This window comes from Cucumis melo, chromosome 3 (assembly GCF_025177605.1).
Source record: "Cucumis melo cultivar AY chromosome 3, USDA_Cmelo_AY_1.0, whole genome shotgun sequence".
Classification (NCBI taxonomy): domain Eukaryota; kingdom Viridiplantae; phylum Streptophyta; class Magnoliopsida; order Cucurbitales; family Cucurbitaceae; genus Cucumis; species Cucumis melo.
In genome coordinates this window covers 10,862,721-10,934,809 of record NC_066859.1, presented here as the reverse complement: position 1 = coordinate 10,934,809, position 72,089 = coordinate 10,862,721, and the positions used below count along the sequence as shown (strand labels likewise).

General features: G+C 33.4%; 2 protein-coding genes and 1 long non-coding RNA gene across 5 annotated transcripts; 2 read left to right on the top strand and 1 right to left on the bottom strand.

The window, feature by feature from the left end:
- Positions 1 to 33,278: 33,278 nt before the first annotated feature.
- LOC103488716 (ethylene-responsive transcription factor CRF6-like) lies at positions 33,279 to 34,610 on the bottom strand. The gene has a single exon (XM_008447570.3). It carries the CDS (start codon positions 34,222 to 34,224, stop codon positions 33,496 to 33,498), a length of 729 nt encoding a protein of 242 aa, XP_008445792.1. The 5' UTR covers positions 34,225 to 34,610; the 3' UTR covers positions 33,279 to 33,495.
- Positions 34,611 to 37,198: 2,588 nt separating this feature from the next.
- LOC127148664 (uncharacterized) lies at positions 37,199 to 50,518 on the top strand. Its single transcript, XM_051082859.1, has 3 exons — positions 37,199 to 37,243; positions 37,503 to 37,626; positions 50,265 to 50,518. The coding sequence occupies exons 1-3, from the start codon at positions 37,199 to 37,201 to the stop codon at positions 50,516 to 50,518; spliced, it is 423 nt and encodes a 140-aa protein (XP_050938816.1).
- A 10,936-nt stretch (positions 50,519 to 61,454) lies between these two features.
- LOC103488680 (uncharacterized) lies at positions 61,455 to 64,011 on the top strand. 3 transcript variants are annotated; one of them, XR_007819624.1, is made up of 3 exons: positions 61,455 to 63,158; positions 63,319 to 63,719; positions 63,828 to 64,011. It is a non-coding gene; the product is annotated as an uncharacterized LOC103488680 (long non-coding RNA). The 3 variants fall into 3 exon arrangements; XR_007819623.1 differs by having other exon boundaries at positions 61,455 to 63,466; positions 63,682 to 63,719; XR_007819622.1 differs by having other exon boundaries at positions 61,455 to 63,719.
- Positions 64,012 to 72,089: the final 8,078 nt, after the last annotated feature.

The window sequence follows — 72,089 nt, the reverse complement described above, 5'->3', positions numbered from 1 at the left end:
GAAGACATACTCTCCCAAAAGAAAATATTCTAAAAAGTTAAAATTAAACGCAAAGATAATATGAACAATCTCAAGTCTCAACTATGTTATGTGTCATGTCCAATCATTTTACCTTAAACTAAGTCGTTATGAGCTTAAGCTTTTAGCATCAAGTTGCCTACTTGAAGAATGCTATTTCAGCAAATATCACATACAGTAGAGTCCACAATTTTCTTGAATGTCAAACATTGATGAATATATGCTTTTGAATCCAATGAACTTGTTTACATTATTAATCATCCATCATTTCTCAACACAATCTAAATCATTTGAAGAATGCATACACCGATTTTACAAGGAGTGTTGAGAGATGATGTTACTTACTAAGGAGTTTTCAGAATCGTTATAGTTCCATCCATTGATAAAAGTTGCAAAAAAATATGGCATCTTAACAACTTCAATGCACTAATTATTTCAATGGTGAGAGCTAACCTTCCTTATGTTCACGATCATAAATGTTACGTATTTGATGTTGTAAATACCTCTCTCTGACGTAATGCAACTTCCTTCCTACATTATTAATAGCACATACCCATTTTATACAGATCGACAATGATTCTCCTAGAAACACACATCCACCTTGTCAAGTTAAAAGTTAGAAAAATTTACGCCTAAGAGCCATAATGAAAAGGCACCAAATGAAGGGATGATTCACCATTCCACTAACCATGGTTGATAGAGACTTAAATATTGGATTCCTTGATTCGGGGTAAGTTGGAATAGTCTTTCTAGAGACCTCAGCAGTAGCAATGGCATCCTTGGTAGCATTTGTATCAGCTGCAGCAAGGGCTTGACGTTCCTCTTCCTGAACTGTAGCTCAAACCTTATCTAGAAACTTATCATTCTCCTCTGGTAGAAATTGACCTGGAAAAATATATTACCAACTACTACTATCATTAGGATATAACCAGATCCAAGCATCAAAGTTTCTTTACTCAAAAGTACCATTGCATATAAAGATAGCAACATACTACTTTTAATAATACATGCATTTATACATAGAGAGGGCAATTTAATGATAGAGAAGATAATAAGAACTTACAACAGCAATCATATTTTCATTTTAAAAAGTCATTCACATAGTGAAGTCAGAAAAAAAAATAGTTCCAGGGACCAAACTAAACCTCAAAATCTTGACTTACCCAATAATTAAAGAACACAATCCATAAAAATCAGACATATCCTTTTCAACCCCGTAACTTCTGGTTCACAACATTAATTCTATCCTATAGAGAATCTCAATTTTCCCTCAAATTTTTAAGCCTTCAATAACCACCTCAGTAACAGTGAAGAAAAAAAACCACATACTAAATTATGGAATACAGAAAATGAAATTTTAGATCATAGAGACTTAAAATTAAATTCAAACCATTGAGTCAACCTTGAAAATTTAACCAAACTATAAGTACTAAATCAAAACTTTTAATTCTTAAAAAAAATCAAAACTCTTAAAAGTAGATCACGTTGCTACTTTTTTCTAAACTTGAAATTAAACAACAAATATAAATGAAAGATAGGAGATATTTCCAAAACTTGATGTAATTACAATTTCTTACTTTGTCTCTTACAACAAACGTTTTTTAGTGATAAATTCAACATGAACAATACCATATCCTTTAAAAAAACACATATAAAATCATAGGCACATATCTAATTTTAAATCAATAGAATTAATAACTATCATCAATACAAAATTTTCTATGCAAAAGCCAAAACAAAAAATTTATATGGAGATACTACTAGAAGAATGTCCTACAACAACAGTAAAAATCAAGAACATAAATATGATGATCTGTAGAAAACCTAAAAAAACAGTCAAAACTCTCACAACTTTTAATTGCAGAGAAAATTATCTATAAGTCTAGGTATTTAACTCATAAGGAAAATTTTAACACATTCATTAAGTAAAGAAGTAAAACTGCCAATTAAAAAGTATACCTTTGTCAAAGAAAACTCCAGTCCTAGAGCAAAAATAAGAAATACAACACTAAATTGTGCCACTGTCTCAACCTGAGATAAAAACTATGCTTTTAACCATTGATTGAATTTCAAGCATCTATTATTGGATACATTCAAATATACAAAAATGTAATTACATGTTAGAAATGTTTTTGAATAAGATAATCTTTATTTATATTTCAAATAAAACTAAAGAACGTTAAGGAGCAAAAATGAGGAACTTTAAAAATTTTGCAGGAATGAGGATGAGGTGATAGGTGAAGGTAAATTAGGCTAGCAATAAAGAGGAGAATTGAAAGAACATAATGGTTATCTGAAGTACATTTTTCATTGTTGAATTTAAGAATGGGTAAAACTGAAGAGGGTTGAAGAATACCTGTGTAGTATCACGATTCATAGTAAAAGTGGCTTCCTACAAGTTGCCTAAAGGCACCACATATCATAACTAATATACTAAAATTTGGAGAAGACCGTGCATCTGCTATATTATGTTCATAAGCTATTTTCTTCAGTAGAGTTCCAGCAGATATCATCAAAGCATGTCTTGTATTTGCTCATCAAGTATGAATCTTCATTTATATTGTAATAGAAGTCTAACATATGAAGTTTTTACAGATTAATGCATTTTATTCTAACACTTAATTAATAACCATCTTTTTAAAACTACAGAAAATCTGAAATGACAACCCAAGCAAAGAAAACGAATGTCCAATTTCAAATCACTTTGTATATGAGAACAATTATTAGTTATAAATAAACCTTTAGAAATAAGTCTAGATATAACTCATTATTATATTACTTGACTTTCTAGGTACTAGGTAGGACATGATATTATAATTTTTCCATTTTAAAAACGTTACTTCACAACTATGTCACTATATACTACTTCTATCTTCTATCGGTTTACATTGTAAATATCTTTATCTAATACAATTTTAGTATCTTCCCCTTGTAATCAATCTTCTATCAAAATTGGGCATCTTAAATTGAAGTTTGAATTAAATACTTAGCTTCTATTCATTACACCAGTTACGATTTCAAAAAAAGTAAAGATTCTGTTTTTCAAGGAAAGGACTATTTATTTATATTCTTGATAGTTTTTGGTTGCAATAATAAATAGATATATGTGTTATATTGTTCAGTAACGACTAGAGAAGTAATTAAAGGTTAGTGATGAAGAGAAGCAATATTATTGGACCTAGGTCTTCTGTTTTTCTTGTAATTGGCTTTGAAGCAAGCTAGCCTCAGCCTTTTGATTGTGTGGGTGAGGTCCATATTTGGCATTTCCTCCAATAGCCTCTTGTGCTCCTCTAACCCTTTTACCTCATTTGTTAACCCCATTTCCTGCCAGACAAATAACATTCATCAACATTAACACCCAATTTTCAACATTTACATCTACTTTTCTTAAGTATGTATAATAATAGTTCATGGAGAGGAAAGGTTTTATTCGAAAACTATTTTTTATTTTAAAAATTATTAGTAAAGAGTAGATAGTAAGTCAAAAAAGTTGGATTTAGATCAGTGAGTACTTATAGGTTTTCCAAAAACTGAGAACCAAATTTTTATCCAACAACATCCAACGTGGATGGAAACTTATAAATGATACACATACCTTCACATTTTGGATGAGAGAATTCAAGCTCTTATGTTTTCTATGGTGTCATCTCATGATATTAAGTTGTCTACATCTTCTTTTAAGCACTGACAAACCAACATTCATCTCTTTTGCTGCTTCTGATATTGGTATATGAAAGTATTTTCGAATCTCTTCCAATCCCAACACAAAACTACCTTTTCTCCTCTTATTCCTATTGTTATTTCCTTTAGAGAAGAAGTCCTTCAAATTGGGATGTTATTGTGGGATTTGGAAATTAGGGCTAGTGGAGATGAAGGAGGCGGCTGGAGTCGGATTTGGGCGGCGTCAGATGTTGCAGCATGGCTGGAATTAGCATCACGGTAGCAGTAGGAGTCAGATTTGGTTGAGCTTGCGACTGGAGTCACCATTGGAGGCATACGATGAGGCATCGACTGAGGTGCGGCGATGGGGGCAGGAGTGATTAACTTTGGAAGAAATGGAAAAATCGTGGGGAAGGGGAAGAAGGGAAAAATCATGGGTAAGAGGAAAATGAAAGGAAATTTGGGGGGAAACGAGGGAAAAAGAAAAATATAGAGAAAAAGATAAAAAAAAACACAAGTTTAAACTTTTGGGAAAAAAATTAAAAGAGAGAAATAAAATATAGGTCGAAGGGAAATTAAAAATTAAGGGGAAAAATTTTGAATTTGGTTTAGAAAGATAGAAAAATTGTGGGTTTGAGAAAAGAGTAAAGTAAGAGAGAAATCTTCAATTTTTTACGAAATTTTAAAAAAGTAAATAAAAAATAAAATGAGCTTTAATGTCGATTCTCAAAAAGCAGGATATTTAATGTCAGTTTTAAACCGACATTAAACATCCGCCTTTTGAAAACTGACATTAAAGCTCATTTTTCATTTTTTTCACCTGACATTAAAGGCCAGATTTCTTCTAGTGTTATAATGCAACCTGTTTCAAATCATGAGAAGAAAACATTAATCCATGAAGTAGTGTGTATTTCATTTTACCTTTTTTAAACTAGTTATGTTGTTTATAGCTATTGCATATTAAATCATTTTAAATGATGAATATAGATGGAAAAGTTCATTAGTTTGCTTATTAAGAAGATGATTTCTTTTTGGCATGTACTTAATATTTATGCTTGTGCTTATGTAGGTAGTTGGCTAAGGTTCATTTTCTTCAAATTTGCAGGTAGTTGAAGAATCTGTGGACCATGGTATCGATCAAGTTCATTTATGTGTCAGTTTGATTAGATTAGGTCATATATACATGTAATATTACAGTTAATTTATTTTTTGGATTATTGTAAAACCTTTACCGACAATGTAATTTATATTTTTTATTATCAATATAAAAATCGATTGGCCTTACATATGTGGGTAATGTTGGAATTTAGTACTTAATTATTTTTAAAGAAAAAATATATGACAGAAAAATATACGTTGCGAATTGAAAAATAATGACGCCAAACAAGTGTCGACGTATAAGCTTTTGTTTAACAGAAACAGTGTCGTCCATGCACATTTCTTGACAAGAATTATGCATTTAAACATGACAATATATTGGTGGCGAGGTATAGATAATGTGACACATTTAAAGCGTCAATGTAAGGATATTAATGACAATATATTCGTGTCGAGTGATAGATAATAGTGACACATTTAAAGCGTCAATGCAAGGCTATTAATGACAATATATTAGTGTCATGCTATAGGTAACGGTGACACATGTAAAGCATCAATGTGAGGGTATTGATGACAATACATTAGTGTCAAGTTATATATAGATGATGGTGACATACTTATTGCGTCAAGTTATAGGTTCTAATGACACAATTTTGATGTCATCTAAGCATATTTAATGACACAATTTCCAAAGTGTTGTTAAATAGCCTTTCTTGACAATAGCTTCAATATCACGAAAATTGTGTCGTCGAAAATTTTTATGATGGAAATTTTGCGTCACTAAAACCCAAATTTCTACTAGTGAACTCACATCATCTTTGTAACCAAAGATACATCTTTCCCATGATACCACTAGGAATAGATACTTCGGCGTCCTATGATAGGTAACTCTAAGGCTATTACAAAATACGAAGACAAACTTAAAAAAGAAAAAAATAAGGAGAAAAACCCCTCAATAAAGCAGCCCAAAGGACCAAGACCGTGCATACAAAAAGGTACATAGAGGTATAATTGTTTTTTAAGGGATAAGAGCCCTATACAATGGAATAAATTAAAAACCATAACTCAAATTTAATTTCATATTTTAAAAATACCAGTGCATTAGCAAAAGTATACATAAACAAAATTACTATAAGGCTATAAGCATGTCATACAAAAAAACTACCGAGAAGAACAGAAACGTACTTACTCTCGTTAACAAATCTGTATCTGTCAATCAACAATTTTGAGGCACCCACCACTTGGAAACCTCTCTATTTTCTAAGTTGAATTGATTTGTGGGAACCAAAAATTGGAAGGAATTTTTTTTAGAGAGAATTTTTCTTTCAAGAGAACACACATAGACAGAGGCGGGTATCGAGGAAAAAACTTTGAGCATATAGTCGTACGTATTAGCCAAATCTTAAGGATCGTGTATAAAGAATCTTGAAAAAAATCATCTAGATTGGAGTAATCAAATCTAAATGATCGTTTAAAAAATAATTTTTAAAAAATTGTTTAGCCAAATCTAAACAATCATGTACCAAAGAATCTTTAAAAAATAAACGATTGTGTACCAAATTTAAAAAAAGATAATTTAGATTTGCCTACCTAAATCTAAACCATCAAATCTAAACAATCGTGTAACCAAATTAAACGATAGAATTTAAAAAATAAATCGTTTAGATTTGGCTATCCAAATCTAAATAACCAAATCTAAACGAACGTGTACCAAACAATGCCAAATCTAAATGATCGTGTATCAACTATATTATACGTGTTGTTGACGGCATGGTTGACGGGGCATTTGTGGTATTTTCTATTGTGGGCGTATGAGCTTTTTCTGTTTTTAGAATTGTTGTATACAGTGTAAATATTTTACCGCTTTGTTATATTTTTTAAAAGACCCCTTAATTAAATTGATAATTAATTAAAGGGAAATTTTCATAAATATAAAAACTGACAAAATATTTACTGCCTGTGTAAGAAAATGAAAAAGGCCATGAAGGTGGCCATTTTTTTAAAAATATTCGAGGCTCTTCTTTATTTTCATTATCTTTTTCTCTTCCTACTCTGCGAATTTTTTCTTCTTTCCATCATCTTTCTTCTTTCCCTCTTCTTCCTTTTTCTTCCAAACTATTATTTGGTTCAAGATCGTGTATCAAATATAAGATTTATTTTTTTAAAAAAAAAATTGAAACTGTTATTTGGTTGTTCAAGATCATGTACTAAATATAAAAGATCTTTAAAATAACTAAATCTAAATAACCGTGTGCAAAATAGCCAAATCCAAACGATCGTGAAATAAAGAATATTAAAAAATCGTTTAAATTTAGAATTTGGGTAGTCAAATCTAAATGATTGTGTAAAAAAATAATAATAATAATCGTGTAGTCAAATCTAAATAATTGGTTATCAAAGAATCTTGAAAAAAATTGTTTAGATTTGGATACCCAAATCTAAATGATCATGTACAAAATCTAAACAATCGTGTAACTAAATTAAACGATTGTGTACAAAGAATCTTAAAAAAATCGTTTAGATTTGATTATCTCAAATCTTATATTTAATTTAATCCATAATTTGAATCATATTCAAATATAAATTTCTCTCATAACCTATAGTTTTAATATGTATCATATACACATTAAAATTTAACTTATAGTTTTAATATGAATCTTATTCAAATAAAACTAATATTCGAACTTATTCAAATATTTTATTCTCTCGTAATTTAATTTTAAATCATATCCAAAATTAAATTTATATAATAAAGTCTAATAAAAATATAAACTTCATATTATAATGTATGAATATACATTATATTAATTCCCAAAGTAAATTTGAACATTTTAAATTACAACCAATATAAATAAATCTCATTACTATTTATGAGCTAGAAAGGGGACCTAATGAACCTACAGATCAGAAGCTACAACGATATGAGATTAAATTAATTAGCTAAACTCATTAACTACATTAATCAATATTCGTTAACTGCGTGTACACTCCACTAAAGACTCACAGCTGAATTCTTCTCACTGTAGATATATTTCTGTGTCCACGGATATAGATCAATACTAGTAAGTTAGTCCTTCACAAGTGTTCGTAACACCAGTTGGGTCAAATTACAATTTTACCCCTGGGTTACCTCTAGTCCTTAAATACCAGTGCTCCTCTAATGAACAACCTGTTTATGGTCCAAACACTAAACAGAAACCCCTCTCGTGCCATAGAGAGGGTAGGGTCGTTTGTTCAAGTCCCGGAGACACCATTTAACAGAACACTTATCTACTTACCCTAAAGGTGGGAAGGAGTGAATTCCATCTTGTGTGATTATGTTCCCACCTCTCCACTCAGTCTTGTCCCCAAAATGATAAACATATTGAGTCGGCAATTTGACCACTTTCACCCACACAAATCAAAGGACAATCCCTCACAAACAGGAGTTCATAATACACTCAGGATTAAGACTAAGTCACCTAGGTCATTCTAATGAAATAGAAATTCAACTAGTTAACGAAGTTACATCTAGTGATTATTATTTCGTGGTTCAGTCTTATGCAAACTCATTGCATGGGATACCCTCACTCGCATGTCGCATACATGAACGCATTGGATCAATGTGTTTGTATCAAATACAAAGTGAGTCATATCCATAGTGTTAATAGGATAAGGTACCCAACCTTAACCCTATACTATAGACCCTTTAAGCTGATCTTGAACATTGATCCCCGTATGTCTCTACATACTATTCAAGACTCATCAAACAGCTTAGGAAGTTAGTTTATTGGATTATGTTATTAAGACAAAACTAAAAATATAATCAATAACACTTATTGAAATTATAATAATAAAACACTTTATTAATGGCAGTCAATTCATTATATTTACTATCTACGAGTTTTAGGACATAAAACCCAACAAACTCCCACTTGGACTAAAAATTTAGTCCTTATGTGATGTACATAATAAAGTAATCCTCAAACATTGAAAATGGTAAAATGTACAAGTATATTACATAAAACGTATATATACAAATACAATAAACTAGGGCATCATCATACCCATTACACATCTCCCACTTGCCCTAGATTACTTAATGTACATATCTCGTAGACCTAGACTTTCTAGATGACCCTCAAACACTTTAGCCGTGAGAGTCTTCGTAAATGGATCAGCAATGTTGTGCTCCGAAGCGATCTTGGTGACGGTCACATCCCTCGTTGCACAATCTCCCGTATCAGGTGATATTTCCTCTCTATGTGTTTCCATCGTTTATGGCTGTGAGGTTCTTTAGAATTGGCTATTGCCCTACTGTTATCACAATATATAGTGACGGGCAAGTTCATGTTTGGAACAACTTCCAAATCATGTAGGAACTTCCTAAGCCAAACTGCTTCTTTTGCTGCTTCACAAGCAGCGACGTATTCAGCCTCCATTGTAGAGTCTGCAATGCATCCTTGCCTGATGCTACGCCATACTACAACTCCTCCATTTAGGGTGAACACTGATCCTGAGGTGGATTTCTTAGAATCCTTATCGGTTTGGAAATCATAATCAGTGTATCCTGTAAGAATCAAATCCTTAGCTCCATACACAAGCATGTAGTCTCTTGTTCTCCTTAGATACTTGAGAATAATTTTAACCGCTGTCCAATGGTCTAACTCTGGGTTGGACTGATACCTACTGACTATTCCCACTGCATAACATATGTCTGGCCACAGTTGAGGCATAGGGAATACGTCTCATATCCTCAACTTCTTGAGGTGTCTTAAGACACTGTTCCTTAGACAAGTGAACCCCATGCCTGAAAGGTAATAAATCCTTCTTAGAGTTCTGCATCGAATATCGAACCAATATTTTATCGATATAAGTTGCTTGAGACAGTGCTAGTGTTTTGTTCTTATGATCCCTTAATGATTTGGATCCCAAGAACATATTGTGCCTCTCCTAAATCTTTCATTTCGAATTAGGCTGCTAGCCAAGCTTTAACGTCAGTAAGGTATCCCACATCATTTCCAATGAGGAGGATATCGTCCACATAGAGTACTAAGAAAGTTACTTTTCCTTTGTTGATTTTCTTATATACACAAGGTTCATCAACGTTTTGGTCAAAACCGTAGGATTTGATCGCAGTATCAAACCTAATGTTCCAAGATCTAGATGCTTGTTTCAACCCATAAATGGATCGATTCAGCTTGCAAACCTTTTGATGAACAATTGAGAAGGATGAGACTGACCTGATGTGGTGGTTTCATCAACTCTTGACGAACGACCAACTTCATCAACAACCCTTGTTGATCCATCAATAGCTTCATTTAGTACTAATTTGCTTCGTGGTTTATGATCTCTCATGTGGTCTTCTTCCAAGAAAGTAGCATTTGTCGATACAAACACTCTATTTTCTTGTGGATCGAAGAATAGACCACCTCTCGTCTTTTTAGGGTAACCAACAAATTGGCATAACCTTGAACGAGGTTCCAACTTCTTGGGATTTGTCACTAACACGTGTGCTGAACAACCCCAAATTCTGAAGTGACTTAAACTAGGTTTATGTCCTCTCCATAACTCAAAAGGTGTTTCAGAAACACTCTTCGAGGGAACATTGTTCAAGATATAAACTGCAGTCTCTACTACATACCCCCAAAACGAGCTAGGCAATTGAGCGTAACTCATCATTGAACGAACCATGTCTAACAAGGTTCTATTTCTCCTTTTTGATACACCATTTTGTTAAGGTGTACCAGGTGCTTAGAGTTGGGATTGGATTTCATGTTCTATCATATAGTCCTGGAATCTCAAATCCATGTACTCTCCACCTCGATCAGATCGAAGTATTTTAATCTTTTTACTTAATAGATTTTCAACTTCAGCCTTATACTCCTTGAACTTTTCAAGAGCTTCAGACTTATGCTCCATTAAGTATAAATGATCATACCTTGAATAATCATCTATAAAAGAGATGAAGTATTCAAAATCCCCTCTAACTTTTACATTCATCGTATCACAGAGGTCTGAATGTATAAGTTCTAAAGGCTCTTTGGCTTTATAACCTTTTCCAGTAAAAGATCTTTTTGTCATTTTTTCTTCAAGACAAGATTCACATGGAGGTAATGAATCATCTTCTAACTCATTTAGAAGTTCATTCTTTACCAATCTCCCGATCCGATCGAGATTTATGTGACCTAATCTTAAATGCCAAAGATAGGTATTGTTATTTGGAGAAATTCTTTGCCTTTTATTTTGAGTATTAGCAGTTCTAAACATCTCATGATTTAAAACTGTTGTTTCTTCATTAGGACTTAATACATACAAGTTGTTTTCAAGCTTAGCCGAACAAATATGTACACCATTCTTAGAAATGAACGCTTCATTCATAGAAAAATTAATTGAGTACATATGTTCAATAAGACAAGAAACAGAAACTAAGTTCCTTTTTAATTTTAGGAACTATGTACAAGTTTTTCGAAAACATGAATTTATTTCCGAAAAACAACTTAGCATCTCCCACTCCACAAGCTGAAATGACATCTCCCATTCCAACCTTGAGTGTCATCTCACTCTTCTCAAGTTGCTTGAAGAAACTAGTTTCCTATAAAGAAAAACAAACATGGTTTGTGGCCCCTGAATCAAGTATTCAGGCATGTTGGTCATTTTCCACTAAACATGTTTCCAAGACAAGTAAATCATATTTACCTTCCTTTTTTTTCTTCTTAGCAAGGTACTTGGGGCAGTTTCTTTTCCAATGTTCATCCACACTGCAGTGATAACATTTCCCCTTGATGTATCTTAGTCTTCCCTTTGCCCTCAACAGCAATAGTGAACCTTTCCCCTTCCCTCCTTTCCTCTTCTAAATTTTCTAAGATCCAGAAGATGAAGGTGAAAACCTTCTGGAATGGGCAACATTTGCCTCTCCTTCTTTCTCTCCCTTAAGAGACTAAAAAATTTACAACTCTTTTAGGAGGGTAGTCATGTTGTACTCTATATTGTTCATTTCCACATTGCTGCAAAATTGAAGAAAGCTCTTCGAAAGAGATTTCAAGATATAGGACACTTGACTCTTCTCATCAAAGATTGCTCCGTTCATTTGTGCTACGTTGAAGTTGACTATCATGTTGAGAACATGTTCTCTAACAGATTTGCCCTCTACGTGCATTAAAAACTTATTTAATAGCCTCTTGTTTGATCTAAATGGACGGTTGCCCAAATATCTCTCTAAGAGAGTCCATGATCTAACGTATAGTAACCATGATCTCATGTTTCTTGCTCAGTATGTCAGACATACTAGCCAAGATGTAGAGGCAGGCCTTGCCATTGGCCTTTGTCCAGCGGTTATATACATCCTTAACACTTTGGGATGCATTTTGAGAGGGGAAAGGAGGACATTCCTCCATTAAGACGAAGCGTAGATCAGCAATAACTAGAATCATATTCAGTTTCGATTTCCACGTCGCATAATTTTCACCGGTTAATTGATCTTTTTTAAGCAATGTAATAATTGAGGAAGACATGCTGAAATAGAAAAAATTGACCGTATTAGTTATCTTTGTCTTAACCCATTACATAAAACAATCCAATCAATTCAGCAAAAATAAACAATCAAAGAACCCTAATAAAACTAATGATTTAGTTTTTGCAACGATACTTTAGAAGTTTAGAGAAACAGTCACCGAAGGGTAATCAACTACTCCTCTTCTGAATTGAGATAATCTCAGCTAATTACTAATACCAGAATAACTCTTATTTCTATAGTTCTTAGCTATCATTGTTCGGTCAAGGATTCATTAACTAACTTAATTCATCTTGTAAGTGTGACCCTACCATTTTCAGATCCTAGAGGTACGCTTTAACAGGCTACCGTTAAGAAAGACAACTATTGACGATTAACCTAAGAAATCCTATCCATTTCTGGAGTTTGTGATGTTCCGACTTATATGATCAAGTCCTCCGAAGAAATGATCGCTCCAGGACGACATGCAGGCGGATCATAGAAATCTCACGGTGCAACTTAATGGAGGAGACCGTAGGATACGTTGACACGCGTCCTTCTCCCACTTACTATGAACATTTTTCCTATTCACCTTGTTATTGACACATACAAACACTTCTGAAGGGAGGCCGCACCCAGGGCGACACGAAGCCGAGTATGGATCTCACATGTGAACTCTTAGAGACGTGAGAGCTAAAAATTGATATATCATATATACCATTTTTCTCCCACTAAAATGTTCTATTAATTTAGGGTTTAGTTGTACTTAGCTAAATTTCCACTAAATGAATCTAACTAAGTCTGTTCTTATTATAACACTTGTAATAAAACTTTACTCTAAAGTTTCTAGGTGTATTAAACCATTTAATTTTCCTAGCGACATCTTATGCTAATAGAAATAAGGTTAATTCAACACCGGTTCTGGGTCAGTTCCCAGGTAGGAGGTGTTCCATAAACCGTCAACTTAAGTACCTCACACCTTAGACAGAACTTTACCGGTAGAGTTCCCTTATAACCTTAAATCCTATTTGTCCTATTTAGTTTCATTAAACTAAAATAAGACTTAATTTTAATCATATTAGAATTAATGTGATCTTAGGCTTATTTAATTTTAAACAATTTAAAATTAAACCAAATTAATTCTAAGATCCTATGTTTGCAAGCAACTCTTTATTATAGGTTGACGGTTTCTAATTATTAAATTTTATAACTATTATCAAATTATAGTTAATTAGCCCTATAATCATGCATACATTACATTAATATAACAATTATATTAAACTATGGATGTAATATGCACAATGAAAATTAATTTTCATCTTTTATTAATATAACAATTATATTAAAAAAAATATGAAAATCAATCAAGCATACACAAGACATTAATTTAAATATAACAAATTATATTTAACAAAGTAACGTCATGCATCATGCTTATCCAATTTCATATATTTAAAAAATCAACATATTTTAAATTACTCATGAAATTCACAATCATGCATTAAAACCATACTTTATAACATTTATAATATATAAAAATGCATGAACATGCTTAGCCTAAGGTGGGATTTATCTAAATGACATCCATAAAGCATTTAAATAACAATTGAACCTGTAAAATTGGCCCCTACGATAAAATAAAGCAAAAATTACAACAATAAAACCTTAAATTTATCCTAAAAGTGCTTCCAAAGCTCCAAAACTTGCCTCAAAACCTTCAAAAAAACTTCAAATCGGGCCCAAAAACCTTGAACCAGTCAAAAACCGCTTTAGACCGACCTAAACATGCTTGAACCTACCCAAAATATGAAGAACCGACCCAAAACCAACCTAAACCGGCGTCAGATGAAGAACCAGAGTCGAACCAAGCGAACAGGAGCCGACCGCAAGCTAACCGCGCACGCGCCGCGCCGTCCGTATAGATCCAAGCCGAGCCGAGTCGAGCCACGAGCCTTCCGTACAATCCGCATCGAGCCACCACAATCTGCTGCTGACGCAGCGCTGACGTCATCCCTTCTTCAACCTTCAGCCACGGATTTTTTTTTCGCTTTGGTTTCCGTACAGAATCGAAAAAATCCTCGTTCATGGCCTTTCGGTTGTCCGTTTTGGGCAAATTTGGTGTCGAAAAACTCAGAAAAACACCCCAAATCCCAAATTTGGACTTTAAATTACAGAATTACAAATTATAATGCCAAAAAACGCAGGGGCCTTTACATTTTGATCTTATCAAAACAGTAAATCTATGGCCAAAATTACAGAAACATTCAATTGCAAAACCCACATTCATAATGTAGAGATCTCACCTAACTAATGCAAAATTTTTAAAATTCTCAATTAAAATTGAGATGGCTCTGATACCAATTGAATGGATAAAAAGCCCTTTACAGCGGAATAATTACAGAGACTCAATTTTAATTGGAACCTTAAAAAATACCAATACATTAGCAAAATTACAGAAATCATTTATATGGCTAAACATGCTTTGAAAAAAATACAGAGAAAAAGAACTTACTCTTGTTGACGACTCTGAATCTACCAAACACCAATTTGAGCACCACCACTTGGAAACCTTCCTATTCTCAATTAAGATGGTTTTTACGAACCAAAATTGGATTGAGGAAATTTTTGCAGAGAAAAAAAATTTCTAGAGAGAATGCGATGATCAAAACAAAATCACATAACTCCTTTTTTGTTTTGCAAAGAATTCCCTCTTCTTCAGACTGAAGAAGTGAGAAGTTGAGAGAATAAATGGGAACGTGGGAAAACCACCCACGTTCCCTATTAACTTAATAATTATTAAATTAATATATATTTAATTAATTAATTAATTAAATCATATTTAATTAATATTTTCATTTAAATCATATTTCAATGAATCATTCTCATAACATATAGTTTTGATTTAATTAAATTAATTAAATCAAATTTAATTAAATCAAATTAAACTAAACTATTAATTAATTCTCCAATTAATTAATTTCTAAATTAAATATCTTATATTTAATTTAATCCAAAATTTGAATCATATTCAAATATAAATTTCTCTCATAACCTATAGTTTTAATATGTATCATATACAAATTAAATTTTATCCTATAGTTTTAATATGAATCTAATTCACATTAAATCAATATTTGAACTCATTCAAATATTTCATTCTCTCATAATATAATTTTAAATCATATCCAAAATTAAATTTATATAATAAAGTCTAATTAAAATATAAATTTTATATTATAATGTATCAACATACATTATATTAATTCCTGAAGTAAATTTAAACATTTCAAATTACAACCAATATAAATAAATCTCATTACTCTTTATGAGCTAGGAAGGGAACCTAAGACCTACAGATCAGAAGCTACAACGATATGAGAATAATTAGTTAAACTCATTAACCACATTAATCAATATTCGTTAACTGTGTGTACACTCCACTAAAGACTCACAGCTGAACTCTTCTCACTATAGATATATTTCTATGTCCAGGATATAGACCAATACCAGTAAGTTAGTTCTTCACAAGTGTTCGTAACACCAGCTGGGTCAAATTATCGTTTTACCCCTAGGTTACTTCTAGTCTTTTAATACCCGTGCTCCTCTAATGAACAACCTGTTTATGGTCCAAACACTAAACAAAAACCCCTCTCATGCCATAGAGAGGGTAGGACCCTTTGTTCAAGTCCCGGAGACACTATTTAAGGGAACACTTATCTACTTACCCTAAAGGTGGGAATGAGTGAATTCCATCTTGTGTGATTATGTTCCCAGCTCCTCACTCGGTCTTGTCCCAAAAAAATGATAAGCATATTCAGACAACAATCTGGTCACTCTCACCCGTACAAATCAAAGAACAATCCCTCGCAAACAGGAGTTCATAATACACTCAGGATTAAGACTAAGTTACCTAGGTTATCCTAATGAAATAGAAACTCAACTAGTTAACGGAGTTACATCTAGTGATTACTATTTCGTGGTCCGATCTTATGCAAACTCATTGCATAGGATACCCTCACTCTCATGTTACATACATGAACGCATTGGATCAATGTGTTTGTATCAAATACAAAGTGAGTCGTATCCATAGTGTTAACACGATAAGGTACCCAACCTTAACCCTATACTATAGACCCTTTAAGCTGATCTTGAACATTGATCCCCGTATATCTCTATATACTATTCAAGACTCATCAAACAGCTTAGGATGTTAGTTTATTGGATTTAGGTTATTAAGGCAAAACTAATAATATAATCAATAACACTTATTGAAATTATAATAATAAAACACTTTATTAATAACGATCAATAGATTATATTTACTATCTACGAGTTTTAGGACATAAAACCCAATAGTATCTTGAACATTGATTTTTGTATGTCTCTACATACTGTTCAAGTCTCATCAAACAGCTTAGGTTGTTAGTTTATTCGATCTAGGTTATTAAGAAAAAACTAATAATATAATCGATAACACTTATTCAAATTATAATAATAACACTTTATTAATAACGGTCAATGGATTATATTTACTAGATCTATGAGTTTTAGGACATAAAATCCAACAATTCCATCATTACAAACTGAAGGGTTAGCTTCCTAGCTTACTTTCTTTACATAAAAATCACAGTAGTCAATATCATGTAATAAGCATCAGCGACAGAATACCTACAAATAATCATCAATATAATACATTATTCACATATCAAGATTACAAACACAACATTAACAATTTATGAAGAATCACTCACAAAACATTTATTCATAATTCGTATTCAAGCATAGAGAACACTTAACCATAAATAACAACTTAGAAATCACATTAAAATCTTGTTTTGTACGTTACAGAAATACTTAGCCTCTGATAACTTGTAGAAATATAAGTTGTTGTAGCCTCTTTTATAGAATAATACGGCCAAAGTGTAGAAAATATGTATTAAAACGTCAAGATTCTATTGAAAAAGCATAAATATTTAGAAATACACTTTACATAAGTATCCATGTCTGTTTTACTGCTTTTTTTAGTGTCTTAACACAGGAATAGAAACAAAAGAAGAGACTAGTAGATCGCATTGGATCTTGCGTAAGAGCTACGGCAGAAGAGCCTCTCTGGCAAAAATAACTGCTAGGCGAGGATCTACGTTATTACGAAAGGAAGGTTCACTAGGGGACAAGAATGGTAATTGGAGCTGATGTGACTTAACAAAGGTTGCAATCGACTCTGACATGATCAAAAGAATAGAAGTTTCCTGTCGAAAGTTGTCTATATAAAGTCTCCTTCTACACCAAGCAAAGGAGAGCTGGCTGTGTGAAGAGTCATATGATTGTGTACGACCAATGTCTGAATGGGCTAAACCCTAGAGAAGCATGGAAAGGAGTAGTCTTTATGTCATCTGTAAAAGTAATCTTCTTCTTTTTTGGTCAATTTGTAAGTGAGAGCTTAAAGATGAGTAGGGAAATTGTCATTTTCCGTTTCCCCTAACTTGTAATATTTATTTCTACACTTTCCATTTTTGTATTTCTTTCAATGCATTTGTTCATATTGTACAGTGGCCTAAGGCCTACATTCTTTGATATATTACATGTTTATACCTTCCCAAACTATCATTCATCTATCAATGTGTTACCTATAGTTTGGTTTTGGTGATAAGTTATTGATAAGAAGCTTAGTTTATAATTCTTATCGCGTTAGTTGAGTTATAGTCATCAATTTGCCAGTGCTTATCGCCAACTACCCGAGAGGGCAAATAGCAAGGATATGACTAATGTGCGCAACGAGGAGTTTGAAATCAAACTCCACCTTAGCGAGATAACTTCCATCATTTGTGTCACGAAAGGAGAACAAGTATGGGTATTAGGCACCGAGAAGTTGTCATCCTTGAAAAAGAAGTTCTATATAGCTTTATATGTGAAATTTTCTAGACTTATCTCGCTTAACCAAGTTTAGTCATTTGCATCCCGAGAGGCAAGCAAGTGTGACGTTTAAGACACTGAGAGGTGCTTGCCTTAATCATAAGCTGGTTACTTGAGAACATTTAACCATAAATAACAGCTTAGAAATCACATCGAAATCTTATTTTGTCACTCACAGAAATACTTACTCTCCACTCCTTCCTTCTCTGCTTTTGGGTTCTTCTTCTCTCCTAGCGATTCCCTCAACTGGCGGTTCAACATTCAGAACTTCCCTTTGCCATCTTTGTTTGAGAATTCTAACACTTTTGAACTACCTTTTCCTTTGGCCTTTGGTCCTATTTATAGTGACTTTTCACATCCAAGGGTAACTTTCACGCTTTACACATGTCGTCTTCCTAATTTGTCATGCCATGCAACCAATCCATTCTCAACACATTGGCTAACCGTCAGTGACGATTAGACATTTCCTTGAGACTTAGACTTTATCTCTTTGGGAAGCTAAACTCTTTAATCGTCTGACTTTCCCTTACCTTCTCGGCAAACAACAGACATTTACTTTCTCCCTATGAGTTATCAAGCCAGCTTAACAAGACACCTATTTCCACGCTAAACCCCTAGCTCTTGGCATCCAGCACAAGCTTCTTCCTCGTCAATTATTCTTATCACATCCTTACCTTCACGTGATAGAACTTAAACGTAAGCATTCCTCTTTGCGTCATCTTTTCTCTTTTCGTATCCTTTTTTAAGAGATGTCTCATACTTATTCTTATCCGATATAACTTCCTAGCAAAGACCCTCTTCGATAGAACTTCCTTCCTCCAGATCAGAGCCTCACACATAATCCTTTCATGGAACGCGTTTCACTATTAGTTATCTCTTTGTTTCACTATTAGACTTGGGTCTTTATCGGGTTGGTAGTACTCGATAAGAGTCTTACAGTTCAAAACTCATCAAACAACATAGGATTTTAGTTTATTATATTTAGTTTACTGAAACAAAACTAATAATTAATCAATAACGCTTTATTGAATTTATAATAATAACAGTTTATTAATAACAGTCAATAGATTATATTTACTATCTGAGAGTTTAGGACATAAAACTCAACAGTTTTCCCATCTAAAAGAAGGTTATCATTTATTTAAAAGTGTGTTCCCACAACAAAAAGAGGTTAATGTTAAAAGGTAATGACATCCTCAATCTCATCGAAGCTCCTCTCCATATTATTCAACACAGTAGCATTCCTTCTCATCCAAGAAAACAATCTCGTAGAATAACCACAAGAAAGAAAAAATATGAGCCCCTATCTGCAAACTTTGTGATTTTGAAAAAGCTTTTGAAGGGCTTGTTGTAAAACTTCTCAAGTTTCATCCAACATTGCAACTTTGGGGTTGAGAGGTACAGCTTTTAGTTGTAGTCTTGTCATAATTGATGTCACACCCTCTTCAGAATCACGTACTCTAGACCCGAGAGATGGTGTGAAGTCAACCGATATCGTTTTCCTTCTGAACAACACTAGTTGACCCTTAACCACTAACTTTAACTAAAACGCAAGCGAAAGCCAATAACACAACTGACACACAAAATTGCAATGTTACCCATTTTGTGAATCCGACCAAAGTTCCACAATGGTTAGATAAGGGGATGATCTTTGACATATAAGTAAAGACAACTATCTCAATTGGGATGGTACCAAAAGTAAAGCTTTTATAGTGTATACCCAAAGGGGACAATATCATACCATTGTGGAGATATTTGGGGGGTTTGTTGTCCTAACACATAATAAAGAAAACTATGATACAAGTCTACATAAATTTAAAGACTTGTTGTGCATAATTTCAAAACAACATTACATGTCCCCCACCATCCGTGCACAAGTCCTTGCTTGTCATGTGAGACGCAGTGACGCATCCAAATGCCAAAGACACTCAATCTTGAGTTTCTTAAGCTTTACTTAATCATCCCATGACTTTCCTTTGTCTTAACTTATAACTTTATAAGTACTTTTAGGCAATATGAAAATTTATCACAGAAAAGTAAACCAACTAAAACTTTATTATACTTCGTTAAGTGTTTTACAATAACTTTACAATAAAACATAAACACAACTCTTAAAACTTTAAAGGTAAAACACCTTGACAGCCATCTCGCCTAGCAAGCGCTTCAACCTCATCTTACTTGGCCTTAACGCCATATTAGATTCCTAAAAGATGAAATTTAAAAACATAAGTCAACAAACTTAGTGAGGTTTTAAGAAATTCTTTTCGCAAACCTTTGCAAATATCATTTCTTCTTAAAAAACAAGGAAATACATAGATCATATAAACATAACATTTCGTATAAATGCTTCATTTTGCATAAATACACATTATTTACCAAACATTCCACTCTCAAAGGATCCTGAATTATTCTCCACGCCAAGTTTCATTACTCCATGTTTAGACTATTGTAACAATAGCATCCGAGAATATACAAATTCGTCCTTGTTGCTTAGGCCGCTAAGCTTAATACGCTCCTTTCAACGTATAAGCCAGCTTCTTATCGCCACGTAGTCTCTTTCACTCCATGGTTGCCTTAACTCATTATATGCACATAATATTTAGCTCATTTCCAGGAAGTAACTAATGGTTTGAACACCATTTATCAACATGTCATGCTTTCAAATACATAAATCATACTTTGAAACATATAAGGTTTTCATGTAAATCTCTTTTAGAAACGTTTAATTAAAATCATCATTTTAAACCATTAAAGATTTTATAAGAATGCTTAAAATCATTCAAACACTTTAAAGAAAACACTCACACAACACTTGGCCTTAAACCGAAATACTCTTCTTCCTCCTCTTCTCGCAGAGGCACTTTGGCAGCACTTCAACTATTATAATTTCCTCTTGAATTTTGTTGCATAACTGCAACTAATGGTCTAACCATAACCCCTATTTATACTACTTCCCAAACGAGCTTAGTCACCCTTAAGCTCTTGCTCGCTTGCAAGCTTTCACTCTCAGTGATGCACGTGTAAGCTTAAGGTTTAACTTAATCATACTTAGCACAAACTCTATACGTGGCTCATTAAGTACATTTAGGAAATTTCTGAGAAGTTTTCTTATTTCTTCTTGCCTAAACCTTCTTCTCGCAAGACACCTTAATAGCATAGTAGCACTGAATCTTTAAAGTTTTGTCACCTAACCTATCTCGCGAACTATCTTAAACAATATCAATTGCTTTTCACATAAACTTTGCTCCAAAACACCTTCTTTTGCTCAAACCGCCCAATTCAAAACACTTAGCCAAATTTTAACCTCTTAGTTCATAATTTGGGTGTTGGCCTTACATGACACATACGAAAGGAAAGACAAAACACTTCAACCGACAAACAAGGGTGAATCATGTTCCGAGAACATGACCTCTACCTGGAAAGTGGAAAACATTTTTGAAAGTATGAGCTAAACGAGCCTAGTGAGTGATAGACTTTTAAACAAAATTTCATAAACATTTAAGATATAATCATAATGATATCTTAAACACATTAGCTTGAAAAATATTTTAGAAAGTAGTACTAAGGTATTGGTTTTTCCTAGTCTAAAATCCAAGAATCTACTTGTTAGGAGATGGCAGAGCTAATCAATACCAAATCCAAACCTTAGAATTAGGCGTCCCTAACTCTGTTCCTTGGAATTAGGCATTACTAACTCTGTTCCTTAGAGATAAGTGTCCTTACCTTCATAGCGCCCCATGATATACTCCGTTGGGTTATTTTGAGATAACTTAGATTAGAAAAAACATTTATAAATCATAAGTTTTGCAATCAATATCTTAAAACATTAGAATCTTTTTGCAAGCAAACCATAAACCACAATCATGTCTTGTCAAACTCATTTTTCCTTGAAAGCCATAAACATTTTTCAGCAATTATGCTTAATCAATTACTTTTAAGGAAATCACATACCTTGGAAATCATTCATAAACTAGATAATTCAAACATTTAACTCAAATCATAATGTAAATAATAGCTTTGTGAAACATGATTTGAAATCACTTTTTAATTCATTTTTCACTCATAGGTACAAACTAGGTCCTTAGCCTATAAATTTTTTTGATCTCTTCTTTACCTAAAATAATGGTTATTAAGTCTAATCGATTCCTCTTGATCATGAAAATATCAAAACATAACTTAGAATTTCCAAAAATCATCGAAATGGCTCAAACACCCTTTGACATAGACTGACGCACAGACATGGGCGGTAGGGAGGTTGAAAGCCCGCAGGGCTCAACCTAACCTTGTCAAATGCTAACCTCATGCAAAGGCATGTCACATGCCTCACCTTGCCTTGACCCTAGTACTTTACGCGCATCCCTTGCGCATAGGGGTTATCAAGCCCCTTGTTCATTGCCTATCCTTGCGCACAAGTCGTGCCACATACCCCTTAGTCACATGCCCAACAATAGCTCACTAACTTCTTTTTACCCAAGACTTGTGCCTAGCTCGCCTTACCTTGTTTGACACTCAACCAGCCTTCAGCACTACCTAGAACTCATTTTTCATCTAGAAAACTAACCCAACTTTGAAAAATCATAACTAAAACTCCATGCTCTTTAGAGAAAAATTTCTTCTACAAAGTTGCTTAGCATTGTCTTCAATTTTTTACTTCAAATTTTCAACTCAAAAATTTAAGAGATGCATCCTATGATCTTCGAAAAGTGCACACTTCTCAGTTTGCACCAAAAATTATGTTTCTCTCTTTCTTTAGTCCAAACTTAATCTTCCTCACCTCAAATTTGATTGAAAGCCTTAAACTAAAAACTAGATTCAAAATATGAATTTTTTTTAAGTGGTTTGAGGCAAAAAAAAACAAAAGTAAATTGTGAGCAAGGCCCTTCCAAAGTTATTTATAGTGAGCCTTGCATGTTAACTTCTTGACACCTTTTGCTTGCGGCAAAAAAATGAGTTAAACATGCAATGGCAACTTGTAAAAAACTCGACCGACTTGCCTAAGTCATCTACAAGCCCTACCACCTCGCCCGTCTTAAGACTCCTTGCCCAAACCTCAAGCAAAACGCCTAAATAACCCAAAACGACATGCTAACCTCTCTTGTTTGGCCGCATGAGTCTTTCTTTCGCACAAGCCTCCACGCCCAACTTTATGGTTGCCTAACCACAATGAGGCCTTCACACAACCCCAATAACTTCTCATGACAAAGCTCTTTTCTCCTAGATGCAAGTTGGCTGCCTATGACACTTCTTTTAAAGGTTTTCATGCCTAAACTCAACACCCTCATGTCTTGGCCATCTAGCTACATCTTTAGAGGTTCTTGGCTTCCCTTTTGATCGCCTACCTATATGCCATCTCGTCTAGCCTTGGACTTAACCAAAATTTCCTTTTTGTCAACCTAAAATTAAAACCTCGTTAACCATCTTAACCTATCTTTTCTTTTTACCAACAACCATGACACACATACAATGACCCTCTTTAAGTTAATTTTTTAATCATAACTCCAACTAAGAACCTTACATTCCAAACTTCTAAAAGACTCAAGTTTTCCTAAGATTCAGGGTTTAGAGCTGGCTTGCTTTTCAAGTTTGGGAACCATGTCAGGCTTTCCTAATAAGAAACAAAGGGAGGAGGAAGATCAAAGAGAAAGGGTGAAAGGAGGAAGAAAAGAGAAAGGGAGTTACCGAGGAGAAAGGAGGGAAAAAGGGAGAGTGAAAGGGAACATAAAAAAAGAAAAGAAAAAGAAAAGAAAAAATAATGAAAAAAGAAAAGAAATATTAAAAAGCCACCTAATAAAATTAATAGTATATAATTGCAACTTGAATTAATATTCGTCCACACAATATACCATGTCACTATTCTATTAGTCAATTGATGGTAAAATGGATGGAAGGACCATTTAAAAGCATTCTGCAAACTTGAGGGACTAAAGTGTTTCTTTTGAAACTTCAAAGGACAAACAGACATTAACCCTAAACTTCAAGGATCAAAAGTGTATTTTACCCTAATATTTTCATATCCTAACCAATCGAGGTAGTTTTTAAATTTTTTTAGTATATGATATTTGTTCACACAAGATTTTTGGAGAAATTTAATTCATAGAATTGAACTTGTGTAGATGTTGTATTTATGTTAGTTTGATGCAATGTGGTTCAATCTCTACTATTTGTTCCTCTAATTCTCTCTCAATTGGATGCATATGCTTGATTTGAGAAAATGGAGTACGTGACATTCTTCAAGTTGAAGTCTGGGAAGAAAGTTTGTATTTTCAAAGGAACTTCAATTTTCAAGGGCGGTTGGCTTTAGGAGTTAGGTAGTCTTCTGGCTTCTTAAAAATTCTCTCAACCTTTTGAAGTCAAAAACTTTCGTCCCCCATAAATGAAAACAACTTCTCTATTTATAAAGTTCTCTAGTGGGCTTTATGGGATTTGGTCTGGTTAGTCCATGGATCAGACCCATGAGCTCAAACACATGGATTTAGTTTATATTTAGCATTTGAACTAAATTAAGCTTATTTTTTGGCTCAATTGAACTTTAGCCTAAGTAAAAAATATTTAATTGGACCAAAATAATTAACTTGATTCAACGGTGACAATGAAAACATGTGACATCATCAGAATTGGTCAATTTGTGTCTTCAATTTCAAATTGGGACATATGTCAACTTTTAATTAGTCCTAAATTCAATTATTTATATTTTTCGTAATTAATTTGGTAATTGATGTGACAATTTGTGATTGGTCTAAAATTTATTATTCAACAATATTTTTTAAACTTTGGGAAGGTTAGAAATATTCTAAATACAAAATACTAAAAAGACGAATGGACAAAAGTATTTTTAAACCCTTTTTAGATTTTTTAAGGTAATTTTGAAATTTTTGAAAAATTAAATTAGATTTTATACAAAATATAAAGTTGATAAACTATTATTAATGAAAAAATGTTAAAAAAAATTTAAAAAAAAAACAACAAAATTTTAGATTTGATCAATGATAATTAAACTTCTATCAATATTATTGATAGAAGTTTATCATTCTCTATCAAAATCAATTGTTGGTATAATCTACTATAAAGTTTAGGGTTTTGTATAATTTAGCACATCATTTATAGCAAATATAAAAAAATTTCAAAAACTTGGGGCGATGGTCCCTCCTCTTCAAAGAGTTCCACACCTGAATTGTTACAATAATTGAAATGATTCTTATTAGCTTAAAAAATGGTTTTTTCAATATCCTCTTTATCGAGCGATGTGGTGAGACATACCAAATTTGTAGTATGTCAGAATTTGATTAGAAAGAATTGAAATCCAAATGTGAAATAATAACAATGATAGTCATAATAATAGTACAATTTTACTACTAAGCTAACAACAAATATTGGTATTATTTAAGTTATATATATAAATGCGTTGGGAGAAATATGGTTCAGAAAGAATAATTTTTTTCGTAGTGACACTTTTGTTGACTAAGTTAATACAAAAGGTCTATTGTTTAACTCAATACAGAGAGAAAAGTCAAAACTCTCATTTGGAGATTAATTGTTTCTTTTCTTGCATGTCGTCAAACAAGACTATTCATAATGTCCTTCTAATACTCACATGTCATGTGATTAACCATAAGTTCTTAATGATGTTGGGTGCTGATTATGAATCTCGAAGTTATAGAGTGTTAGGATCAAGTTTGACTGGGCATCGTATATAATTCACAACTCGACTAGTCGTAGTGGAGAGTCTAGAAATTCATGTCACATCGAGGAATAAATTTATAAAAAGATAGAAAAGGTGCATGAAATTTTAGATTTGTGTTTGTATATAGTGCTTACGAACTTTAATTTTTTTTCTAAAAGGTACCTAAATTCTTGATTTTTGTGTCAATAGATTTCTAAAAGTGAAAAACTTGGATGCTCCCTTAAATATGTTTCTTGGTTGGCATAAAAGTTTTATAAAATAAATTCACAAGATATTAATTTGAGCAATATGATGAATCTAAAGCCACATCATCATTTCGTTAAAAAAAAAAAAGACCAAATTAAGCTTTTTAAAAGTTCATGGGGATAAATTAGACATTCTTAAAAACTTAGGACCCTAATAGAATATAACATAAAGTTTAGGGACAAAATAGAATTTAAACCCATTTTTCCTTTATTCCTTATTTTTGTATAGAAAAGTGAGGAGTATGTGAACTAAATCCTTACTCTTTCTAAAATATCAAATTCAAGTCGAATAGATTTCTTATATATTCAAATATTAAAAAGATAAACTTTTTGATGGATGTTAAATTTAATTTGTGTCCTATGGATAAAATTAAAGGTTTTTTTAAAAAAACATGTTAAGATTTAATTTAGAAGAGAAAAACAAATTCTTTTGCCAACAAAATTAGTTGTCGTTCTTAAATATTTTTAGGAGAATTTTTTATAAATATAACAAAATACCAGAATATTTATGGCCCATGTAACAAAATAAAAAAGTCCATGAAGTCGACCATTTTTTAAAAATATTACAAGTTTGCCCTTCTTTTCCATCTTCTTTCTTCTACAATTTTTCTTTTCATTTCCATCGTTTTTTTCTCTTCTTCTTTTGCAATTTTTCTTTTATTTTTTTCAAACTGTTATTTTGTTCAAAATTGTGTATCAAATATAAAAGATTTATTTATTTTTATTCTTTCCAAATGGTTATTTGATTGTTCAAGATCATGTACCAAATATACACTACAAGAAATTCGAGATCTTCCGACAACAATCTAGACCGTCGAGAGATAAAGAGTCGGGAGTTGAGGCAGCTCTCGACACACAACTTGGCATGTCAGTTCTTCTGACGCCTACATGTAGGCCATCGACAAAGGGAAGATAACTCCTAACACCGTTTAATGACGTCAAGAGATAGAAGAGCATTCCCGATGCACAATTAATGCGTCGAAAAGTTTGGGGAGAGCTATTGACGCATTACTTAGTGCGTTGGCAATTATGGGATAACTCTCGACGTCGCGACATGCAGCATCGGGAGTTTGTCTTTAAATACCCTTTCGCAGATCTCTTCCTTCCCTTTCGCAGATCTCTTCCACAATGAAGGAAGTTCACCCACCGTCCTGCCACCACGCCACTGTCACCTTCATCACCTTTCGGTGCCACCGTTGCCCCTATCCCTTTTGGTAAGTTCTTTATTTAAGTTAGATTTTTTCCCTAAAATCCTAAATCCTAACTTTTGTTGTAAACTGTTGGGCTTGTTTGTTTGTGTGCAAGTTTTCTCGGTCCTCCCCTCTATTGGCACTTCAAGGAAAGTTTAGTTGTCGTTAGTCACTCTTCTTCTTCTTCCTCATGCCCTCCTTATTTTTGCGACTACGCTTCTCAACCTATCATCTCAATTCTTGAAAGTATTTCTTTATTCCCCTTTCTTATGCTAAGACCCCATTAGATCTTTTCTAGGTTTCTTCTAAATTTTCCTAAGCTTTGGTAATTTTTCCATTCGTTTGCTTATATATCGTTCTAGGTTTTGTAGTATTTTTTGTTTTAAAAAATAGAAGATCTCCCGACGCTACATTTTGTGTGTCGAGACATCCCTTCCCGACTCAAACTTTCTAACTCTGATCCTAACACAAATTTTATGCGTTGGGGAATCCTTTCCTGACGTTTTTTCACATATCTCCCAACACATAAAAGCATCGGGAGATCCTCATTTTCTTGTAGTGATAAAAGATCTTGAAAAAAAATCATTGGGACATTGGTGTGTTTAGATTTGAGTAGCCAAATCTAAACGATTGCATACAAAAAATAATATCAAATCTAAATGATCGTGTACCATAAATAGCTAAAACTAAACGATCGTTGTTGGGGCAAATATTGACCTATTTAAAGATAGCTTATTATCAATCTATATCATACATATGTTCATTCTTTTGATATTTTTGTGCAGAATATGAGATTAGACTCTGATATGAACCCAATGCAAGGAAAATCACTTAAAACGAACTTCAAACGAAAGAGAACGGCCAATTTGAAGTTTAGGGGTAAATTCATAAATATTGGTTATTTCCATTCTTTTTTATATAAACCCCTAATTCATCACAAATTCATAATCAATTCACCAATTTTTCTCAAATAAACCCCAAAGTTCTCTCAATTTTCTCCCAATTTTCAAAATCCTATCAATCATTCTACCAATTTTCCTCTCTTCAAATTAATTTCCAAATTTCTTGATGATGGAGGGCTAATTTCTTGAGGTAAGTGGGCTTAGGATTAATCCTTTCTTTGAGAATTTCTTTTCTTTAAATTTTCATGTAATTAGGTTTTGATTCAATCTTGATTTTGATGTAAATTTTTGTTGGAATCCCTAATTTTTTTTGTATCAAGAATTAAATCCATGTTTCAATTTCAACAATTCTTGTCAAATTCATTCTTGATTTCAATTTTGATTCAATCTTTGTATGTAAGATACTTAGGTATGACAATTAATACAAGATTAATTAGATTACTTTTCTCTACACGAAAATTTACTTGATTCTTGATTGTTTCTCACCAATTCTTGAAATTGAATGATGTTTGATAAATTTCCCTCGTTCTTGACATTTTTCTTTGAAATTAATTGCATTTTTTTAGTGCACAATTAATTCCCAAATAATTCTTGATTTGCCAAAATTGTGAAGGAAATTTCACTTTTCTTTCAAGAACAAGTTAAGGGTTTTAGTTAATATCGCAAGAATTAAACTAATTCCCTGTGGAAATCATCTCTTTTCTTGTCTCGATCAAAATTCTTCCAAGATCGAGCAAGTTGATCTTGTGAAAAGTCTTGAATCAAGAACCCCTCTTAATTAAGCATGATTCAATTCTTAATCGTCTTTGATTCAATGATAATAATAGATTAATAGCCTAAGCCCATTCCTCATTTTTCTTATTGAGTTTCAATCTTTAATTTATTTTTATTGTGAATTGACTTGCAATTTTTAAAGTTTCCCTTAATTCCTTAGTCCTTATTGATTTCTACCAAATTGTTTTCGATGATTTTTTTTTCTTTTTGTTACTAATCTCATCTCTTTAAAGTTTTTATTCAAGAAATTTTACTTAGCCACACTCTCTTGGGTTCAATACATGTGCCGGTAAGAGTAAGGGTAAACTATAAATATTTTTTGTCAAAGCGAATATAGGTAAGCACTCTTTTTCAACAATTTTAATTTCTAAACATACTTGTGTTTAATAATGACCTTACCTACATTACATAATTCTTTACGTATACAAAATCGCTTTTGTCAATCGTGTACCAAAGGATCTTAAAAAAATGTTTAGATTTTGGTACCCAAATCGATCGTAATCATGTACCAAAGAATCTATAAAAAAATCATCTAAACAATCGTGTACCAAAATGTTTATAAAAAAAATCGTTTAGATCTGGCTACCCATATCTAAACGATCAAATCTAAACGTGTACCAAATAATAGTCAAATCTAAGCGTTCGTGTAGCTAAATCTAAACAATCTTGGTACAAGATCTTATAGCAAATATATTGTGCGCGCGAGTGTCCATTAATCGCGTGTTGACAGGGGCAATTTTGGTATTTTCCATTCTGGGTTTGTGTGCTTTTTCCGTTTTCGAAATTGTTTTATATAATATAAATATTTTATTGCTTTGTTATATTTTTTTAAAACCCCTATTTTTAGTATAGCTTAAATTTATTAGATTTAAGATTGAAAGTTTAAATTGCAATGGGCATGAAGTAACCGTTTTAACCAAAATTAAAAGTTTCAAGAATTATTTGTTCACAAATTTCAAAATTAATGAACTACACAACTTATAATTTAATTTTGGTATAAATCTATAGTATATATAAAAGGAGGGAAGTGGAAAAACTTTGTAACCCCATTTTACCCTTTCATTATAAGGTTTTTTTAGTCTTCCATTAGTGATAATTTTATCATTCACATAGATTTAATATTTGTGAACATTTTGACATTCAACAAGATAGAAGTTACACTTTGTTAACTTTTCATTTCCTTGTTATAACTTTTTTCAAAATTTTAAAATTTTCTCTTCAATTAATTCTATCATTTAAATTTATCCAAATCCATTTACATTCCTCTCTCTCCCTTAATCTTATATCTCCCAACTATTCACATTCTCTTATCTCATATTAACTTTTTTGTACCTCTTGCAACTTTTCAATTTTTTTTTTTCAAGTCTTTGAGTATAAATACCCCTTTTTTTCATTCATGTTTGTAGATTACAACAGAATGCTAACGGTGAAGAAGAAATCAAATCATGCTTTTTCTATTCTCTTCTAATTTTTTTCTTTTTTCTTTTTTATTTTATTGCCTTTTTTTTGTATATAGAAATATGCTTGTGTATATTCCTTCATTTACAGATTTCTTTTTAGTATACGGCAAAAGTTGGGGAAACTTGAACCATCAAGTTCGTGGTTGGTATGTACATATGTCTATGTTCTTTATGTTTAAGTTAAGTAATATTGAGAATCTTTTTTTAATATAACCATGAGAATCTTGCTCATGTTATATTATTCATTTAATTTTTTTTTTGTCAAAGCTATTTTATTAAGTTGGGTGACTTATATTTTGATTTTGTTAAAACAATGTAAATATTGTTGGAATTTATAAAGTGTATAAAGCTAATAAAATGTGTAAAACAAGAAATATTAAAGTTTTTTCTTTAATTTTTTTATCTACAAAATCATTAAAAAAAATTATGATTTCACATTTATAATTTCAAAAGAAATATGATTTAGGTGGATGTTTTTACCCTTTCATTATAAATTTTTTTTAGTCTTGTTTTAGTGACAATTTTCTCATTTACATAAATCTAATGTTTGTAGTCATTTTCACATTCAACAAGATAAAAAGTTATACTTCGATAACTTTCGTCTCCTTATTTAAAAAAAAAAAAATTTTGATTTCATAATCGATATTAGTTAATGTTCTATATTATTAGGATCATGATGTAACTTTTTCATTTTCCACAACGTAACTGATATTACATATTACTATATGTTATGATACGACTCACAACCTTTTTATCTTCCACTTTATTTGGATATATATATATAGATTAGATGGCCACGTTTGCAACGTGTAAATTCAAGATGTTAAGAAATGAAATTTGAATTGTGCAATCAAATCAAATTCAAGATCCGATCAATAGAAAAACAAGGAAACATAGAAGAACAAGAAGATGAATTTGGAAAATATTGAAATAATTATTCGAATTTTATAAAATTAAGTTAAAATTATAATTTTTCTCGTGTGTAACCGTTTTACTGGTGGAACTTAAATGGTTGTTGCTGGCAACCTTGAACAAAGAGAAGCAAAATATGAGATGCAGAACCCACTCATGTAAACATACCCATTTGTTTATTTAAAGGGAAATTAAAACCACAATCATTATTAGCGAAATTGAACAACAAATGCTTATATTTAACGAAAACAAATAATATAAATATATAGAAATCGAAACAATTAAGAGCGGGCACGCGCTCTTCACCCTTTAATAGATACCTCATTAGTTGATCGCTCTAAAACCTATACTCCCAATTTCCTTAGACTTGAATTCATCTATAATAATATGCTGCCAACAATAGAATTAGCTCGATAAACCTACCCTTCAATCTGTACTCTTCTTCTATCCAAAAAAAAAATAATAATAATAACAACAAAAATAGTGAAGATGAAGAGAAAAGGAAAAGGACAAATTTGAGTATGGTTAAGGAAACTTTTTAGGCGTGCGAACATGGACATGGAAAATCATATGTAGCCGCAAAATGAGCCCTTCGCGTTTTTCCCCAATTCAAAAAATATGCTTTAATGTTTCAATTTAAATTAATTAATTAATTAATTAATTATTACCTAATATAAAACTTTTTAAACTACTCATTTCTTCCTCTTTTAATGTCTTCAACCTTCTCTCTACAAATCATTTTGTACACTATTTCATTACAAATTTTCCTTTACCTTCCGCTCTACAAAATTTACTTAGAGAATGTTTCATAACTTGACTAATTTGAGAGGCTAAAAAAATACAAATTCACTGTTTGGTTTACCAATAATTAAAGAGGTTTATTATTGCCTCGTTAATTGCATCAACTCACATTATTCCTTAAAACACTCATCTTTCTTCTTTCGTTAATTGTGTCAACTCTCCCAATTACTTTCTACCATTATTACTAACTCAATTCAACTCTTTGTTTTTTTGCTACTAGCCAAACGCCTCCAAAGTGAATTTTGTTTAATCATTTATGTTCTTTATTATAAGACCGTGTTAAATCAAACAACTATCTCTAAAATATTTGAAGATCCAATAAGATATCATTTCTATTAAAATAGAAAGACGACAATACTAACTATTTTGAAATGTTATTTAAGTATCTATCTAAAATATGACATAAATATGTAAGATAGCATTTTCTATAATTACGATGTACTTTGTAAATAAATATTTCAAAAGAAAAATATTAGATTTTATTTAGGTTGAGAAATCCTAGAGAGTTCCTTTAGGCAAAGGTTAGCCTTAAAATATATAAAATAGTTAAAATTTTAGAGGAATCGTTTTTACTTGAACTCCAAGAATCTCACGCCTATAAATAGGAGTGAGTGAATGTATATAGAGTAAAACAGTGTTTATTCCAAAATTATCTATCGTTTGAATGTCTCGTATTTGTTCTTGTGCCAATTTCTTCAACAATTTTTAGTGTGATATTTGAAATTTGCAAATGCAGATGAACGTAAATAAGCTACAGCATTAAACTAACTTAAGTTTTGGGGGGCGGAGGATGGAGATGATGAAAGTTTATGAAGTTACCTACAAATTGGGGAGAATACATTTTATTATTATCATTGTTTAAAGTCTATCTCCATTTTCCATCCAACTTTAGTTTACTTTTCTTGTTTACCGAATTCTAATTACTTTTAACAATTCATTTTTTAAACGAATGATTAACAAAAGGATGTTGATATTAATTTAGCTAATAACAATATTGATCATTCATATTTTTTTAAAAAAATAAAGTTATGCTTTTGATATAAACACTGTTCGTTTAGTTGATATTGGAAGTGAAAATATTAACAACTAATAATATCTATAGTACATACATATCAAATTACCAAATCCACGCACACAATTTCAAATGGAAAAATAACAAAGTTTAAATACAACAGTCAATACTCAAGAAAAAAAGAAAAAAAGAACAAGTAGTGCTCCATTTACAATTTTTTGGCCACATTTTCTGAACTCCTTTTAAAAAAAAAAAAAAATGAAGCAAATTAGAATAAATATGTAAGGAGGTAAACCACATCGGAGTTGTTGACTCGATGTTTGTAGTGGTCAATCAATGCAAAAAGTGAATCCTCCTTTCACTCAAAACAGGTCCCCACATCCCATTTACATGACCCGAAATTTCCGTCCAAATCCACCGCACCCTCCCACAAACCCCCACAAAACATCGCCGTCTCCGGTATGCTCCTTTCCTCCACAAATATCCTCGGCGCCCCGTAGTAATTATCCATAAACTCCATCTCATCTCCCAACAGTTCCGTCGCACTCCAATAGTCGTCTCTCAGAACCGAAGTTGGAGAGCAACGCATTCCTCCCCCGTCCTCGGCGATTTCCATTGAAGAATCACAAATCTCCTCCGGCGGAAGATTCCGCTGCGGCGGCTTTATGATGTTCGTTAAGGCATCAGGACCTCGGAATCGAATCGCTGCTTGATCGTAGACGATTGCGGCTTCCTCAGGCGAATCAAAGGTTCCTAGCCAGATTCTAGTGCGTTTTATCGGGTCTCGAATCTCCGCCGCGAATTTCCCCCACGGCCGCCGCCGCACGCCGCGGAATTTCTTGGTCGGCTGGAGTTCGTTGGGCTTGGAGTGCGTCGAATCGTGGAAGTGGATTTCGTTGATGTGGCGACGGACGAGGCGGAGGAGTTGGGCGTCGTCGTCGTCGTCGTCACTACTGGAAGTGTCGGTGGCGTCGGAGTCGGTGACAAAGATGCGGAGTATCCGTGGGGCGGCGGAATCGGGCGGAAGAGTGATGCCGGTGACGGAGCGGCGTTCACGGAACTTGAAGCGAGAATGAGTTGAAGACATTGTTGGGATTTGTGGAGTGAGGAGTGAATTTGGGAATATTTTTAAGCCAAAATTTGAAGGGAAAAAAGGCAACGGAAACTAAGATTTTGTTATATCTCTTTTTCCTTTTTTATTTCACCTCTCTCTCTCTGAATACAGTTTTCGAGAGATTTGAAAAAGGAAAAATGTAATCTCATAGGAATGTTTTGTTTCAAATCATCTTCCTACACATTCCCTCCTCTTTAAATACTCCTCCTTTTCTTTTTCTATTTCCTTCTTTCTCTTTTCTTTTTTTCTTTTTTTTTTTTTTTTCTTTTTTAGCGATGATAAGTTTAGTTTTAAATGTTATTTTGAGATTTGGAATTTAATTATTTTTAAGGTAAACTTTCATAAATGTAATAAAAAAATTTAAATATTTTAGGTTTGTCATTTCGTTCTTCTTTTTCATTGTCTTTTTCTTTCTTTCTTCTCGTTTTCATCTGTTCTATCATCTTTCAAAATTTTATTTGATTGTTCAATATCGTGTACTGAATATAAAAAACTGAAAGAAAAAAAAAACGTCATTTAGATTTGGATAGTAAAAAAGTAATTAAATCTAAACGATCGTATACAAAAATTCTAAAAAAAATCGTTGAAATTGAGATGGCTAAATCTACACTATCATGTACAAAAAAAATAAACAATCATGTAGACAAATCTAAATGATCGTCTAACAAAAGAACTTCGTTTAGCCAATCTGAACAATCGTATACATCATGTAGAAAATTTATTTTAGCCAATATGAACAATCGTGTACATCATGTAGAAAATTTTAAAAATAAATCGTTTAGATTTGGATATCCAAATTTAAATGATCGTGTATCAAACAATAGTCAAATTTAAACCATTGTGTATCAAATATATTACATGTGTTGATGGGACATTTTTATTATTTTTCATGGTAGGCCTGTATATATTTTTTTTAATTGTTTATAGGGTCTAAATATTTTGTCTATTTTTTATTTTGAAAAAGATATCTATTTTTAAACGTTTTCTTTTTAAGAAATTAAAGCTCAATCTGATTAGTTGTTTGGTTTAATTTTAATCAACATAATTATAATTATTTAATTTTAATTTATGTACCGTTTAGTCTCTATGCTTATCAATTTTTGTTTTTTAAAATAAATTATTATTGATTAATATTTTCACTATCAATTTTGAACTCATATTCATCTATTATATTTGATTGTATGAAATTATTGTTATTATTTAGTTATTTTTAGTAAAAGTTAATTTTTTAAATTGAGGATTTATTAAACGTACATGAGCTCTAATTAAAAATTTGAGAAATAGACTAAAAGGGAGTAAGTCTCAAAATTTAAGAAGTACAATAATGTTTTAATACTAGGTTTTAAATGAAATTTGCACCAAATTCATGTGATTTAAAAGTTTTTATATTTATGAGGGAAATAAAATGAGTTATCATGAAACTCATTTTTTTAGCACAAAACTCATTAGTTCATTGCATAGTAATAATATTAGGGTGGTTTAATTACAAAGCGACATTTAACTTTTGATATGAACAATAGAAAAATGATAGTGAAATTCCATAATACAGAGAACTAAAATTACGTTAATGTGTTAATGTATGGTGTATTTGGATTACATTTTCAAGTATTTATTCTAAAAAATAAGTTATTTTGAAAAAAGTTAAAATGTTTCGAAGTTACCCAAAACTATTTTTTAAGTATATTTTAAATAATTTTCATAAAAATGAGTTTAAACAAAAATGAGTTTTTCGAAAAATATTTTTTTCTTAAGACAAACCAAACGGACCTATAGTATGTTACAACATAACCAAAGTGATCAATCATACTTGTACTCTTTCGTAGAACTCGAAGATTTAGTGTTGTGTTAAAAAAAATATTAAATTGCAACAACTAATAAAAATGTTTGCTAGCTCTCAAAATTCACTAATGTGGCTATTCCATTATTAATAAAATATCCTAAAGGAAAAGAAATTTAGATCTACTTTGAAGTCTTTTCAAAAATATAATAAATAGGTAAAATATTTATTGTATAAAATAATTTAGAAAACGGAAAAAGTCCATAGGTTCACAATGAAAAATACAAAAAAAATGTCTTGTCAACTACACCATCAACAACACACGTAATATATTTGGTACACGATCGTTTAGATTTGGATAGTCAATCTAAACAATTTATTTTTTCAATTCTATTATTTAATTTGGTTACATGATCGTTTAATGTTGGATACACAATCGTTTAGATTTGGCGTTTAGATTTGGGTAGCCAAATCTAAACGATTTTTTTAAAAAAATTGGTGCTAAACGATTTTTTTAAAAATTCTTATGGTACACAATCGTTTATGTTAGTTTATATGATTGTTTATTTTTTCTACATAATCGTTTAGATTTAGCTACCTCAATCTAAATAATTTTTTTTAAGATTCTTTATACACTATCGCTATATTTTTATACACAACCGTTTATATACTATCACTATTTTTTTAAAACAAGATCTTGAAGAATCAAATAAAAGTTTGAAAAAATAAATAGATTTTTTATATTTGATACACAATCTTGAATCAAATAACAATTTGAAAAAAAAAAAACAAATAAAGGCAATGGAAAGAAATCGCAGCGAAGAGTAAAAGAAAGATGAAATGGCAAACCTGAAATATTTAAAAGATGGTTAATTTCATAGATTTTATTACACGGGCCGTAAGTATTTTACTAGTTTGTTATATTTATGAAAATTGACCATCTATTTTTACTTTTGTTTTTAGTTTTCAATTTTTGTTTGGTTTTAAAAGTAAGTATAAAGTAGATAATAAACATATAAATCTCTTCAGGAAAGTAGTGTTTATAAATTTAATTTTTCAAAAAAAATATCACTACAAGAAAATGGAGCATTCCCGACGCCTAAAAGAACGTCGGCATAAAGAACGTCGGGAATAAGGGCTTTCCCGACGCCGTCAACAACACGTCGGGAGATGCATTGGGAAAACAATCTTTCCCGACGCACCACGAAGGCATCGGTAAAAATACGTCGGGAAAAGGGTAAATTAATTTTAAAAAACGAACTATTCCCGACGCCGTGAACAGTGCGTCGGGAGCGGCATCGGGAATAGGGGTTTTTCCCGACGCCGCATGAAACGTCGGGAAAAACGTTTAATGAGCGTCGGGAATTCCCCTTTTCCCGACGCATTTTGAGGGATTTCCCGACGCCACGTCACTGCGTCGGGAAATCCCTTTTAAAATCGTTTCAGTTCTGTATTTTACAGAACCGAAACCGAGAGGGGAAAAGAAAGGAGAAGCCGAGATCGTCGTCGCGATTTTCGTCGCCCTTCCGCCGTTGTTCCGCCGCCGTCCGTCGCCGCCCTCCTTCGTCGTTGTCCCTCGCCGCCGCCTGCCACTTTAGGTAAGTGGAAAATGAAAATTTATTTAGTTTAAGTTTATGTTTTAGGGTTTTTTTTATGAAAATTAGTTATAGGATTTTCTTTTGGAATAGATTTTTGTTTGTTAAATGTATTTTTGTATAGAGTGTGTGTAATTTGTGGTTGAATTGAAATTGAAATTTAAAATTTGAATGGTTTAGGATTTTTGTTTTAGAAAATTGAATTGAGGGGGGATTTTATAGTTAAATGAAAATTGAATGGGGGTTGAATTGGGGGAGGGGGTTTATTGTTAAATTGAAAATTGAATTGGGAGGGGGTTTATATTTGAATTGAAAATTGAAATTGGAGGGGGGGGGGTTAATAGTTAAATTGAATTGGAGGGGTGAGAGGGGGGGTTAATAGTTAAATTGAATTGGAGGGAGGGGGTTTAAGATAAATTGAAAATTGAAAATTGAAATTGGGGGGGGGGGGGGGGGGAGGGGGATTTATAGTTGAATTGAAAATTGAAATTGGGAGGGGGGGAAGTTAATAGTTAAATTGAATTGGGAATGTAATATGTGTGTTAAGATTTGTTTTGGCTATCCTGCAGTTATGGTAGCCTGTTTGTGTTGAATATTTTTATTGTTGATTCGAGATGGCTATCCTGCAGTTATGGTAGCTTTTTTGTTTTGAATTTGTTTATGTTTGGGATGGCTATCCTGCAGTTATGGTAGCCTTTTTTGTTTTGAATTTGCTGGTTTCAAGGGGTGGTAGTAGGATAGCTTGAAATATTTTGTTGTTAATAATTAGGTTGTGTTGGCTATCCTGCAGTTATGGTAGCCTCTGTAGTTTGGAGGGGTTTGTAGGATGTGAAGATATTTTCAAGTATTTTGTTGTTAATAATTAGGTTGTGTTGATTATCCTGCAGTTATGGTAGCATCTATAGTTTGAACTTAGTTATTGAAAAATAGTGAAAATTCAGGGGAGTAAGTTATGGATGTGAGAGAGTGAGAGACATATGTTTCTAATCAAACCTATTTATGTTTTAGGGACTTAAACGATGGATAAGGGTTGGATGAAACTTAGAAATAAGTTATACCTTGAGTATAGATATGGAGTGACCCAATTTTTAGAATTTGCCAAATTTCACGTTAATGCTTACGGACGATTGAGGTGTCCATGCAAGAGATGTTTGAATTTAAATTGGAGCTCATTAGAGGGTGTGGAACGACATCTGCTGACTATTGGAATATCCCCCTACTACACAGAATGGGTGTATCATGGAGAGTCATTAAGCTATAGAGGTATAGAAAACTTTGAGGAAGGAACTAGTAGTAATCCTTTTAATGAAGGAACTTGTAGTAATCCTTTTAATGAAGGAACTAGTAGTAATCCTTTTAATGAAGGAACTAGTAGTACACAATTTAATGAAGAAGGTGATATCTTTGGTATGCTAAATGATTTACAAGCCCCTATTGAACATGAAAAGGAAATAGAGGAATTTCGTTTGGAAGATGAAACGGGGATGAATGTTGGGGTAAATATAGATGAAGATACAACAAATAATATATTTCAGGACTTATTGAATCAAGCACGTAATGAGTGGTACCCCGGTTGTTCTGAATTTTCGTCGTTGAATTTTTTGGTTAAGTTGATGCATGTGAAAGTTCTAAGTGGTTGGAGTAACAAGTCGTTCGACATGTTGTTAGAACTCTTAAGAGCAGCGTTTCCAATGTGTAATAGTACTATTCCTAGTTCATTTTATGAAGCAAAACGAAAACTTCGTGACTTGGGCTTGGGACACGAGACTATTCACGCGTGCAAGTATGACTGTGTATTGTATTGGAAAGAGTTTGCTGATTTGCAACATTGTCCTACACGTGGCGAGGCTAGGTACAAGGTTAATCATAATAGAGGGAAAAAAATTCCGCATAAGGTATTGCGCCACTTTCCTTTGGTACCTAGATTACAACGCTTGTTTGTATCGCAGGAAGGGTCTGTTGACATGAGATGGCATAGGGACAAACGTGTTAAAACAGATGATGTCTTAAGACATCCAGCTGATGCAGAGGGGTGGAAGCACTTTGATTCTGAATTTTCTGATTTTGCTTCTGATCCACGAAATGTGCGTTTGGGCTTGGCTTCAGATGGGTTTAACCCATTTGGTCAAATGAGTACCTCGTACAGTATGTGGTCTGTTGTGTTACTTCCTTACAATTTGTCACCATGAAAATGCATAAAAGAGACAAATTTCTTTATGTCACTGTTCATACCCGGTCCTAAATCTCCTGGTAGGGAAATTGATGTGTATCTCCAACCATTGATTGAGGAATTGAAAGACTTATGGACTTTTGGGGTGCGTACGTATGACTCTCTCACAGGTCAGTTCTTTCAGCTATACGCAGCCTTGTTGTGGACGATTAATGAGTTATCGGCGTATGGTGACCTATCAGGGTGGAGTACGAAGGGGTATCAGGCATGTCCTATATGCATGGGTGATAGATCGTCCTTCTGGATACAAGGTAGAATATCTTTCATGGGACATAGACGCTATCTTCCACAGAATCACGTGTGGCGTAGAAGTAGGCTACACGATGGAAAGGTAGAGCGTAAGGCTCCTCCTGTGGTGATGAATGGGGATGAAATATTAGAACAACTAGATCAGTTGGAATTTCCAGTTATGAGTAAACATCCTTCAATACAGGATAAGAAAAGAAAGAGAGCTCTTAATTGGACGAAGAAAAGTAATTTTTTCAATCTTCCTTATTGGTCGAGACTTTTTTTACGTCATAAACTTGATGTAATGCACATTGAGAAGAATGTTTGTGACAATTTGGTTGGTACGTTATTGAACATCGAAGGGAAAACGAAGGATACCACGAATGCTCGGTTGGACTTACAAGATCTGAAGATAAGAAAGGATTTACATCTTGTAGAAGTGGGTAACCGATTGGTGAAGCCACATGCGAGCTACACGTTGACTACCAGTGAACGAGTAGAGTTTTGTAAGTTTCTGAAATCAGTTAAGTTTACCCATGGATTTGTTTCCAATATATGGAGATGTGTGCATGAAAGAGAGGAAAAAATATCAGGACTAAAAATGCATGATTGTCATGTTTAATTACATCGACTACTACCAATTGGTATTCGAGCATTCTTACCGAAGAACGTATACACTGCTATAACCGAATTATGTAATTTTTTCCGTGACTTGTGCGCCCGAACGATAAGAGTAAGTGATCTAGACAGATTGCAAGCAGATATCATAATCATACTTTGTAAGTTGGAAAGAATATTTCCACCTGCCTTTATTAGCGTTATGGTACACCTTGCCGTTCACTTACCATATGAAACGAAGATTACTGGTCTGGTTTCTTATAGTTGGATGTATCCGATTGAAAGAAGTTATCATAATATATTAATGTTTTATTGGATAATTTTTTGGTATGTTCTCAAGTACAGTAAAATAAACCAAAATATTTACTAATTCAATAAAAGGAAACTTTCATAAATATAACAAACGGGTAAAATATTTACAGCCCGTGTAACAAAATCCATATAGTTAGTCATTTTTAAAATTTTTCATGTTTGCCCTTCCCTTTTATCGTCTTTCTTTTTCGTCTTTCTTTACCTCTTCATCTGCGAATTTTACCGTCTTTTTTTTCATCATCTTTCTTTTTCTTTTTTTCGAAACTGTTATTTGGTTCAAGATTGTGTATCAAATATAAAAGATCTATTTTTTTTTAACTTTTATTTGGTTGTTCACAAGATCGTGTACTAAATATAAATATAAAAGGTTTGAAAAAAACGTCGTTTAGATTTGACTACCCAAATCTAAACGATCGTGTTCAAAAACTAGCAAAATTTAAAAGATCGTGTATACAGACTCTTAAAAAAATTATTTAGATTGGAGTAGACAAAAGTAAACAATCGTGTAAAAAAGGTAAACAATCATATAAAAAAGGTAAACAATTGTGTAAAAAAAATAAATCATCTTGTCGACAAATCTAAATGATCGTGTACAAAAAAAATTAAAAAAATCGTTTAGCCAAATCTAAATGATCGTATACCAATTTTTTTTAAAAAAAAATAGTTTAGATTTGGGTTCAAATCTAAACGATCGTGTAACCAAATTTAAACGTAATCAAATCAAACGATCGTATACCAAACAATAGTCAAATCTAAACGATTGTGTACAAAATATATTACGTGCGCGTTGTTGACGGCGTGGTTGACGAGACATTTTTGGTATTTTCCACGATGGGCCTGTGAGTTTTTTTCGTTTTCGGAATTGTTCTATACTGTGTAAATATTTTGTCGTTTTGTTATATTTTTTAAAAACCCCCTTTAGTAAAATATCACATTGATAAACCGTAAAATTTTTCAAGGAAAATTTTCATAAATATAATAAACTGGCAAAATATTTACGGCCCGTATAATAAAGCCCATGAAGTTAGCCATTTTTTAAATATCCTAGGTTAGCCATTTCGTTTTTCTTCCCTTCTTCGTCTGTTCATCATCTTTCTTTCCTTTTTTTTCCTTTCTTTTGCCTTTGTCCATTCCATCATCTTCCATTCTTTTCTTTTTTCTTTTTTTTTTCGTTCAAGATCATGTTTCAAATATAAAAATTCTATTTTTTTTCAAATTTTTATTTGGTTGTTCAAGATTGTGTACTGAATATAAAAGATTGGAAAAAAAAACATCATTTAGAATTGAGTAGCCAAATGTAAACGATCGTGTATAAAAAATAGTCAAATTTAAATGATCGTGTATAAAAAATCGATCGTGTATAAAAATTCCTTAAAAAAAACATTTAGATTGGGGTAACTATCGTGTAACAAAAAATAAGTGATCGTGTAGACAAATTTAAAAGACCGTGTACTAAAAGAATCTTACAAAAAAATCATTTAACTAATCTAAACGATCGTGTACAACAAAAATAAATCTAAATGATCGCGTAACTAAATTAAACAATCATGTACAAAGATTTTAAAAAATAAATTGAAATCTAAACGACCAAATCTAAACGATCGTATAAGTAAATCTAAACAATCGTTTAACCAAATTAAAACAATAGCGTAACCAAATTAAACGATCATGTACATATAATTTAAAAAATAAATCGTTTACATTTGGAGCCAAATCTAAATAACCAATTTTAAACGATCGTGTACCAAACAATAGTCAAATATGAACGATCGAGTATCAAATATATTATGCGTGTTGTTGACGGCGTGGTTGACAGGACATTTTTTTGTATTTTTCATAGTGGGCCTATAGACTTTTTCAATTTTCGAATATTTTCTATATAGTATAAATATTTTATCGATTTGTTATATTTTTATATTTTTTAAAGAGGTCTTTTCAAAAATATAAAAAAACAGCAAAATATTTACACGGTAAAGAACAATTCCAAAAACAAAAAAAGCCCAGAAGCTCATCGTGTAAAATACAAAAAATGTCTCGTCAACTACGCCGTCAACAATGCGCGTAATATATTTGCGATCATTTAGATTTGGCTATTGTTTGGTACACGATCAATTAGATATGACTACAATTTACTTTTTCAATTCTATCGTTTAATTTTGTTACGTTTAAATTTGGTTACACGATCGTTTAGAATTAGGTAGATTTTTTTTCCTCAAAACTTGGTATATAATCGTTTAGATTTGGCTAAACGAATTTTTTAAATTCTTTTGCTACACGATCGTTTAGATATAGCTATAATTTATTTTTTCAATTTTATTGTTTAATTTGGTTACGTTAAAATTTGGTTACACAATCTTTTAAATTTGATCGTTTAGAATCTAAAAGATTTTTTTTTTCAAAACTTGGTACACAATTGTGTAGATTTGACTAAACGATTTTTTTAAATTCTTTTTCTACACGATCGTTTAGATTTGTCTACACGATTGTTTAGATTTGGTTAAACGTTTTTTTTAATTCTTTTGGTACACGATCGTTTAGATTTGTCTACCGATTATTTATTTTTTTTAGGATTATTTACATTTGGCTACTCCAATGTAAATGATTTTTTTAAGATTTTTTATACACGATTTTTAGATTTTACTATTTTTTATACACGGTCATTTAGACAATGAAAATATTAAACGATGAAGTAAAAAAGAAGAAAGACTGGAAAGAATTACAGCGAAAAAAAAAGAAAGACGATAGAATATTAAACAACGTAAAAAGAAGAAAGACAATGAAAATATTAAACGATGAAGTAAAAAAGAATAAAAAAAGAAGAAATATGGTTGAAAGAAATCGTAAAATCAAAAAAGAAGAAATAAGATGAAAAGAGATCACGGCGAAAAAAAAATAAAAGAAGAAATAAGATGGAAAGATTTAACGACGTAAAAAAACAATTGAAAAATAAGAAAAATGATAGAAATGGCAGAAAAAAAAAAAAGAAAAGAGAAACGATGAAAGAAATCGGGGAAGAAGACGATAAAAGAAATCACATGAAGATGATTTCATCGCAAAGAATAGAAAAATGATGGAAGGATAAACCTGAAATATTTAAAAAATAGTAATTTTGGTGGGTTTTGTTACATTCAAGCAAACTTTTCTTTTGGAAAAGACCCCATTTTCGATTATATTTATAAATAATTTTAGGTAGATTTACGGTTTAAGACAATTTCCGTAACTTTTATATGCTTTAGATTTGAATATATTAAAAAAAGAATATAATAAGAGGAATTATGTTATGGGAGGAAAAAAAGAAAGGAAAGGAAAAATTCGGAGTTATTGATTTCAGAGGGAATGGCGGTCGGAATTCGGAAACGACATATTATTTTAGAAGGAGCATACTAATGGTGCCACGTGGTGTTTCTTTGACCTCGACAGTATCGTTGACCTTGGCACCCAAGTAATTGGACCCTCTCTCACTCTCTCTCTTTCATTTCCACGTATTTTAAATTACCAAAATCTTAAATTAGATAAATTTTTAAGGTTGGTTTCATAAATACAACAAAATATCAAAATATTTAAATCATGTTGAGGGAAAAGGTTATAAAGGGGAGGATTGGGTAACCCAACCTTTGGGGAATGATTATCATAACTCTAGTTTTACCCCTTCAACTATTTCTCATCTCTTCTTCAACCCTTCCTTAATCCATTTTTTCCCTCATTTATAATTTCTATCATGTTAACTTTAATTATTTTATTTTATAAATACAACTTGTTTTTAAGTTATGAATTTGGTACAATTATGTTATTAAAATTTTATTTTCTTTATTTATTCTTAAATTAGGTAATTTATTGCAATTACACAGTTAAGTTTTTAATTTAATTACCTTCAATCAACTCTATGTTCAAATTCTTATCAATATATTTGTAAATTAAAATTTTGACATCAATCTCAACCTCATTGTATTTATGAGATTATACCGATATGAATTTGAACATAAAGTTGATTGAAGGTAATTAAATTTTGATATCAATATCGACCTCATTGTTCCCAATACTTCGTATTTTTAATTGTTATTTTCACGTATTTACATGTTTACGGGTTGCATGCCACATTTATAAAAACCAATTTATTGAAAGGTAATGTATACTTAAAAAATGTTGAAAATGAACGTCGTAGTTAAATAAATTAAGATAATTTTTTTTTACAAAAATTAGGATAATTCTATAAATTAAATATACAAAATTTGTGTATTGGATTTAGAGTGATAGAATGAAGTGAGATTTCTTTCCGGTGCGGCAAAAGGCGGGCTCATGAGTTAGCAATCAACCTCTGCTTTCTTCTCCTTCTGGAGCAGACTTGCCGAACTGGAATGGAAGACTGGAGGATCCCCTCGTAGTATCTGTAACTACGCATAATAAAAGACTGGGAGGATATTGAATAGTTACAGGCAAACGATTTGCATGGGATCCCCTGAAGTTGGGGAGTCCCGAGTCTCATTCATATGCTTGGCAAGAGATGAAGCAAGGAGAATATGGATTTCAGAGTCATATATGGAGGTTCATATTCCATTTCATGACAACTGTAGGACGTGGTTCAATGAGACGATTCGGAGGAAGAGGGTGGGCTACTTTCTCGACAGCAAAAGAAACTAGCACCTCTGATGGGGACTGGAGAAAGTGCTCATTAACTCGAATTCAAGAATCATTCTGATTGAATAACCTTCTTCAGCCCCCTTGACTCTCTCTCTAGAAAAAAAAGCTTTCTCTGGTAAGCCATTCAGACTCCCAGGCATTGGACCGAGGCCGCCCCGATCCTGATCAACTAATAAGAGGATATGAAGAAGGAATCAATGAATAGAGGACAAAGAGTTAATGAATTGAGAATGAAAGATAGGCTTTCTTCCAAATAGTAGGTTCAAAGAAGATTGAAAAGCCTATCTTGCTGCTGCCGACCCAACTTCAAGATCGACTGCTTCCGATCCGGCTTCTGCAACATCTACTTCAGACTCCTGAGAACAACAAAAGACTTTTTCCTCTCGGATTCCACCGAGGAGAAAGGAGCGAAGGAGCCCCTGTTCATTGACTTCTTTCCCTCTCTTTTCTCAATCTCCAGACCGGAAGAACCTCTGCTGAATCACAAGGCGCTATATCCTCCGTCTTCAGTTGAGAGGACTAGAAAAAGGCCAAGATTCCCCACTGCTGCCCCCCGTGGGAGTCCGGGCCGTGTCTCAGTCCCCTTACTCATTCTAATTACCGGGGGCGGTGCCGATGAAACTTTCATTTTGATCTTTTTTATGTCCTTATAAGAAAAAGAAAATAGTAGAATCCGCTTGCTTGGATCTGACTGAATCTGCTTGCTTGGATCTCATGTTCGCGATAGTGACCCCCTGATAAGTCTATTATTCCTTGCATCATAGGTGTTGCTGCGTCTTGAGATCCTAATTGCCATGGCCCAATCCGCCCCAGTCAAACAAGAAAGGGGCAAGAAAACACCTTTCATTCAGTCGAGACGAACCGAATTAGCACTTCTCAGATCAGGCTAGGCCTGCGGGTTCATCTCTCTCGACCTGTGAAGGTGAAACCCTTTCTTTTTAGAATTATCCCACATGGAGACAATCAATCTAAATGACGCACCTCCGGACGACTGAAAGGAGAGGCGAAATCTAATATGAGTTGAGAAGCGACTTAACAGAAGCGCAAGGATGAATACTCTTCTTCCTGCCGGAGGACGACGGAAAGAAGAGAATAGAATGGCGATCACTGAACCTTCCTAACCTCAGTCGAGTGGCTTCGCTCCTCTCCTATATTTTCAACTACGAGTACCTTCGCTCTGAGAAGATATTCAAAGGGTAGGAAATGTCAATGAACAAAGGGTGGGGCATGAAAAGGAGTCAGTCCTTCATGAACCCACGGGATTAAACTACCACGGACCGGGCGAAGGTCGGCGAGTGAGTACTCCGTTCATCCTCCGTACTTTCATCTAAGGGAGTGCAGAATAAAGATGGTCCGAAGTCTGCAGCTTTAAGCAACCTATTTTAGGATGACGATAGACTATGAAACGAGACTGAAAGGTGCGAAGCAGCTCGACTCAAAATCAAAGGAGTTTTGCTTTTTCATTTCCATTAAGGGGCATCCGTGCTTGCTGCTTTTCTACGCTCTACAAATCTGCTGAGAGAAGAGGAAGGGCGCGCGAACTAAGAAGAGGCTTTGAGAAAGGAAAAGAAAAGAAGAAGATCGAGATCGAAAGCTGAAACTATCTTCATCATATAGATTCTCTTACTTCCCTTGTTCATTGATCTCAATCAGAAGGACAGGGACCTCCGCCTCAAGATCTCAGAATGGAGCAGCTCCCATTCCAGCAAGACATAGATCCCGGGTTGGGGCGCAGCGAAACCTATTGAAAGAGAGATGCGTTTAAGCCGAATCAAGCGTAGAAGGACAGGAGCGAAGCAGAATCAAGCGTAGAAGGACAGGAGCGAATTCTTCTTTATCCATTCATCCTGGGCCGACGGGGATCCTTAGGAGATACCCGTCCCGAATCAATGAAGAAAAGTCGACACGACCCTCCTCTCCAACTCGGGAAAGCCTGCTTCATACCTCTTGACTCATACTCACTGATTATTAAGAAGGAAATAGAAGCGAACAAGGAAAGACAGTCATTCGACTACGATCCCAGTTGATGCTTCAAAGTGTCGAGTGACTATATCCTTCGTACAAACCTCAAATAAATACGAGAAAATTCTCTTTTGATGGGTTTCTAAAGAAAATTCTATGAATTAAAAAAAATTATTCACATGTAACTACTTAAAAAAGGTTGAAAATCAATGTCGTATTTAAAGAAATTAAGGCAATTTGGTTTAAAAAACTAGAATAATTTGGTAAATTAAATATACGAAATTTGTGTATCGGATTCCTAATGTGAATATATATATATATATATAATAAATTTCATAACACTACCTACATAATTATTCCCCCAATCACATTTATCATAATACCATCATAATCCTACCGCATAACCCTTTCCTCAAACACATCTTATCATAACACTATCATAATACTTCCCCCAAACATGTCTTATCATAACACTTCCTTCATAACTATTTCCCCAAACACATTTCATCATAACCCTAAGTTTATCATAACTCTAATCCCTCATAACCCAATCCTTCCTCCAAATGGTCCCTTACTGTCTACGTAAAAAAATCAAAAAGTTCATGAAGCTGGTAATTTTTAAAAAATATTTTAGATTTTTCCTTCCTTTCCATCTTCTTTCTTCTGGAACTGTTATTTATTTCAAAATCATTTTTTTTTTCAATCTGTGATTTGGTTGTTCAAGATCATGTGTTAAATATAAAAGATCATGAAAAAAATCATTGAGATATTGGGTAATTTGGTTGTTCAAGATCATGTGTCAAATATAAAACAGGTGAAAAAAATTGTTGGGATATTGGGTAGCCAAATCTAAACGTGAAAGAAAATTATTGCATATTGGGTAGCCAAATCTAAATAATATTCCAAATCGTGTACAAACAATCTTTATAAAAAATTGTTTAAATTTGAGTACCCAAATAAGATTGTGTAACAAATAATCATTACCAAAAATTCTTTAAAAAAAATCGTTTAGATTGGCTACCCAAATAAAATCTAAACGATCCTCTACTAAGTTGTGTGTACCAAAATTTTTCAAAAAAATTGTTAAAATTTGGCTATTTGGCTATTCAAATTTAAATGACGATAGTGTAACAAGAATAGCCAAATCTAAACGATGTGTAATAAAGAATCTTGAAAAAAGTTCAAATCTAAGCAATCAAAATTAAATGATCAAATCTAAACGATCGTGTAGTGTAGTAAAGATTTTTGACAAAAAAAAATCGTTTAGATTCGGTTCTCCAAATATAAATGACTAAATCTAAACTATTGTGTAGCTAACAATAGTCCAATCTAAACGATCATTTATCAAATATATTAAACATTGAGTGTCGATTAATTACATGGATATTTTTGGTATTTTCTACTGTGAGACTATAGATTTTTTACGTTTTCGAAATTATTTTAGACAGTGTAAATATTTTGACAATTATATTGTTTAAAAACCCCCTTTTAATTTAAATTATTACCTTAAATTTAGAATTTTTTCCTTTAAAAAAAAAGATTTTTTAAGGTAATTAGTCTTGGTTATCTTCTGTGTTGAGTTAGAGTGACTTTATATATATAAAATTACTACTCAAGTAGTTTAATATTTTAATTTTTGAATTATTTATCGGTTGAGATGCAGTTTGACTTGAGAGAAAAAAAGAAAGAGAGAGTTAAATATATCTATAAATGGGGAAGCTTGGTCCTCAAGTAATGGACATCATTTTGGATGTACTTTTGTTATTTGTGTTTTGCCAGAAGTCACGTGTAGGAAAACTCCTCCAATTATTATTATTATTATTATTATTATTATTATTAGAATATTTTGAAAAATAGAGAGTATTTGCAAATCTATATGGTTTCTTTTAATATGTCGATGCACTTAGTTTAAAATATTTATAACACAATTTCTATTATACAATTTAATGTATATTTATACTCTCTCAAGAGGTTGTAGCTACGACATGAAAGGATTTGTTTATTAAATTTGTAGTTCTGATGTGAAGGGATATGACTATGAAATTTGTGTTGCCGAAATATGTGTGATATACTTTTTCTAGGAGATATGCTCATTTAAATGCAAAAATAGAAATTAAATTTAAAGTATTATGAAGAGTTTGGGAGGAAAAAATACAAATTTTTAAAAGCTTTGAGGTAAAAAGAAAACAACAAATTTCTCTCTTATTACCTTTTTTATGGTAGTATTGAGGTTGATGTTAAAGACTCGTGGATGACATTCAATTATGTTAGAAACTTTGAGTATACAGTGATTAAGGAACAATATTGTCATTACTAAAATAAATTATGTTTACGTTACACATACCTCTTAGATCATCATTTAACTATTGAAACTTGTACTTGATCTTCATTTGTACGACGAGTTCATAATTATTTTTCAATCTTCACTATTATATAATATATTGTAGATCAAATTCTGCTTCTAATTATTTATTTATATGCTTGAAGTCCTAGTTTATTACTTAAATAAACTATTTCTAAAATTTCACTAAAATTTCACAATAATTTTTATAAAATTTCACTATATTCCTGATTTTTTATGGAATATCCCTTGATATCTAAATATTTATCATTATGTCCATAAATTTTGATATCTAATATGGTGGTCTTTAAGCTGGGGGTGGTGCAGCTCCGCCTGAACTCCAAGATGATGGTGGTTCGGCTCCGCTTCTTCAAAATGATGGCGGTGCAGCTTCGTCTTTGCCTCTACAAGATGGTGGTGATGCAACTCCGCCTCTCCAAAAGAATGGTGGTGTAGTCTACCTCACTACAAGAAAAATGACATACTATGACACCTCACTACAATCCAAATTGAAAGGAGAGGAAAAAAAATGTCATAAAATGTCAAAATTTGCGTTTTTTTTGTAGGAAAAACGTTGTTTTTTTTTATTTCACTTTTATGTGACAGTTATTTGTTGTCATAAAAGGTAAAAACAATTTTAAAATAAAATTTAATAAATGAACGTTTATTTTCTCCCAAATTGGAAAAAATAACACAAACTTGCACAATTCCAAACGCCGCCGACCACCCTACACGCAAACCCTCAGCAAAACCTTCGCGATTCCAACATCCACCCTTAACCTCTCCAAACACCGCCGACCATCTTCAAACACCGTCTGTCACCGGCAATCCGCGCTCGCAGTTTGTCATCGTCACTCATCGCCCTCCGTCGGCCATTCCTCAGGTAGGTTTTTTTCCGTCCGTCATTGATAACTTGTAAAAGTAAAATTTATTGTAGCCTTTTAGGTAGAATAATGCAACCAAAACACATAAAAAATGTATCAAAACACATCACTTATGTTGTAAATGAAGGGATGTGAGTCATTGCACAGAGGAAGAATTACAGAACCATTATTCAATCTAATTTAGGAACCTAAAAATACCAATACATTAGTAAAAGAAATTACAAAACTAATTTCTATGGATATGACTAAGCATGCTGTATTGAAAAAAATTACAGAGAGAAGGAAGAATACTTACGATTGTGGACGACTCTAGATCTACAAAACTCCAAATTGAGACACCACCAATAGGAAACCTTCCTACTCTTTGGGTTGAGATTTTGGTTGGTGGAAACCAAAATTGGAAGGGAATTATCAGGGAAAATTTTCTTTTAGGGAGAATTGAAGCGTATGCAAAAAATCATAGGATTATTCTATCTTGCATACCAATATCTCCCTCTGAAGAAGAGGGAAGTTAAGAGAGTAAAACGGAAAACATGGAAAAATCACCCACGTTCTCTATTAATTTAACAAATTAAATTAACATTAAAAATAAAATAATTAATTAATTATTTAATTGAATTAATAATTAATTAAATTATATTTTATTAATATTTTATTTAAATCATATTTAAATGAATATCTCTTATGTAACGTCCCGAATTTTCGAGGTAAATTTTACCTTTTTGCGGGGATACGAAATTTCTTTGAATTTAATGTTTTGTAAATTGCTATAATAATAATATGATATTAATTATATTATTAATATTATTTTTTTTATTATTATTATAAATTATTATTGTTATTATTACTATTATTTAATATTATTATTAATATTATTTAATATTATTATTACATTATTATAAATTAATATTATTATTAATTATATTATTATTATTATTATTATTATTATTATTATTATTAAATATTATTATTATTATTATTATTTAATTTAATATATATATATATATATATATATAAAATAGTTCTTTTTTTAAAAAAAACCCTAGACGCGCCGCGCCGCCCCCCCCCCCGTTTTTCTTCTTCCTTTCCCCGACGGCCTTCTCCTCCTTCTTCACTCTCTTCTCCATCCGACAGCGACGCCACCCTTCTCGTCAATCTTCTTCTTCTTTTCCGACAGCGCCAGCTTCGCCTCCTTCATCGCCGTCGTCGAAATCTCCCCGCTCCAGCCTTCGTCTGCCGCGACCATCCATTTCCGAACGCCCCCTCGATCTCACGCACCCGGATGCCGCCGTGCATCTTTCACTCCACCGCGTCCGCCGACGCCCTGCCACTCTCCGCCGCGTTGAAACGGAACCGGTCGTCGGACTCCTCCAAGCCGCGAAGCATTCCGTCGTCGAACGCCGAAGATCGATGATCGTGGTCGCCCCGGTTCCAAGCTGACCCGACCCGAGACCCATTTCCAGCCGAGCCGCGAGCCACAAGCAGATCCAGCCGAGCCGCGAGCCACAAGCAGATCCAGCCGAGCCGCGAGCCACAAGCCGAGCCGAGCCGAGAGCCGAGCCGAGCCGAGCCGAGGACCGAGCCGAGCCGAGCCGAGCCGAGCCAAGGACCAAGCCGAGCCGAGCCGAGCCGAGGACCGAGCCAAGCCGAGCCGAGCCGTAAACTGATCCAAGCCGAGCCGAGCCGCGAGCTGGCCAACCCAAGCCCCGAGCCAAGCCGAGCCGAGCCGCACACCTCCAAGCCAAGCCGAGCTCCCTGTTTACCGAGCCACCTAAGCCTTCCCTCCTCTACTCGGGGTCACGGTGAGTTCTCGGTAAGGATTGTTTTGATGATTTCCCTAATGTTGCTATATCCGATTCGAGTTGAATATTGGAATAAGATTTGGTCCTACCTTTTATTCCTTGAAGGTATTAAGGAGTTGACGTATAAGTTCTCGGGTTCCGCGGCAGGCTTGTTTGGAGATAGCTTTCCTTTCCTTGGGTAAGTCAACGGATGTCGCTTAGGACCATTTAAAATGACTTCTACTAGTGTCATCGATTAAAACCTTCGTGTTTCGTTTAGGTGGATCCGTTGAGCGTGGACTCGATCGAGGGGCATAACCGAGTATCAGGTAAGGGTTTTCCTACTACTGGACCTCGAATCGAGGCTGGAAACGTAATAATCCACAGGGGATTACACGTTAGTAACTGAACCGAATAAATGTATGTGTGATTGACTTTTAAGTATTGTTGCTATACTCTTGTCTGATGTAAAGGTAACGCGACCGCTAGTTGTAGCTTGTGTGCTATCGGGTGTAAGGAGTTGCTTGCGGATAGACCCCGATGCTGGATGTTCGGTATAGGGTGGTTATGTTAATGGGCTACGTTGTGGATTGGGATTTTATGTCGATGGACCCTGAAGTTTACGGTTGGGTACGTGGTAGTCATTGGTCTGGGCATTGATCATGGAGTTGGTCGGGGAAGGACGGTGAGTCCGATTTTGATTGATTAGTTGATTGGGTCTAGGGGTTACCGTAATGGTGTGCGAATTGGAAACGCGTATAGCAACTGAGGGTGTAGTTGTTTAAACCTATACTATCTGACTGACAAGCCTATGGCGGAACTGTAATATGAACGTCGTTGGGGTATGACTGTTGTAGACGGTTTAGTATGGACTGAGGGGTAACGGTTAGCTTCATCTATGGGGTAGTGTGCCTTACGGATATGTGCATCCTTCGGGAGCACTAGACTGATATGTGCATCCTTCGAGAGCACTAGACTGATGTGTGCATCCTTCGGGAGCACTAGACTGATATGTGCATCCTTCGGGAGCACTAGACTGATATGTGCGTTCTACGGAACCACTAGACTGTTATGTAGGGTACCCCCGAATAGGAAGTTAACTGTTGTTCCCTAACGGGCCCAGTAGTGGGTCCCTTACTGGGTATGCTTATACTCACCCTTTTCTCTTCTTTAACTTTTCAGGTAAGGGCACAGCGAGGGGCAGACCGACGAGAGGCAGCAAGGATGCGTGAAGGCCATATGGACGCGTCTGGTTTTCTTATTGCTTCCGCTGATGATTTTTGTTAGAATATGTGGTTTTGTGATTTTGAGTTGATGACCTGAGTTTTTATTTGAAACTTTTGTGACTGTGATTTAAAATAGGGCCCGATACTGTTTTTTTGTAATATTTCTAACGTTTTAAGAAATCGTAACCGGTCCGTTATGAATTTTATGTTGTGTGGTCGAGTTTTGGTATTGAGTAGTGACCTCAGCTTAGTCCGGAAAGTTGGGTCGTTACATCTTACCTAACCTATAATTTTAATTTAAATAATTTAATTAAATAAAATTTAACTAAACTATTAATTAATTCTCCAATTAATTAATTTCTAATTACATATCTTATATTTAATTTAGTCTAAATTTGAATCATATTCAAATATGAATTTCTCTAGTAACCTATAGTTTTAATGTGTATCATATACATATTAAATTTTAACCTATAGTTTTAATATGAACATAATTCACATTAAATTAATATTTGAACTCATTCAAATATTTTATTCTCTCATAAATTAAATTTGAATCATATCCAACATTAAATTTATATAATAAATTTAATTAAAATATATATTATAATGTATCACCATACATTATATTAAATCCCAAAGTAGATTTAAATATTTCAAACTACAACCAATATAAATAAATTTTATTATCCTTTACGAGCTAGGAAAGGAACCTAATAGATCTACAGATCAGAAGCTACAATGATATGAGATCAATTGGCTAAACTCAATAACCACATTAATGAATATTGGTTAACTGTGTGTACATTCCACTAAAGACTCACAGTTGAACTCTTCTCACTGTAGATATGTTTTTATGTCCATGGATATAAACCAATACTAGTAACTTAGTCCTTCATAAGTGTTCGTAACACCAGTTGGGTCAAATTACCGTTTTACCCCTAGGTTACTTCTAGTCCTTAAATACCAATACTGCTCTAATGAACAACCTGTTTATGGTCCAACCACTAAACAGATACCCCTCTTATACATAGGAAGGGTAAAGCCATTTTTTCAAGTCCCGGAAGCACCATTTAAGGGAACACTTATCTACCTACCATAAGTCGAGAAGGGGTGAATACCATATTGTGTGATTATGTTTCCAGCTCCCCACTCGGTCTTGTCTCCAAAATGATAAGTATATTGAGTCGAAAATTTAGCCACTCTCACTCGTACAAATCAAATGACAATCCCTCGTGAACTGGAGTACATAATACACTCAAGATTAAGATTAAGTAGACTAAGTTACCTATATCGTCCTAATGAAATAGAAACCTAACCAATTAAAGGAGTTACATCTAGTGGTTACTATTACGTGGTTCGCTCTTATGCAAAATCATTGGATAGGATACCCTTACTCATATGTCACCTACACGAACGTGTTGGATCATTACGTTTATATCAAATACAAAGTGAGTCGTGTCATAGTGTTACCACGATAAGGTACCTAACCTTATCTCAACACTATATATCCTTTAAGTTGATCTCGAGCATTGATCCCTGTATGTCTATACATGCTATTCAATACTCATCAAACAACTTAGAATGTTAGTTTATTGAATTTAGGTTATTAAGACTAAATTAATAATAAAATCAATAACACTTATTGAAATTATAATAATAACGATCAATGGATTAAATTTACAATCTACGAGTTAGGACATAAAACTCAACAGTAAAATCATAAATATTTGGAAATACACTTTGCATTAGATTTCATGCCTATTTCACTTTGTTTTTAGTGTTTAAACACAAGATTATGAACAAAAGAAGAAGCTGACGAATCACAGAGAAACTCGCGAGAAGATGAGGCGAGAAGGTCATAGGAGTAGGCGAGAAGAGATTCACTAGAAGATAAAAGTGGTAGATGGAGTTGATATGACTTAACATAAATGTAGTTTTCGGCGTTGACATATTTAGAAGACTAGATTTTTTGCCTAAATCTGCCTGTATAAAAGACTCCATCACCATCAAGCAAAATGTCCAATCTGATCCAGGTTTAAAAGGAACAAACCCTAGAGAGTGGTGGGAAGGAATAGTCTTTCCATCATCTATAAAGTCTTTCTTCCTCTTTTTCGGTTAGTCTATGAGTGAGAGCTTGAGACTGAGTAAAGAAGATTTCATTCCCATCTTCCCCTAACTTGTAATGACATATATCCCTATTCTTTCCATTTTTGTATTTCTTTACATTGTATTTATTTATATTGTATAGTGGCCAAAGACCTATATTCTTTAATACAATGTATATTTATACCTCTTGAATCCATTCATCTCTTCACTATCCACCCACCTTTGTGTTATTTGTAGTTTAAGTCTTATGATAAGTTCTTGATAAAAAAAAGTTAGCTTATATCTCTTCATCGCGTTAGCTGAGCTATTTTCATCACTTGGTCAGTGTACGTCACCAACTACTCGAGAGGGCAAGTAGCAAGCATATAGCTAACGCGTGCAAGGAGTTTGGAAACAAACTCTACCTTAGCAAGACAACTTCCATCATTTGTATCCCGAAAGAAGAACAAGTGTGGGTATGAGACGCCGAGAGGTTGCCACCCTTAAATGTGATGCTCTATAAGTCTTACAAGTGAAACATTCTAGATTTAACTTGCTTAACGCGATTTGGTCATGTGGATCCTAAAAGGTGACCATGTGTGGCGTATAATGACTTTTGGAGGAGCGCGTCTTAATCACAAGCACGTTAATTAAGTTATCTTGCATCAAGGGTTGTTTATTGCTTAATCGCCTGATAATGCTTAGATTTCCTTCCCCACTTCTTTTATGCAAGTTAGTTCACTATTCCATCTTGCATCCATCTTAATTCCCTTTACAAACTCTCTAGTGTAGGTAAGTAGATATAGTTTAAACTTATACTTAAATGTATAGCTATTCTTTTATACTGCCTAAACGCCTAGTGAATTAACCTTAGAACTACATTTTGATATCAATTCCCTGTGTTTGACTCTGAATCACCTAGATAAACCACTTACTTCACTTACATTTGGATAAGGCAATAGAAAAACTTGCACATGATAAGGGCTTAGAAATATGTGACGAGGAGATCCATAAGGAGCATTTTGCGTGCAATGATCTTGAATCAATGACACATTATGAAGAAAGAAGTAGAGAGTTGACACCCAGCTAAGTCCGGAACAACAACAATTCCACAACAACCAACCAGTCATTCACTGACATCTTCTCTTCCATTTAGTTTTTTTTTCCCATCTGTCTGCTTCTTTTTCGAGTTTCAAATGGGAACCCATTGGAGGGTGCAAGAGGAAGAAGAAGGTTGTATGGAACCTTATCGGTAGGAATGAAAACAGAGGTGTCAGGTTGTGGGCTTGGGGGAAGCACTGTATGGAACCATAATCTCACCTATGTACTTCTTCTACTCCACTGATTCATCAACTTCTTGTAATTGAGCCTCACACATTTGATAAATTTCTTTGGCTGTTCATCTGTGTATATGTACATATGTACATTATTTCATCACTTTATATCAGAAGAATATATATATAGGTTACATTAGCAGTGTAGACAAACATATATAAATTAGTAATTAAAGAGAGAAGATGAGAACTTACTCGAATCCAATTTGATGCTAGCAAACTTTGAGACATATGATATCGACCCAAGGAAATTGTTCTTCCTTTTTGGGTATCACGGTAACAACTACAGTTCTTATGTCATATGGTTTCTCTTCATTTTAAAACAATCATTGTTATAAAAAGGGGAAAAAGAAACTATAATTATAAGGACAAGAAGACCTTGTTTTTTTCTAAATAGTTTTCAATTTATTGGTTTTGAAATGCTATCCTAATCTATATCAGCTTCATTTTCATTGCTTTTGACTTAAACAAGAAATGGGATTCAATCATCTTCTTTTCAAATGATTATCAAACCAAAGATAAGATCATCACTGCCCCTTTTAAAATTTGTTCATCTCCATTTTCTTATGTTTTTTTATTGACCCATTATCTGTTTGTTTTGTACACTCTTATCTTTCTCATCTATGGAGTTCTTGAACTTTACTTCTGATTATGTTTATGGTGTTTTCTAATGGTGGATTGTTGTGTTCTGTAGTTAGAAGTTTTTTTTTTTGGCTCAAGAGTTTTTGATTGGATATTTCGCATCTTGCTGGGGTGACTTATCTTGTGTTTATTATCTGCCCCCAAAACCAAAAGTATGAGTTCCTACTCCCTGAAATAAATGGAAGTTGTATTTTTGACATTTTCCAAATCATTCACAAGGGTCAATTCTAATAAATAGAATATAACACTCTTTACCTAGTACAAGCACAAGGGAGGAAGAGTCATTGCATGTGAGAGATAGAAGATTAGAAAACAAGGATATGTAACTATTAAAGCAAGTTCAGAATGTACCTCGTATAGCATACTTGTTTTCTCTGATTTGTAAGTTCTTGGGAAGTTTAATGTTATTATCATTGACATCTAAATCATTTCCAGCTTGGTTCATGTGCAAAAGATGTAGCTGGTTTTTGAACTAGTGAGCAGCTTGTTCAGGTTCGATCACTTTCCCAGCCTTTTGGCATGGAAGCAACTAGGCAAAGCAATAATTCGACTACTAATTCTAGAATTCATTAAAGGTAACTTGGCGACAAATACCTTCCTTTCAAAATCCCTTCAATGTATGTTCATCCATTCATAGCATTTTAATTTGATAATATATGCAATCTCACATATTAGCATTTTTCAAAAAATTTAATATATAATATTCGCTTTGTTATGATCACTTTTTCAATATTCACGAGTAGATGTACCAACTTGGATGTAACTTAACTAATTGTACAAGACAACTACCTAAATTGATATATTACTGCCTTTATAATACTAAATGTGGCATTGATATGCTAGGCATAACCGAGGAAGAGTTCTTGTTAAGATTAGCCAACAATTTAGAGAATCTTGTTCTCATGGATGGACCCGACACAATAATGTCATAGAACCTAACTTGAGTGTTCAAATATTTATAATACATAAATATGATGGATTTTAAAAAAGTTATCAATTACATTTACTTAATATGCAAGTGTGAAACTTTTTATGACTTACTGTTCTGTTATCGATCTTGTCATTTACTGCTCTTCTCTTCCTAATAAATTTTCTGGAACTACCAGAGTAAGGGTTGTTTTTGTTTGAAGAAACCTCATATTTCTCTTGACGCACCTCGTAATAATGTTCAACTTTCCTCTTTGCACATTTTGCCCATGTCCCATGATCATACTAGCTACAGTCATGTTGAGGCAATGTGCAGAAGTTGAGAAACTGGCGTCGGTGCTTAGAACTATATTTTAAGTTTTCATTTTTACTTTTTATAATTCATGTAATTTCTGAACTTACAAAGTGTACTTTTTTAATATTTTAATTAATATTAATATATAAATTTGATTTGATATTTTAATAGTTTCATTATAATTTTACGTTAATTGTAATTCAATTTGGAATTTTAATAATTTTTTTGTTAATCTTATGTTAATTGTGTTAGAATGAATTTAAATTAGATAACGTTGTTGATGCCAACGTACTTGATGACGTCGACAGTAAGGTATTTGTGATGTCGTTAACAAACGTCGGTAGTTCCCCATTGTCGACGTGTTGAGCATGTCTACCAATAGTGCGTCAGCAGTAACCCTTTGCTGACATCGTCCCATTTGTGCATCGGGAGTGCCTTTGACAACGCATCTCTCATGACACTCTTGCAGACGTCCATTTCTGCATCAGCATAGTCGCTCTCGACGTAGATCTGACATCTGCCGACACATCTTTGCGTCGGCACACCCCCTTGTTTTTTTAGTGGTAAAAATATTCTTGACATTCAATAGAAATCATGTTGGGCATATTTTTGATAGAAAAAATATGTCAAATTATATTAATTCGTGACATTTCATAATAGTCATCAATATGAAAAAATTATAGATAAGTACTTTAATATATGTGAGTTGATGACAATAACTAACTATCATAAGATATAAAATAATGACATTCATTGTTTATCAATATTACTAGATATGTCACATTGATTTTTCATCATGAAAATACTTATTGTGACAATTTTTTCAATCTGTCATAGATAATCATACCATTGAAGGCGATACAAAGACTGTAAAAATCTGTGAAGAATTTTAAATTTGACAACTTTTAAATATCGTGGTAGGCCATTTTTCTTGTAGTGCCTCTCCAAGATATTGGTGGTGTAGCTTCGCCCCTCCAAAATGATAGTAATGTAGCTCCTGCCTCTCCTGGATGGTGGTCTCCAAAATGGTGGTGGTGCAGCTTCACCTCTCCAAGATGATAAATAAGGTGTAGCTCCGCCTCTGCCTCTTTAAGATTATAACGATGGTGCATGTCATGCCTCCCCCCGCAATGTGTCCTAAACTTCGCGTTGTAGCACAAGAACACGACTTGAGTAGCCCTGACACCTTTGAGCGAAATGCTATAATGCATACCCTTATCCCTGAACCTTAGCTTTACCACCTAGTTCCAAATTGAACCTTAGAACTATTAAGCAATAAGAAAATTCACAATACAAGATAACAAACAAACTTCTTTTTATTACTTAACAATATGCGTTCCAATAAATAATACATTATACCATCTTTCTTAAGCATAAGAACTATGAAATAAGGCTTCCAACACTTAATTAGCAGTTTCACACTTTAACTTAGAACGCCTGGCTAACGTCTCAACACATAGTTGTTAGCCTTACCCTTTCAACTTGGCCTCAATGCCTTATAAACCGAGAAAGGGAAACTTAACACATAAGTCAAATACTTAGTGAGTGAGGCTTTAGAAATCTTTTTGGAAAATATAATACAATCAAGTAAATTCATTTTCATAAACAGGCTCACAACGCGTCATTCGAAACATAAATCACACATTAGCCTTTCTTATTCTTTTCACCAAGAACATAAACTATTTCCACGCATAGACTATTGTGATGATCACATCATCATCAACATCCCTAGAAATCTCTAGGCTCCTTTCCTATTGCTTAAGCTATTAACTCAAACACATTGGTCAACTTCTCACCGCCATGTGTCCGCAGACCCATGGTTGCACTACTACAAAAAGGGTGATCTTTCTTGATGGTTGTTGTTTTCTTTTCGTGACGTTTTTTGAAAAAATCGCAAGAAAGGGGTGATTTCAAAGATAAAACGTCAATTTTTTTTATAAAAAAGCGAGGTGTAGGCCAATTTTTAGATTTCTTGACGTTTATTAAACATCAAGTAATGTCTTTTTCCTTGACGTGTAGAATATCTTTTAAATTCTTGATGAAACTTCAAGAATGTTTATAAATTCGACATTCTTGACTTTTTTTAAATGTCAAGTAATATGTATTTTTCCTAAAAACATCAAGGAATATCTTAAAAATCTTTGACGTTTTAAAACGTCAAAATTTTTTATAAAAAAACGGAGGGGAGTCATTTTTCGAATTTCTTGGCTATTTTTAAACATTAAGTAAGATCATTTTCTTTGACGTTTTAAAAATGTCTAAGTGCTATTAAATATATAAAAGAAAATATTGGGTTAATTTCTTGAAAGCCCTAGATATGTCTCTGCTCCTTTCGAAATTGCAAGGTGCATAAGATCCCTCACTTTTGTTGTGTTCACCATCCGTCCGTCCGCGTTCGCCGTCGTGGTCCACCCTCCAAAAACGCATACTAGATCCTTCACATTTCGTTTGTTCGTCCGACTTTCTCCCTGCCACCGCCCTCTCCGATTCTCTCTCTGCCACCGTCTTCAACTCTCTCCCTGTCACCCTGTCTCCATCTCTCTCGCCTTCCTCTCAATCTACATTTTGTTACGTTCTTGTTCTTGTTCTTCTCCTTAGGGCTTTCATTTCTCCAGGTTTCAATCCATTAGTTTGTAATTTTCCTTTAATTTCTTTGTTCTTAATATGATTTTTGCCTCAATTTTTCTAGGGTTTTTAGCCGTAGCTTGTGGTGTGTCACATTCCAACCTAAAGAGTTCTTCTCCCTCGTCTGTTCAAAGAATTGAAGTTATTTTCTGCTTTCTTTTCTTTTTATTGAATCTTTGAGTTTCTACATTTCGAGGAATTGAAAATTTTCTTTGTTCTGTTTCTTTCTTTATTGAATTTTGCTTTTACTTTTTCTTTCTTTGACATTATTTCTTATGTAAATGTAATATTTACTTTTTGTTTATTTGTTAATTTCATTTGTAAATGTCTTATACTCTTCTTGCCTTCTCCTCTTTGGTTTTTAAATGCCTTACTCTTCTTGGCTACTCTCATTTGGTTTTTGTTCTGGTTTTGTTCTCCATCTCTATTTGTTTCCAAGTGTGCTGTCTATTGCATCTCTTTAATTTGTGATAATTGGAACTTTTTTTGTTCTTGCTTCTTTGTTGGCTGGATGCTTGGAGTCAAAGACTTGGTTGTGAGGATAATTTGAAAATGTGTTGACATTTATGTCTTGCCCTGGAGAGATTTGAAATTCACATTTTTCTATCCCTATGTATTTCAATTTGGGCAAGCTTAGTATTCTATGTGAAAATGTCTCCATTTCACACGATCCAATTGTGTACAATATCTCCAACGATGGAAACTTAGTCGTACATTTTCCATTGTGAAAGCAAGCTAGTCTTGGTAAGGCATATATTTCGATTTCTTCCAGGTTTTTGAAAAAAATTTCACCATTTTCTTCTTCTCCTTCTTCTGGTGCAACCATACATCTCATTTCTCTACAATAACGTATTTGAATAGACACCAAATTTCCTAGATTTTCTGCCACCGAAGAGCTAAACAAGTTCATCATTTTATTTCATTCTGTGATCACAAGAAACTTCAAATTTAGGAATGTGACTGAGGATGGCAATATGCACTTCAAATTCTCACATCTGCCTATGTATATCGTTTCCAAATTATCAAAACTAATTGTGTTGACTTCACTACTTTCTTTCCACACATGCATAACCTTTGGAAGATTACCTAATGATAAGATATTCAACTTTCCACATCTTTAACCATTATTATTATTGTTTCTACTTAATTCTTCATTTTCAAACACTTGTACCAGCTGATGGCCATTTATTATTTCAATTTCTTCAATATTGTATAATACTTCACTCATTTCCAATGGCAAACAAACTATGTCATCATCCTCACAACCAATCAGTTTAACTTAAGCTTGATATTTTGCACCATATAAAAAAGTTGTTCTCAGTTCTCAATGTTCAATCAGTGAAGTTAACAAGATTGCACGGGTGTTTGTTTAGTATCCAACATTTCACTTGGCATTTGATGAAGGTTTCACATTTTCTTGTTAATGATACATGCCCCTTTTCTAATTCAGCTTCGCATTATTATACACACCATCAAAATATTTAGTTTAAAAACATTTGATTACTCATCAGTTTTAGTGTGGTTGCATGTTTGAAGTTCATAAAAGTAATGGTAATTTTGGCAGATCAGAACTGAGGAGATGGACCTAATAGCTAAGACAGACATTTCTGCTCATTATTATGGTACAAGCCACCCAGTTAGAAACTCTGCCCAATTGTAGAACTTCAAGAGGGAAAGTTGTCTGTCTTAGTGATGCAAATATTGCACTCTGGGTATTTGTTTACCTTTCCTGATAGTAGACTTCTTGAGGTGTTAAGATATTTTTAGGAACTAGTCTAGATTTGATAATTACGACGAGATGGGCATTGTCTTTATAGGCTCCTTCTGTATTCTTTTATTTATTTTCTATGAATGTTCGGTTTGTATGCATAAATTACAATTATGCAATATTTGATTTCTTTTGGTCCTTCTTACCTTTTGAATGCAGGTGAAATGTTGCTGTAAAATGTGCTACAATCACCTTAGGTTTGTCATTTGTGTCCATTTTATTCTCCTTTTTTACAATCACCAAATGGACGTAGTTATCAACTTTAACAATTTAATTGATATCTCTTGATCTCTCTCATTTTTTAGATAAAGCTACAGTCAAACAGTTGGACTTAAAACTATGCGGAGAAGTCATAATGGCACAATTAGGAACATTCTATTGGAATTTGTGTCCTAAAACTCATACTTTGTTATTTGATTCAATAAACTTTATTATTGAATGCTATAATCTTAAAACCAATAAATAAAGGTCCCGAGGCCATTTTACTGAGTTTGTCATATATACTTGAACTTTATGTACAGACATAAACATGGATTAAATTCAAGTTAATAATCCAAATGGTATGAAGAAGGTTGGGCGCCTTATTCTGGTTAAACACTATGGATGCGACCCACTCCGTAGTTAATACAAACGATGTAATCCTGAATCGTTCATGTAGAGACATGACAGTGGGGGTGTCCTATGTAAATGGTTTACATAAGACTGGAACCACGAAATAGTCACTTTTAGTTATAACACCGTAAACTGTAAACTGACTGTTTCATTTATGATGACCTAGGTAACTTGATCTTAATTCTGAGCTAACTATGAACTTCTGTTCATTCGGTAGTATCGTTAGATCTGCATAGGTGAGGACAGCTCAACATCGCTGGCCCAATAAGCCTCCAATTTCAGGGGTAAGACCGAGTGGATAATTAGGGACATAAGGTGCAAGATGGAACTCACTCCTACCCACTTCTTGGATAGTAGATAGGTTGTTTCCCTTAAGGACTGAATCTAAGTATTGAACAAGGGCCCCCACCTTCTCATTGGCCCGAGAAAGATTCTAGTTTATAGGTTGGACCTTAAACCAATTGTTCAATAGTGGATCAGTGGGTCTTAAGGAGCAAGATGTAATCTCGGGGGTAAAATGATATTTTGACCCAGCTAATATTACGAACAACCTGTGAAGGATCGACTTACCCATTATGGTTATATCAGGTGGACAAAATATATCTATAGTGAGGGGAGTGCAACTAAGAATATTTAGTGGAATGACTCTTTAGTTAACGAATGTTGATTAACTTTAGTCTAAAAGAGTTTAGCTAGTTAATCTCGAATTGTTGGAGCCCAAGATCTATAGGTCAATTAGGTTCCCCTGCTAGCTCATATGGATTCAACTAAGCACAAGTATGTTGAAATAATTCGAATTGTTCGAATAAAGAGAAGAGAGAGAAACCGACAAATATATAAGATATAAGTCAGTAGAAATAAACTTTAAGTTTTGTGTTTAAATATGATTTAAATAAATATGAATATAGATTCATATTTAAAAGCTTGAAAAGTTTAGAAAACAGTCAAAAGTCAACATGTTGATTTTGAACTTTGACCGGATTTATATTCAAATATAATTTGAATTTTAGAGAAATGAATACGGATTCATGCTCGGGAGGTTAGAATTAGTCAAGACGGGAAAATTAGTAAAAAGTCAAAAGTTGACTTTGACTAATAAAAGTCAAATTTTGACTTTGACTTAAGTTGGTCAAATGACCGAAATACCCTTTTGACTAATTTCTTAGTTACTAAATGTTAGTGGGCGATGTGATAGCCGATTATGAATTGAAGGCTACTAATTTCATTAAGAGTTAATGATTTGATTAGGTGTTGATTATATATGAAATAGTTTATATGCAATTTGCATGTAAATTTCATATAAAAACTTCTCATTACCGAATGAGAAAGAGATGATGTTTTATCTAAAAAAGGAACACCTAAACGATACGCTCCCATCTCTCTCTAAATTTTTCTTCGCATGATCGAGTCCCACAACTCCGTTCTTGGTCCTGAGCATAGTAGGCCAGCTTGGTGGTTGTCCTTGTTCGTGATATTCAAGCAAAGAAGTGTTGGATTAAAGAAGAAGTTCAGAACTACAAAGGTAAGAACATCGTTTACCTTTTGGCTTTTCGTTTAAATCAATCGCATAGTAGATGCATGTTAACTTCTAAATCGTTTAGATGCATATAGAGTAAAGCATGATCCTTTAAATTCTGCAGTTGCATGTCTCTAGTGTTTTTTCCATCATGTGGTATCAGAGCATGCTTAGCTTTACTCATATGCATATGGTGGGTTCTTATAATTTTTGTGATAAATTGATATGGTTGAACCAAAATAGATTAATTTTGGTTTTGGCTATAAATTAAGTTGTTTATTTGCTTTAATCTTTGTAATTAGCTCTGTTGGTGGCTTAATTTAATTTTGCAAAGGGTCTGTAATTTATTGGAGTCATTAGAGTTGAGATTAGGGTGTAAATCTTTCATGCGGTAAGAAGATGATGCTGTTTAAGAAGCTCAGAAGGAGATGAATCAAGCCTATCGTTCACCCTCTCAACGATCGCATACGGTATGCGTATCGCTTGGGCCAGTGAACATCGCGCTTACCATCTAAACGATCGCGTAAGTTACGCGTATCGTTTGAAGAAGACTCCATCGCTTACCAGCTAGACGGTCGCATATGGTACGCATATCGTGTTGAGATGACTTTATCGTTTATATGTTAAAAGATTGCGTATGGTATGTTTATCGTTTGTGTAAGAAACGATCGTATACTCGCTAGGCGATCGCATATGCTTTGCCGTGTTGTGCTAGCGCTAAACGATCGTTTGCCTCTGAAGTGATCGTATATTCGCAAAGCGATCGCGTAAGGTACACGTAATGCTAAGCACTTAAACGATCGTTTACATGCTAAGTGATTGCGTATGGTACGCGTGTCGTTGGCACCTACAAACGATCGTGTATATGCTAAACGATCGTATATGTTTTGCTAAGCGATCGCATATAGTTTGTTAAGCGATTGTGTATGCTTTGCTTAGCGATCGCATATGGTATGCGAATCGCCTATGCCCGTGAATGTCGTCTACCTGATCAACGATCGCGCAAAGGTTATCAAGCAATTATTGTACTCTAACAAATTATTATTGTAATAATTTAGTTTTAACTTAATTTAGAGAGCCAAAAATCAATCTATTTTAGGGTGTTTTAATTAATCTTGCATGTGATGTATGGTTTAATTATTACTAAAATTGTATGTGCATATTGTATGACATATAGTTTTCAAATCCTACCATAGGTTAACATGTTCATGCATGTTAAGAAATTAGTATGGAAATTAATTTATGTGATTAATTAATTGTTAAATTAATATGATTAATTTAAAGATTAATTGAATTAATTTTGTTAAATATGATTTAATAAAATTAATCAATAATTGATTTATTTAAAAGGTTAAATAAATCAAAATGCCATATTAATTTGTTGTTTTTCTAGATGAAAGGTTATAGGTTAGTCTAAGAATTTCATAATTATTATAAAATGAATTAGACATTAAAATCTATAACAAAGATAAGATGCATGCTCACCTAGGTTAATACCATATCTTCCAAAATTAGATTTAGGTCAATATGTTGTAAAACTAAGTTACAAGAGGCTCACCTGATTCGATATTGTCAACAAATCAGATAAGATGACTAAGGATTGGAGGTTTTTAAGTTGATGGTTTATGGAACACCTCCTACCTGGAGATCATAATCAGTTCTTGAGCGTAGTTAACCTAGTTTTATGAGCATGTGGGAGAGATGTAAGGTTATAAAATTGGTTTATCACCTAGACATCGTAGGTTAAAATCTAGTATAAAAGTTATAATTGGATGGTTTACCTAGATTTAGGATTTGTTTAAGTTAGCCTAAATTAAATCCTAAATATTTTACACAAAATCATTTTAGAACACTTCAGCTGGTGAAAAGTATCGTACTTTTAGCTCTAGCGTCCCCAAGAGTTCACACCGTGAGGTTCATGCAGGGCTTTGGGCTGTGCGTAGGAGCGAACTCCATCCACAGAGTGTTTGCATGAGCTATGAACAAGGTGAATGAGGGAAGTAGTTCATAGTAAGTGGATGAGGGATATATGACAATACATCCTACAGTCTCTTCCATTGGGTCGCATCGTGAGATTCCTATAATGCGCCTGCTTGTCTGCCCTGGAGCGACGTGCCATTCGAAGGGCTGTATTATAGGATTCAAAACTCCATAATTAGGTAGGATCTCTGAGATAAGTTTTCACATTGTCTTTCCACTTTTGGGAGCATAATGATTCTCATCTCTGAGGACCTAAAATGAAGGGTTACACTTACAAGAATTACTAAAATAGTTAGTATATTTTTGACCGAAGAAAATGGTAACTAAATGCTAAGTAAATATGAGATATTTGTGAGTTAGCATTTGGTCAAGATTGTCTTGATTCAAAGGACGAGTAATCGGCTACCCCTCGATAGAGGTTATTCTGGACCTTTGAATTATCGTTGCAAAACATAATAAAAGTGTATATTATTTAATTTTTTGCTAAAATGATTGGTTTATTCAGATTATAGTTTCTACACAAAGTATGCTTGTTTTTCAGCATGAATAACATGATAGTTCAATTATTAGTTTCCAAAAAACTTAACGATGATAAATATGCGGCATGGAAATCAAATCTTAACACAATATTAGTTGTTGATGATTTAAGATTTGTCTTAACTGAGGAATGTCCTCAAACCCCTGCCTCAAATGAAAACCGAGCTAGTCGAAAAGCATATGATCGATGGATAAAAGCAAATGAGAAAGCCCGTGTCTACATCCTTGCTAGCATGTCAGATATTTTAGCAAGGAAGCATGAATCCTTAGCCACAGCTAAAGAAATTATGGATTATTTGAAAGGAATGTTTGGGCAACCAGAGTGGTCCCTTAGACATGAGACAATTAAATACATTTACACTAACCATATGGAAGGGACCTCTGTTAGAGAATATGTCCTGGACATAATGATGCACTTCAATATTACTGAGGTAAATGGTGGTGCCATCGATGAGGCTAATCAAGTTAGCTTTATTTTATAGTCTCTTCCGAAGAGCTTCATACCATTCCAAATGAATGCGTCACTTAATAAGATAGAATTTAACCTGACAACCCTTCTGAATGAGCTTCCGCGATTCCAGAATCTTACCAAGAGTAAGGAAAAAGTAGTAGAAGCAAATGTTGCTACTACAAAAGGAAAATTTAAAAGAGGATCATCCGCTAAGTCCAAAGCTGCACCCTCAAAATCTAATAGAAATATTGACAAGAAGGAAAAGGGGAAGACTCCCAAGCAGACCAAAGGTAAGAAGACTACAGTTAAAAGGTAAATGTTACCACTGTGGTGAAAATGGGCACTGGCTGAGAAACTGTCCAAAATACCTTGCTCAGGAAAAAGCAGAGAAAGAACTACAAGGTAAATATGATTTACTTGTCCTTGAAACATGTTTAGTGGAAAATGAAAATTCCACCTAGATATTAGATTCAGGAGCCACTAATCATATTTGTTTCTCATTTCATGAAACTATTTCTTGAAAAAGGCTTTCTGAGGGCGAGATCACTTTCAAAGTTGGAACTGAAGAAATGGTCTCAGCCAAAGCAGTGGGAGATTTGAAGTTGTTTTTTTAATGACAGATATATCTTACTCAAGAGTGTATTGTATGCACCTCAAATGAAGAGAAATTTGATATCTATCTCTTGGTTAATAGAACATATGTATAAAATATCTTTTGAAATTAATGAAGTGTTCATTTTAAGAAAAGGTATTCCTATTTGTTCTGCTATACTTGAAAACAACTTATATAAGTTAAGACAAACACGAGCAAATTTTGTCTTAAATACTGAGATGTTTAGAACAACTGAAACTCAGAATAAAAGATAAAAGGATTCTTCTAATGCCTTCTTATGACACTTAAGACTTGGTCACATAAATCTCACTAGGATTGGGAGATTGGTTAAGAGTGGACTTCTAAATCAATTAGAAGATAACTCTTTACCTCCTTGTGATTCCTGTCTTGAAGGAAAAATGACCAAAAGATCTTTTACTGGAAAATGTGTTAGAGCCAAAACCCCTTTAGAGCTCGTACATTTGGACTTTTGTGGACCAATGAATGTCAAGGCTCGAGGAGGATACGAATATTTCATTAGTTTTATTGATGACTATTCGAGGTATGGTCATATTTATCTAATTTAGAACATGTCTGATTCTTTTGAAATGTTCAAAGAATATAAGGCTGAAGTTGAAAATGAATCAGGTAAAACAATAAAGACACTTCGATCAGATCGAGGTGGAGAGTATATGGATTTGCGATTCCAAGAGTATTTGATAGAACATGGAATCGAATCACAACTCTCTGCACCTAATACGCCTCAGCAGAACGGTGTATCAGAAAGAAGAAACCGAACTTTGTTAGACATGGTTCGCTCTATGATGAGTTTTGCTCAGTTGCTAAATTCTTTTTGGGGATATGCTTTAGAAACAGACATCTATATTTTAAACAGTGTTCCCTCTAAAAGTGTTTCTGAAACACCTTATGAGCTATGGAAAGAGCGTAAAGGAAGTTTAAGTCACTTTAGGATTTGGGGATGTCCAGCACACGTGTTGGTGCAAAATCCTAAAAAATTGGAACATCGTTCAAAATTATGCCTATTTGTAGGTTATCTAAAAGAATCAAAAGGTGGTTTATTTTATGATCCTCAAGAAAATAAAGTATTTGTATCGAAAAATGCTACGTTCTTAGAGGAACACCACATAAGAAATCATCAAACTCGCAATAAACTAGTATTAGAAGAAATTTCCAAAAATGCTACAGATAAACCTAGTTCATCTACTAAAGTAGTAGATAAAACTAGAAATATTGGTCAAACACATCCTTCTCAAGAGTTGGGAGAACCTCGTCGTAGTGGGAGGGTTGTACGACAGCCTGATCGCTTTTTGGGTTTAAGTGAAGCTCAAATCATCATACATGATGATGGCATAGAGGATCCATTGACCTATAAACAAGAAATGAATGATGTGGATTATGACCAATGGATCAAAGTCATGGACCTCGAAATGGAATCTATGTATTCCAATTCTATCTGGACTCTAGTAGATCAACCAAATGATGTAAGACCTATTGGTTGTAAATGGATCTACAAGAAAAAACGAGACCAAGCTGGTAAAGTACAGACTTTCAAAGCTCAACTTGTGACATAAAGTTATACACAAAAGGAGGGAATAAATTATGAAGAAACTTTCTCTCTTGTTGCCATGATAAAGTCAATTAGAATACTCTTATCCATCGCCACTTTTTATGATTATGAAATTTGGCAAATGGATGTCAAGACAGCCTTTTTGAACGGTAATCTTGAAGAGAGTATTTATATGATCCAACTAGAGGGGTTTATACAAAAGGGTCAAGAACAAAAGGCTTGTAAGCTTCAAAAATCCATTTATGGATTGAAACAAGCATCTAGATCCTGAAATATAAGATTTGATACTGCGATCAAATCTTATGGTTTTGATCAGAATGTAGATGAACCTTGTGTTTACAAAAGAATCATCAATACTACTGTAGTGTTCTTAGTTCTGTATGTAGATGCCATTCTACTCATTAGGAATTATGTAGGTCATCTAACTGATATTAAGGAATGGCTAGCTATGTAATTCCAAATGAAAGATTTGGGAAATGCACAATATGTTCTTAGTATCCAAATAGTTCGAAACCGAAAAGAACAAAACTCTAGCCATATTTCAAACATCTTATATAGACAAAATGTTGTTAAGATATAAGATGTAGAATTCTAAAAAGGGTCTGTTGCCGTACAGATATGGAATTCATTTATCAAAAGAACAATGTCCAAAGACACCTCAAGAAGTTGAGGATATGAGTAACATTCCCTATGCTTCTGCTGTTGGGAGCCTGATGTATGCAATGTTATGTACTATACCTGATATTTGCTATTCAGTGGGGATTGTTAGTAGATATCAGTTCAATCCTGGACATGATCATTGGACAGCCGTTAAGAATATTCTAAAATATCTTAGAAGAACAAAAGGTTACATGCTTATGTATGGTTCTAAGGATCTGATCATTACTGGATACACTGACTCCGATTTTCAAACTGATAAAGATCATAGAAAGTCTACATCAGGATCAGTTTTCACTCTCAACGGAGGAGCAGTAGTATGGAGAAGCATAAAACAATCTTGTATTGTCGACTCCACTATGGAAGCTAAATATATAGCTTCCTGTGAAGCAGCGAAAGAAGCAGTATGGCTTAAAAAGTTCTTAATAGATTTGGAAGTTGTTCCAAATATGCATCTGCCAATCACCTTGTACTGTGACAACAGTGGTGCAGTTGCAAATTCACGAGAACTTAAAAGTCATAAATGAAGAAAGCACATTGAATGAAAGTACCAATTGATCAGAGAAGTCGTACATCGAGGAGATGTTATAGTAACAAAAATCTCTTTCGAGCAAAACATGGCCGATCCGTTTAC

Excerpts from the sequence above, each read along its gene's own strand:
- LOC127148664 (XM_051082859.1), top strand. The coding sequence starts at position 37,199 with ATGCATTGGGAAAACAATCTTTCCCGACGCACCACGAAGGCATCG. Across the intron at positions 37,244-37,502 it reads GACGCACCACGAAGGCATCG|AGGGGAAAAGAAAGGAGAAG; the intron begins GTAAAAATACGT and ends ACCGAAACCGAG. Across the intron at positions 37,627-50,264 it reads GCCGCCGCCTGCCACTTTAG|CTGGGGGTGGTGCAGCTCCG; the intron begins GTAAGTGGAAAA and ends GTGGTCTTTAAG.
- LOC103488716 (XM_008447570.3), bottom strand. The coding sequence starts at position 34,224 with ATGTCTTCAACTCATTCTCGCTTCAAGTTCCGTGAACGCCGCTCCGTC.